Source organism: Solanum lycopersicum, chromosome 1, assembly GCF_036512215.1.
Source record: "Solanum lycopersicum chromosome 1, SLM_r2.1".
Classification (NCBI taxonomy): domain Eukaryota; kingdom Viridiplantae; phylum Streptophyta; class Magnoliopsida; order Solanales; family Solanaceae; genus Solanum; species Solanum lycopersicum.
Window position 1 is genome coordinate 71228746 of NC_090800.1, and position 65803 is coordinate 71294548.

The 65803-nt window shown below is 34.0% G+C and overlaps 3 protein-coding genes and 1 long non-coding RNA gene across 6 annotated transcripts; 1 reads left to right on the forward strand and 3 right to left on the reverse strand.

The window, feature by feature from the left end:
- Positions 1–7103: 7103 nt before the first annotated feature.
- LOC138348987 (uncharacterized) lies at positions 7104–10443 on the reverse strand. The gene is made up of 2 exons (XR_011221469.1): positions 10224–10443; positions 7104–7364 (listed from the first exon to the last, which is right to left on the reverse strand). It is a non-coding gene; the product is annotated as an uncharacterized lncRNA (long non-coding RNA).
- Positions 10444–28185: 17742 nt separating this feature from the next.
- Positions 28186–29942, reverse strand: LOC101255132 (universal stress protein A-like protein). Its single transcript, XM_004229196.5, has 3 exons — positions 29652–29942; positions 28701–28920; positions 28186–28595 (listed from the first exon to the last, which is right to left on the reverse strand). Exons 1-3 carry the CDS (start codon positions 29818–29820, stop codon positions 28508–28510), a joined length of 477 nt encoding a protein of 158 aa, XP_004229244.1. The 5' UTR covers positions 29821–29942; the 3' UTR covers positions 28186–28507.
- A 6096-nt stretch (positions 29943–36038) lies between these two features.
- On the forward strand, positions 36039–44989 carry LOC101254832 (kinesin-like protein KIN-13A). 2 transcript variants are annotated; one of them, XM_019214767.3, is made up of 13 exons: positions 36039–36324; positions 36796–37042; positions 37580–37801; positions 38691–38882; positions 39393–39497; positions 39626–39703; positions 39872–39998; positions 40764–40926; positions 41463–41792; positions 42451–42669; positions 42750–43362; positions 43534–43599; positions 44262–44989. In XM_019214767.3, exons 2-13 carry the CDS (start codon positions 36848–36850, stop codon positions 44442–44444), a joined length of 2493 nt encoding a protein of 830 aa, XP_019070312.1. In that variant the 5' UTR covers positions 36039–36324; positions 36796–36847; the 3' UTR covers positions 44445–44989. The 2 variants fall into 2 exon arrangements, with proteins under 2 accessions (XP_019070312.1, XP_004229243.1); XM_004229195.5 differs by having other exon boundaries at positions 36089–36324; positions 39917–39998.
- Positions 44990–45284: 295 nt separating this feature from the next.
- LOC101254525 (ubiquitin-like-specific protease ESD4) lies at positions 45285–59396 on the reverse strand. Of its 2 annotated transcripts, none has more exons than XM_004229194.5 (10): positions 59171–59396; positions 58151–58997; positions 57908–57987; positions 57720–57813; positions 57532–57630; positions 54505–54597; positions 54300–54419; positions 53516–53619; positions 46488–46560; positions 45285–45747 (listed from the first exon to the last, which is right to left on the reverse strand). In XM_004229194.5, the coding sequence occupies exons 2-10, from the start codon at positions 58970–58972 to the stop codon at positions 45685–45687; spliced, it is 1548 nt and encodes a 515-aa protein (XP_004229242.1). In that variant the 5' UTR covers positions 58973–58997; positions 59171–59396; the 3' UTR covers positions 45285–45684. The 2 variants fall into 2 exon arrangements, with proteins under 2 accessions (XP_004229242.1, XP_010321353.1); XM_010323051.4 differs by having other exon boundaries at positions 58151–59025; positions 59171–59394.
- Positions 59397–65803: the final 6407 nt, after the last annotated feature.

The window sequence follows — 65803 nt, forward strand, 5'->3', positions numbered from 1 at the left end:
CTTCTCTTCCCATACCTCTTTGTGCTTGTTGGCCTTTTGTAACAGTTGAAGTATCATCACTTCCTCTCCCCCTACCTTTTACCCTGCCTCTTCCAACTTGTTGAACTCTTCCAATAGTTGAAGTATCATCACAAATAGAAGTTGATCGTTGGTCTGAGCTGACATGTTGTGATGGTCTCCAGGTTGGTGGTTGTCTACAGGTTGCCTTGAGCTTTGAGGCTGACTTGAGCTAGAAGGTTGGCTAGAACCTATAGGTTGCCTTGAGGTTTGAGGCTAACTTGAGCTTGCAGGTTGCCTTGAGCTAGCAGGTTGGCTTAAGCTTGTAGGTTGCCTTGAGGTTTGAGGCTGACTAGAGCTTGCAGGTTGCCTTGAGCTAGCAGGTTGGCTTGATCTTGCAGGTTGCCTTGAGGTATGTGGCTGACTTGAGCTTGCAGGTTGCCTTGAGATTTGAGGTTGACTTGAGCTAGAAGGTTGGCTTGACCTTCCAAGTCCAGGTTGGGTTGAGCTTCCAGGCTGACCCAATTCAGAGGATTTAATAGTGTAAATAAGATGAAGAAAATTGTAATGCATTTTATTTATTTAATTGAAGTAATCAAAGTTTGGCTTGAGTATTACCACATATTTGCAGGCTTTATTATTGTGGCCTTGTTGAGACACTTGGAGCAAGTCATTTTTACACCTCTCCTGGATAACTTTCCATACTTCTCTTTCTTGGCTCATCCCTTGACTTCCTTCTGGATTATGTCGGTTTACCAGACATTTGTTTTAGTTCAGGAGGCTCAATCACTATATCACTAGTGTGAGGCCACATTTTCATGTTAGGTATTGGCTGGATAAAGTAATTATAAGCCTTTATGAAAGTATTTTTTTTGTACCAATGTACAACATGATCTTTAAGGTCTTGGCCTGCATGCTGATATACCAAAACAACATGTTGACATGGTATGCCTCTCAACTGCCCTCTAAAATTTCATATCCAAATTGTCCATTGAACCTAACTGGACAATCTCTATATAATATTTGTTTTCTTTAAGTACTAAACTAGCCATAGGAGAAATTTCTGATATCCAAGTGTCAACAAATTTTCTCATCTCCACATTTCTATCCATTATCTTATGTCTAATGTCCTCTAACATGGTGATAATTGATTTATGCCTAGCTGCTAATATCCAAGAGTTAATTGTCTCACATATTATTCTCAACAATATCAGATTTAGCATGCTCCTTAAGATATGCTTTACACCATGTCTTTCTTTCATAATGTAACAAGTCCCCACAAATGTTCTTATTATCAAGTTTTGCAAGTTTGTTCGTTTCATCTTGAAATTTTACCTCAAAACTTGATTTTGCACATCTACAGAATTGTTTTCTTCTTTCTTTTCCTCTCCAGGTCTTCTGCCAATTTGACCAAATTTGTCTAGCACACATCCTTTGCTCACAATCTGGCAGCAACTCCATTATGGCTGCTACAAGACCCTACATATCATAATAATTAAAATTTATGAGTAGTAATAATTAAATAAATAGGAAATGAGATCAAAATTAATAAAGTTAACATTAAACTAACCTTTTGCATATCAGACATCACAGTCAATCCATGCAATGCCTAAGTTTCGATCTTGTATCAAGAAATTGACGAAGAAACTCCAACTGTGCTTTGTTTCTTGATCAACAACTGTCCAAGAAATTGGAAACTTTTTTGTTGATTTCCATTCCTACCAACTGCAACCAATAATTTACCCTTGCAAGCAACCTTCAGAAAACATACCATCAAACCCAATGATTTTTCTACATCCTTCCAACCAACCTCTCCTTAATGCATCAAAACAAACGTAAAAGTAAACAAACAAATTTGTTCCTGGAGTAGATTCTCTGTATGCCCTCACCCAACATGAACTGCCAGGATTAGTTTGTTTTATCATGTCTGCATAATCACACAACCTTGCAAACTCCATTTTCCAATCACCCATAAACTCCTTAAGAGTCATCAATTTGCCCTATAACAAAGAATTCTTCCAACTTACAATCCTGTCTCCTTCCTTACCAACTGTTGAATTTCCCACAACTTTGTATGAGGTTGAGTTCTGTCCCTAAACTTATTTGCAATAAAGTTAGATGTACACAACTTGTTCTTGGTTGTGGTAGGGTACTGATGAACAGGATAGTAGTTCTTAACAATAAAGTCACCAGAGTCTTTGTCTAGACTAGCATACAACAACTTACATTTCTTATGTTGACATTTAATTGTGACTCTGTTTTTCATTAGGCCTCAATTTTAATTTGATTTTATATTCCACAACATACTCTGCTACAGCCTTTCTAAATTCTATAACATTTTCAAATACCAAACCAAGCTCAAATATAGCAACTACACAACCAGGATCAAATCTAACCTTTTAACTTTTTCTTCTAGCTGGTAAATCAACATCTTCCACAACTTCAGTATCTAATCCATCTCTACTATCATCATCACTATCTAGTTCTGAACTATCAATATATTGTTCATCTCCCCCCAATCTTCCTAGAAACCTAGAAGTTTTGTTCCTTCCAATGTCTTCAAATCCCCTATCAACACCAGCGACTCCAACAATTATTTCCTCTGTAGGAATTTGTTTTTTTCCCTGCAATTTGGTTCTCCTTTCATTTCTAAGATTTCTCAACTCTTCATCACTCTTTGAGTCATCTTCATCTGGAATAAAATACTCTTGTGAATCATCACTGCAATCCCAATCAGTTTCAACACCTTTAAATCTGATACATCATCTACCCCAACTTTAACATTAATATTCTCAGATTGGGCAGCTTGTTGTAACTATTCATCCCCACCAACTTAATATCATTATTCTCAGATTGAGCAGCTCTTTCTTGGTCCCCATCATCCACATTAATATTATGTGAGTTTTCAACCCCATCCTTATTAACACTTTCACCAATTGTTGGACCACAAAGATAACCTGTTGGGACCCATCTTTAACAACCTCTACATCATCCACAACATGTTCAACATACAAGTCCAAAAAGTCACAATCACCTAGGTCCTCTATAAGCTATAGTAAACTAAAATCATTATCCACTAAGACAAAGTTATTGGTTGTAGGGTCTTTAAAATAAAACCCACCCACAGTAACATACCCCATGTCTCTAGTATAAAAAACCAATTCCATTAAGGAAAAGTGGTCTTTATAAATACCTATATATTCCACTTCACTTTCCCCTATGTAAGTGAGACCTTCACCAGATGTGTCTTTCACAAATTTACCCTCATGATGAAGAGTTAGTATAATAATATCCATAAGATTCCTTGGAAAAAATTTAAATAAAGTTGACAAATTAGTGACAAAGAAACCCTAAAAATATCAAACTTTATTCACATGCGTACAAAACATTATCACAGTACTAACATACAAAAATAGACGCTACATTTAAAGGGGAAACTGCAACAATAGTCATGGAGATTCGAAAATGAACTTACTTCTCAAGATTTTGACAATAGTTATGAAATTCTAGGGTTTTTTCAAAATGAATTTTGGGGATTTTAGGGAATGACTGTGGGGTTGGGTGTTACAACGTAGATTAGATTTTTCCACGTAGGAGGTGTGTATGTCACGCGCTCCATCTTAAAATAAATGCCTCAAACATCAGGTGACAAGTCAGCCACGTGTGTTTGATAGGTACACTTTTTAAGTGGTTTAAGTGTTCAATAGGAAGAGGCTCTTATTAAGGTGTCTAAACGGAAAAAGTGTGCAGGTTCAAGGGGACGCTTATGTGTTCTGTCATTTGGGAATGATATCCATGCTACTTCAATCATTGTTTTCACATTCGATTCAAACCATGGATGTTATTTAAGAGTTCTCATCTACCAATAACACTCATTGGCCTTCACATAAAAAGCGGACATAGATAGAAGATTCACATAATATTCCATCGTTGTCAGTATTATCAATATGTTCCTTGTGTCTAGAACTCCTATGATGCATTCACTCTTTATCCCACATTGGCATGGTATTGTCCTCCTCAATTATTTTATGTCGGGTTTGCCATACGAAAACTTGCCTATGATTGCATATTGTAAATTTTCTTGAAAGATTAGCGATCTAATTTCCGATGATTTCCACATAATGTTAGGTTCTCCATGAATCATAACAATTGGTTTAGGCTCCACTTTTGGGATTGATGAATTTATAAGTTTTGGTTTAAGCAGGTTGGCGTATTGGATGGTGCTTGGATCGATCGGTACAGGTTGGTGTCTTACACTATTGTCTTGGTTAGGCAGTGTTGGGAAATCCTCCGGTGGGATGTCCCCCATGGTGGTGATTCTTACCATGGGAGAGGCCTTTACTTCTAGGGATTTAGCGAGGTTGAGATGGTTAGTTGATATTCAAATATCTTAGCGAGAAACCCAACTATAAAACTGAATATGTTGCTTTGCGAGTTACATATCTAAATTATTGGGTGCTCACACAAATATCCTGAACTACTATGGTCTCATAGTAAAATACCCCTAATTGATTATCACAGCTATATGCCCCTCATAAACTATTAACATTTTGCGAGTTTCATATCTTCCACGTGTCTCTCATCAAATTAACTCAAATACTTTGTTTCATATTGAATAGGTTTCTCTTAGATTTAGAGGGGGCTATAATTAAGGATCAATAGAAGCACCTTGTAAAAAAAAACTCAAACATTAGAAAAAGAAGATTCATTTAAAATTTGTTTCACACATAAATTGCATCTGAATCACACAAAAGTCGAAGACAAAGAGCCATATATAGTACATAAGTTATGGATTCATGCGTAGTAACTTTGGCTCAGAACGTTGAATAAGAACAAAAATATCACAAAATAAATCAAATATTAATAGATATCAAACCCAATAGACATAGTAGGTTGTGGTAGAATTCAAAAATAGAGACCATCATATTCAAATCCAAAATTTGCTCACCAAATATATTGTCAGGCACTCAGGCTCTAACTAAGTCCTCTCTGGTATCTGAAGAGCTTGCACATCAATTGTTTTCAAACCATATATTGATGACATTCTTTCATATCAACTCTTGCAAATTGAATATCTTATTATAACATAATGAAAGCTCAAGAAAAGATGGAATTATAAGCCAAGCAGGAAAAACAGAGAATTTCCCTTTTTATACCAAAACATGAAAACAAAATACATCTATTTGCTTGAATTTAATTGTTGATAAAATATTTTTATTATCTTAAAAAATATAAGAACAATATTTTAATTTATTTTATTAAATATTATTTTTAGACAATAAAATTCGCGTCAAGAAAACAATAATAAAGAACGAAAAACTATAGCAACAATTGATTTTATTATTTCAAATGTAAATGTTACAATCTCTATGATTTCTCTGAATTCTCCTTTTCAAATATAAATTCAAGGGCTTTAAAGATTGTTCTCGAATATCTGATGAACTTGAATTTGAACTTTATCTTGATCTTTACTTTTATTTGAATTCAAGGGCTTCGAGCTTGTTCTTGAATTCGATGATCTTGATCTTGAGCGTTCTTGAACTTGAATGCTTGAATTTTTAAACTTGTAGCTTTGTAGAGAATTAAATGGCGTTTTTACCACAGATTTTCTCTAGCTTCTTGTTTAGAATTTCTGTCCCTTTTCTGAATTATGAGGACCCCTATTTATAGTTTTAGAATAGAGGAGTTGAGATTGGAATAGAGGAGTTGAGATTGGAATAGGAGTTCGTTTCGGCCAATCAGATTTAAGTGACATGACATATGGGCTTTATGGAGCGGGATTGTCATCTTTGACATATGTCATGATTCTATTGGTTTTCTTATTTGATTTGGCATGCCACATCATTTGCACACGTGGCGCCAAGATGGGCTTTAGAATGAGACGAAATTGGGCTTAACGAATCGGGTTCATCCATTGTAGCCGAAATCAATTAATGTAGACTTTAATTAAATCCACATTTATTGGACATAAATATTTAACTCAATTATATCAATCCACAATATTTATTTGGATATTTACGAATTTAATATAATCCGAATCATTTTATAAATTTATATTTAAATTTTTTTAAATGATTACAAATGCCCCCTGCTTCATGTCTTTTCGAGATATTTTATCTTTTAGAGACTAGGCTTGAAGCACTAACCGGTTACTAAATTCACCTTAGTTAAAAAAATGAATTATATTAGGAATTGTAATCCTATTAAATTTCATATTCATATAAATATTTTATTGGCTTAGTCAAAAGGAATTGTAATTGAACTATGAATTATAATCCTACAATTTCATATTCCTATATATGTTTTATTGTCTCAGCCAAAAAGGAATTATAATTCAACTAGGAATTGCAAATCTTACTCAATTTCATATTCATATATATGTTATATTGTCCAAGCCAAAAAGAAATTGTAATTGAACTAGGAGAAGGATTTTATCCCACCACATGACATCCATAAATAGATACATCGTCTCCACAATTTTATCTTCAATTACAGATTGTGAGCCTACGACAAAAAGGGCATACTCAAGGTAATTTTCCTCTTTTTTTTTTATTTTCATCACTTTTTTACAGCTTGACATGTCTGTCATAGAAAATTCATATCTTATTGAAGAAAAATAAAAATCATGAACCGTTTAATTTTTTTAGAAATTACACTTTTCGATCTCTAACATATCCAAAATTCAAAATTTAATACCTTCAGAATCTTTCTAGATGATTTTTTGAAGTTAGCTCTTGATTCTGCCATGCTAAAAGAATTTCAAATTTGTGTGACTTTACTGAAAATCTCGTGTCTTGACGTAGAAACAACAAAATCACAATCCTCTTGATGATTCTGAATGTGTACACAAAAGTTAACAACTTATCCAAAATTCAAGATTTAATACTGTCACGATCGGAATCTAGACCCCAGTCGAGACCGGCGTCATTGACCTATCAGAGGTTGCAGACAAGCCTACATACGTCATCATTACTTCATCTAGTTTAATTTTAGCGAAAAATTTGAAATTTTTAGTTACTTGAAGTATACATAGACTTCATAGTAGGATACATTATACTCATATAAGATTTTTCTACATCAGTTCAAAATAGTTCACAACAACCATCTAATACCAAGATACTCAACTGAATGAAGTAGTTATATCAGAAAATATAAAGTTGCCAGAATGGCACCAATACAATATCTGAAAATAATTGAGAAAGAAATGCTAGTGGAACATACTACACTAGCTCAAGCCTACATCTAAGCTAGAATATAACGGGCAAGCGTCCTCGAAAGCATGAGGGCCTACCAAATCCGATGAAAGCTCCACGTTCGGATAATTTCAGCGTCGACTCGTAAGTTCTAGCGTCCAACTGTACCTGCACCTAAAAGTAGATACATGTATGGAATTAGTACACACTTGTACTAAGTATGGGTATATGCAAGCATACACCACAGACATGTATGATTTAGAAAAGCTCTCTCCTAACGATATGAGTTATGGTAAGTCAAGTCAGTGGAGTTGCCAAATCTGATTAGGAAAGTTATGCCATGAGAGTAACATACATCATCATACGTATCATATTGCACACAACACATAACATATTGCATATAGCACATATCATATTTCATTTCATTCGTTCATATGCCATGAGACCTTGGAATCATGGACTTAACATTAGGACTTCCCAAAATGAGGGCTTAACATATGGGACCTCAACTAGGGAGACTTCTTTAGCAAACACACAGTCTGCTTCATTCATTCATACGTACTTCATTTTCATTCGTTCGTAAGCTAGTATAAACACCAGCCATACCTAGGATGTAGTTAAAGACTTTCATCGAATTCGATGTGCAATGAACAAGAATGGCCTAGTGTCATTACTTAAGTCTAGCTCACCTTTGATTATCCTAACCTAACACCTTTGGTATCGTTCATTTCATTATGTGCATTACTTGAGACTGACCTCATTCTTTATTTGGTAACTTTATCCTTAACTGACATAGATCATGTGAGCGTCATGAAATCCAGTGTTTGAACCCACACCAAAAAGAGGTGGAATCACCGGCCAAAGCGAACCAAAACATGGTAGCATATATAGGGAAGCGAACCTTGCTAGAACCCTACCCATCTGGACGGACAGTCTCATCTCATGAGAATTACACGAACCTCTGTCTTCCCCAAAGAAGGAATCACAACTCATAACTAGCCTATCTGTGCTAAGTATAATGTTCCATGACATTCATCTCATACATCATAGAAGCTGGCTTCTAGCATAAGGGCATCATAGCTTATTACATGATTTCTCATCTCATCATTAGTATTAAGTATGCATTAACTTCAATAATTTCATTACAGTGTTCATAGAAATTGGTCTCTTCATTAACTTTACACTCTCATAGGTGAGTACGTCTTGGTAACATTTACTTGGGCTCATTTAAGATTCCTATCACCTTTTGCTTGAGCCTCTTATCATGTTGTCACCACATTCTTTAACTTTAGCATATTAACTCTTCATAATAACTCACCGCTTTACGTGAATATTCATTTCTTTGTATGCCAATGCACTTGCCCCTTAAATGTGTGTCACACTCTTACTTAACCCCTCTAGGGTTTCATTATCTCATCACATAACATCTTAGGTTCACTTACTTTTAAATGTATGCTAGACTTATGAGTCCACACATACAAGCCATGAGGCTTCATTCATAGTTTGTCTAAGTGATTCATATTTACCCAATATTATATGGTACAAGACTTATGTATCTTTTAGATATACCAAGATATTGATTTCAATCATTGGAGGCAGCATTCATTAAATATTTGTTCACGTATGAATTATGCATCAATACGGAATTGGAAAAGGGAACCCGATTTTGAATCCCTTGAGCAACACTTAATCTTATATCAAACTTGATGATTTCATTTTTTTGATTTGGGGGACCCTAGTTAAATCCCAATCACTCCCATAATATTTCATTTCTTTTCTTCTTCCCTTTTTTGTTTAAGGCAAGGAGGTTGTGGGATCAATCCCCCACAAGCTCATTATTTTTCTCTTAATTTATCTATTAACTTTCTCACCTATTCAAGGGGTTGTGGGTTTAATCCCCACTCTTCATATTTATTTTTCTCTTTTATTTTTCTCCTAACTCTTTCATCCATTCGAGAGGTCGTGGGTTCAATCCCCACTCTCCACATTTATTTTTTCTCCTTTATTTTTCTCCTAACTCTTTTATCTGCCAAGAGGTTGTGGGTTCGAATTCCCACAGCCTCACCTTATTTTAATTTACATTTTCTCCTTACCTCTCATTCTGCCAAGAGGTTGTGGGTTCTAATCCCACATACCTCAATTTTATTATTTCTTTATTTTATTCTTCTCCTCTCTCCTTCATCCGTCCAAGAGGTTGTGGGTTCGAACCCCACACACCTCACTTCATTTTCTGTCATTCCCCCCCTAACTTTTCACTTGAGCTTTACACCATTTCGAATCCCCCTGACCACATTTTATTATTTAATTATGACATGTATATGGTGAGGTCTTGGGTTCAATCCCCACTGACCTCAAGAATTTAAAAAAATATTTTAAGACATGATTATTTTACAGTAAGCTACCCCAAAACAAATTTCCAGAATGCTGGAATTTGTTCACCCTCTTTGCATTCTATTTTCTCAACTCTTAGATGTTAGATTTAGGATAAATTTTCATGTAACATCTAGTGAATCTTTAGTGAGTTTTCATGGTTATTTTCGAGAATTTAATCACCTTTTTGCAGTTCATTTTCTCACCCTCTTTCACGTTAAACATCAAGACATTTAGAGTAGCTTTTTTAGGGAGATCTTTATGTGCATTTTCAAGGTTACTTTCAATTCAAGAATTATCATTCAATTCAACAACTTTGCACTTATATGAACATCACACTTTTAACATATTTGTACATGTAAAATACAACATTTTAACATGTAAATTTCAGGCAACAAAACATAGTTAATTCACGGCACAGACATGCACAAATTATTAACTTAATACATTTTCCTGGAACACATATTTCATTTCTTTCATAATTTCCGAATACACAATCAAACAAAATCATCTACCAGAAGACATACCAACGCATACTTTGAATCTTTCAAAGGATCTAATGACAGGGGCATGAAATGGGGACAACCTTACTTTCTCGATTGGAATATAAACTGAACTTAGGGGTCTCTTGGGAAAGGTACCAAGAGAGAAGAAAACTCATACCTTAATGTCGTTCAAAACTTGTTTAAATGCTTCTAATTTACCACGAAACCAAGCCTCACCACCGAAACTTAAAGCACAATCCCATCAAGAACTTCTTGTTGATTTTCGTTTTTAGCTTAGTTTTTCGTTTGAGTTTTTGTGAGTAAGTTCTTCAAGAGTGAAGAACCATTATTTTCAGTTCTTTTAATAATAAAAACGTGAGAATGAGAGTAAGAGACGTGAGAATGAGAGGATTAGAATTAGAATTAGGATTAGGAGAGTTAGGTGGAGACTTAGTCAAACTAGGACTCTTCATTATTTATTAATTTTATTATTATTATTTTTTATCAAAAATGTGTTTTATCCCTTACTTAAATAAGCTTTTTAAATATTAATTAATTCAACTAATTCACTTAATAAAATTAAATCAATTTAATACTTGCTTCTACCAAGGCTCGAACCCAGGTAAAGCTAGATTTTGCTTAAAGGGTCAAATTCGGCAACCTCTACCCGAGTTGGCCCTCCATCATATTAATTAATTAATTAAATATTTAGGGTATTATAATACTATCATTTTCCTGAAAAAGACCATTTTATCCCTAGACCCTCCAAATTTAAGATTACCCTTTTCTAAGTCCGGTTAAGACTCATCCGGGTAAATCTTCATATTCGGGTGCTCTACATGGCTGGACCCAACCTTTCGTAGCTCAACTAACTCACCAAGTTAATTGGCTTGGCTGTTGAAGAGGTTCAAAGGTCTGATTCTACGCGCATCAATCCGTGTGAATCTGGTCTAATCTAGGCATTCTAGATACATTAGACATTACTTAGCATAGTCATTTTAGGGTTGCTACAAATACCTTCCGAGTCTCAAACATCATGACGGGTAACAATCTCTCTTTCACTTTTATTTTTCTCTTTTTTTTTTGTAGATCAACAAAAGCAATTTTATATTTTATGGAGGCTACGTACTGGAAGATTTATCACACAAAAATGTATTAAACGTCCCTGCCTTGAAAATAAACTCACGGTGTCACAAGGTTCCGAATGCTTAACCAACTTGAAGCTTTACTAGAATACCGTGTAACAATAACTCCTTGAAAATAAACTCAAGGTATTAGAAGGTCTAGAATGCTTAACCATGAAGCTTTACTAGAATGTCGTGTAACGCTCCCGCCTTGAAAATAAACTCAAGGTGTTACAATGTCCCGAATGCTTAACCAACTTGAAGCTTTACTAGAATACCGCATAACACTCCCGCCTTGAAAATAAACTCAAGGTGTTACAAGATCCTAAATGCTTAACCATGAAGCTTTACTAGAATGTCGTGTAACGCTCCCACCTTGAAAATAAACTCAATGTGTTACAAGGTCCGGAATGCTTAACCAACTTGATTATTTACTAGAATACGTATAACGCTCCCACCTTAAAAATAAACTCAAGGTGTTACAAGGTCCTGAATGTTTAACCATGAAGCTTTACTAGAATATCGTGTAACGCTTCTGCCTATAAAATAAACTCGAGGTGTTACAAGGTCCCGAATGCTTAACCATGAAGCTTTACTAGAATACCGTGTAACGTTCCCGCCTTGAAAATAAATTCAAGGTATTACAAGGTCTCAAATGCTTAACCATGAAGCTTTACTAGAATATCGTGTAACGTTTACGCCTTGAAAATAAAGTCAAGGTGTTACAAGGTCTCCAATACTTAACGAACTTGAGTTAGGATAAACCCGTGAAAAGACCACTTTAAGGTGCAAAGGGACAAATATTGTTCACCTTAAGGCATGGAAATTTAAAGATCCTTTTAAAGATAAATCCGTAGAAACTCTAGCTTAAGGTGCAAATGGACAAGTTTGTCCACCTTAAGGCATAGAAATTTAAATTTCGTTCAAGGATAAATTCGCAACAAAGCTAGCTTAAGGAGCAAAGGGACAAATATCGTCCACCTTAAGGCATGGAAATTTAAAGATCCTTTTAAATATACACCAGTGAAAAGACCAACTTAAGGTGCAAAGGGACAAATCTTGTCCACCTTAAGGCATGAAAATTTCAAGATTCTTTCAAGTATACACCCGTGAAAAAGCCTAGCTTAAAGTGCAAAGGGACAAGTTTGTCCACCTTAAAATATAGAAATTCAAAGATCTATTGAGGGATAATCTGAAACAAGTCTAGCTTAAGGTGCAAAGGGACAAACCTCGCCCACCTTTAGGCATGGATTTCAATTACATACGCATTTGGAGACTTCTACTTACATACTTATAGTCTTACCTTCATACTTAGAGGATTTGAATACATCAACCTATATACTTAAAGAATTTGGATACTTCAAATAATAAAATTGAAGAATATAAAGACTTCAATATGCATACTTGATCTAATTTAAAGACTTCAACCATACTAATAAGAGACTCATATTTTATAAGGGTTTGCCCTCTCCATTGACCCATCAATACTTCGTACAAGTCTAAAGTTTGATGAGACAAAAGATAAATTAAAATACATATCGCTTTGACTTTCATGCGACAAATCAAGTGGGAACATTTTTTTTGACACTCATGCAACTGAACTTAGAATATGGTTCTAAGCACCTACGTACCTCAATGAAGATCAAAATGTAGTTCTGGGGGACTGAGTGATTTTTATTTTATTTTTTATTTTTTATTTCTTTTTTTGGTTGTGGCACCATACACAGTTTATACTCTTGCGGTCTAGGAGTGACATACAGTTTAGGCTCGTATCTTAAGGATCATCATTTTACTTCAAGGGTAGTACCTCTTTAGGAATTTGAAATTAATAGGACCGATCCTTAAGCCATCAGCATCAACAAGCTTGTAAGCACCATTTGAATATGCTTCTTGTACGACATATGGTCCATCCCACTTTAAGGTAAATTTGCCCCCATACTTGTGCGAAGTAATGATAGGTCTTCTTATCGCGAGAACTTGGTCTCCAACTTAATAGCACCTCAAGCAAACCTTTTTACTGAAAGCACGAGATAGACGAGCTTGATAACATTCAAGGTTTTGTGGAGCTTCTAGCCTCTTTTCATCAAGTGCTTCTAACTCAGAAAGACGGAGTTGAGCATTTTCTTCTTCAGTGAGCCTTTCTTGAATAGCAAGTCTTAAGGAAGATATTTGACGCTCGAGTGGCAGGACTGCTTCAACTCCAAAAGTAAATGAATGTGGTGTTGCTTGAGTTGGAGTGTGATATGCTGTCCTATATGCCCACAAAGCTTCTTCGATTCTTTCATGTCAATCCCGTTTGGATTTGGAGACAACTTTCTTGAGCAAGTTGCATAGAGTCTTATTGAATGCTTCAGCAAGACCATAAGCGGCAGCATGGTGTTATGCTGTAATTTTACTATCTCAAGAAAAATCAATTTTGAAATGTTTCCAAGTATAAAATAATTTTGGAAAAATCCTTAGAAAAGAGTCGCCACTTAATTTTTTAAAGAAATTAAGAAAAAATAATTTAAAAAGGACTCTAACAGATTAAGTCTTTTAAAAAAATTAGAGAAAATGAATAAGAAGTTCTTATTACTACTTTAAGAAGGTATTAGCACTTAAAATAGCCGCTAACACGAGATTATCCTATGACTTAGGTTAAATATTTGACTAACTTTGAGAAAAAAAATTAAGTGTACAAAAGAAGATTTTTTTGGGGTTTTTTTTTTAGAATGAAACTAATTTAATTATTTGAAAGTGATCAAAACTTCTAAAAAAAAGGTTAAGATTAGCACTAAAAAATGACCTTAAGATTAACATATAAAGACGAGATAAAAATTAAAACTTTTTTTAAAATATATATTATGTAAGAATTTATTTAAATCACTTTATAGATGACAATTTAAATTAATTTGGTTAATTAAATCATGGTACGTTATTTTAAATTAATTGATGAATAAATAAAAGTTTTGACTAAAGATTATCAAATAAAGTAAAAAGTAAAATTTTAAAATAAACTAACATAAAGAATATAGCTCATTTTTTGGGTAATTTAATTAAACTAAACCAAATCAAATAAAGGGTTAGATTTAAACAAAGAAATCAGAAATAAGCAATAAGTATAAGTCAAATAACTAAGAAAGTAATTGACTTAGGCCCAAGTCTAGTTGTTATAAATGACTTGGGTTTCAACCCAAGTTAAACCTCAAGAATTGCTGCAATTGGCCTCTTTGCTCAATTTTTGTTTTGTATACATATGATGTATACTAGTGTATATTGAATGTATACAGACTCGTATTTATGCCTTCTGAACCTGTAGCAGCTCTATTTTATCATGTCTTGGCTTCCCTTTATTCATTATCAGCTTCCTAAACTTGGAAATAATGACAAAGATGACTCGAAAAAGGAAGAGTGTTGGGTTTCAACCAAACTCGAGATGCAAGGAGTGAAGGAGAGAGTCTCCAAATTGGACTCGGAACAAGAGATTCATGCCAGAAAAAATAAAAAATAAGAATTAGAATGGTAATTCAAACAACTTAGAATTATTCACAGCTAACACATTACAAGAAGCAATTAATAAGTCATAACCTAATAAATTAACATATAAAGCTAAATACTCTCCAGTAACAAGTAAACATTTACTAATTTAAGATAGTTGCTCGAAAAAATATGTATAGTAGTCAATGCATACAAAAAAAAATAATAACAACAACAGCAACAACAACAACAACAACAACAACAGCAGCAGCAGCAGCAACAACAACATCAGCAACAACAACAACAACATGAATATGTTGACTATGAGGAGCAAAAAGTAAATCTTATTCATCAAATTGCCCATAGTTAGTTGATTTGAACTCAAGATCCATACGAAAGATCCTAAGAATAAGTAACAAATACTTTAACATTAAAGAAATCAGAAAATGAACAACACCAACATTTAACTGTTAAAACTATAACATTAAGGAAATTAGAAAATAAAAAACGCCAACATAAACACAAAAATTGATAATTTCCAAAATAATAATAATAATAATAATAAAATAAAAAAGAACTTAAAAAAGAGAATAGGATCTTATCTTTTTAGGGGAAGGATCTGGGACAACGAGCTTAACCACAAAGAGCTACCACCACTATGAGCCGATTTCGATGAGCTCCGAAAAAAATAAAACAACTTCGAATTCAAATTGAAAAAAGAACTCTTTGTTTCCATTTTTTTTAAAGATCTTTCGAATTCTCCAAACCTGTCTTAATTCTATCTCGCTTGTCCGGATTCGATCTAGTGTCTTTTTCTTTTTCTTTTTTTTTTTGGTTTCTATACCTATTTTTTCTTTTCTCTGTCTCTATATTTTTTTGTATCTAATGGTAGAAATAATTCCTCGTGTCCCTTTTTTTTCCCATTATCTTAAATGGCATCAATACCATGTATTTATAGCAAAAATAAAGGCTTGAATTTAAAAATCGGTTTAGTGGAAGATGAAAGATTGATTGAAAAATAATGGAGGAGAAAATGAGTGAGCGGAAAATATACCCTTGAAAATTCAAATTCAATGTAATATCTTCCGATTCGGAATAGATTATGATGAGATTTATCTAACCTTAAGTCAACAATTTGGGCTATTGATTTGTAATCTTTGACTTTGGAGGGAGGGATTGTCAATGGTGGTGGGTAGTATAGTTGGATGAAGAAATTATGGTATTTTTTTTTATTTTGGGTTTTGGAGGAAGTAAAGTGAGAGAAGAAACACACGTGAAGATTGGAAATTTGGCCACTTTTATTATTGTTCTAATCAAATTAAACTTAGATATAGTCAATTGAGTCAAATAACTAATTCGGGTCAAAATTAAAATAAGATGAATAATCATCGATTAATTATTTGAGCTTCTTAATTCAAACAAGAAAAAATAATTATCAAGACTTATTCATCATTTAAAATATAGATTAATTATACAAAATAATAAAATTCACTAATTCTAGAAATAAATGTGTAATTATGCTAAACATTATTTTAGGCTATTTATTAAATATTCATATAAAACATGACAACTGTAAAAAAAAAAAATGTAAAAATATATAGTTAATTCTGATAAATACTATTAGAAAAAGATTTTTAAAAATATATATTTTTTAGGATTTTCCAAAGGCGATTATATCAAATTGTTTGAAATTGAAGAAGCTCGATAATTAGCTCAAATTGCATAGGGTCAAAATTGGATGTCAACACATGGTACATAGAAGATTTACACTGTTTGAAGCCAAAGAGATCACAAATCTTGTTCATTAACTTGTTATCAAATGACTTTCCATTTTCTATTATTATATAGCGAGTGATGCCAAAGCGATATATTTACTCGGATAAATTTGCAACATTCTCTTTCTTCACCTCTTTAAGAGCGACAACTTCAGCCCATTTTGAAAAGTATTCAGTTGCAGCCAAGATGTAAAAGTGTCCCTAGAAGACTTTGGAATTGGTCCCACAATATTCAATCCCCAGGCATCAAATGGCCAAGATGCGATAGTTGGATCCATTACTTCGGTCGGCTGATGTATGAATTCGCATGAAAATGAAAAGCATCGCACCTCCGAGCATAATCTAAGCAATCCTTCACCATGGTTAGCCAATAATATCCCATCCTCTTTACGTGAAAGTGGAGTTTTAGTCCAGATTGATGTGATCCACACACTCCTGAGTGTGCTTCTTACAAAGCTTGAATTGTTTCTTCGTCTCCCAAACATCGTAATAGCACACCCTTAAATGATCTTCTACATAATGTGTCCTTGTAGTAAACGAAACGAGGTGCACCCCGATGAATGTTAGTCCTTCTCTTTTGAATTTTTTGTAAGTATCCCATAACACATGTAGTCAATAATGGGTTGTCTCCAATCTTTCTCTGTGACTTTAGAAACGGCAACAAGATGCTCAAATTCGTTTTCTATATATTCTTCCTCATTTGGTGGTGATACTATCCATTTTTTTTACAAATAGTAACTTGTGTTTGATCAGGAAGGGTTAACGTTGAAGCTAGGGCAACCAATGCATCAGCTCTTTTATTTTCTGTTCTACGCACTTGTTGAAGGGTTACATCTCCAAGCCATCCTATTAATTTTTGAGCATAATCATGATAAGGACGCAATTTAGGTTTTTTCATCTCATAACTTCCTAAGAGTTGGTTGATCACCAACTGAGAGTCACCAAGACTCGTAAATGTAATTATTTCATGTTGACAACAATCTCAAGTCCAAGTATCAACATTTGGTATTCAACAACATTATTAGAGCAGCATTGCTTCAAAGTAAACGAGAATGGTAGAATCTCTTCTAGCGAAGTGATGAACACTACGCCAGCTCCGCCACGATGTGCACCCCGTCAAAGTACATTCTCCAATGAGGTTGAATTTCTATGGACATCACATCCTCATCAGAAAGCTCCTCAGTTAACTCCCAATCATTAGATATCGTATGGTATACCAAGAAATTCGCTAATGCTTGTCCCTTCACAGATTTTTGTAGGATGTACACAATCTCAAATTGTTGGAATTGAAGGTATCATCTTGCTAGTCGGTCACTAAGGAGATGTTTTGACATAACAAACTTGATGGGAATTGCTCTAGAGATAAGACGGACAACATGAGCTTGAAAATAATAATTCATCTTTTGAATTGAGAAGATAAGTGCCAAGCATAACTTTTCAATTGGTGAATAATTTAGCTCATTCTGCATCATCGTTCTGCTTATGTAATAAAGAGTGTTTTCTTTGCCTTTACTATTCTTTTGAGATAACAGGGCTCCTACAGACCTTTCTTGTGGTGCAATGTAGAGTATCAATGGTTTTCCAGGTATAGGGGATGCCAAAACCGGAGGTTTTGCTAGATACGATTTGATACTTTTAAAGACATCACTACATGTTTGGTCCCAATTAAAAGAAGCACTTTTTTTCATGAGGTGACCGAATGGTTGACATCTTGCTGCTAGATTTGAGATGAATCTCCTTAAGCAGGCTAACTTTCCTTGGAGACTTTTTAACTCATGAATATTTTGAGGCTCGGGCATCCTTGATATTGCATCAAATTTGGCTTCATCAATTTTGGTTCCTCGATGTCTCACAATAAAGCCAAGGAACTTGCCGGAAGTAACTCCGAAGGCACATTTCAGTGTATTCATCCTCAATTGATATCTTCGCAGCAACTCAAACACCATTCTTAAGTCTTTCAAATGATCACCCCTCATTCTCGACTTCACCACCAAGTCATCAGCATAACATTCAACATTTTTATGGAGTAAGTCATCAATGATATTTTGCATAGCCCTTTGATACATGGCACCAACATTATTCAAACCAAATGGCATTACTTTGTAGAAAAAAATACCTTTCGGTGTGCGAAATGCAGTGAGTTATTCATTCTTTGGTCCCATGCTAATTTGATTATAATTGGAAGAACCATCCATGAACAACATCGCCTCATAACCAGTGGTAGCATCAATCATCAACTCAGGAATTGGAAGAGGAGACTCATCTTTAGGGCATGCATTATTGAGATCTCTAAAGTCAACAGAAACTTGAATTTGACCATTTTTCGTCCTCACAGGAACAATACTTGAAATCCATGTAGGATATTTGACCTCACGAATAAAGCTTGCCTCAATGAGTTTGTTAACTTCATTTTCTATCAACGGAACCAAGTCTAGCCTAAAACGTCTTTGAGCTTGCTTAACAGGACGAGCACCATTTTTACTGCCAACTGATGGACCACTACTTAAGGATTCGATCCTTGCATTTCTTTATCACACCAAGTGATGACGTTCCTGTATTCTTTGAGTATATTTATATAAGAGATTTCTTCATCAACCTCTAGAAATGCACTCAAGTAAGTTGGCCTTGGGTCTTCATCAGTGCCAAGGTTAACTTCCTTCATAGGATCTTTCGTGGTCTTTACCCCTTCTTCAAGTTTCGTTGGAGCATCTCCAGCATTTTCCTCTTCCAAAGGATCATTGTCATTGACAGATATATGATAACACGAGACAATATCTTCTACCTCTTCATCAATCTTCATTTGAGGCAAAGAATCGTACTCATTTTAGATTATAACATGATTTGAGGAACCTACACTTTCTTCATCTTCCTCGCACGCTTTGGTGTAAACCACAGTGTGAGCCTTTGCCATGATTTCCTCTGCCACAAGTTCCACTGGTCGCCTCATCCTAGAAGGGATCAAACTTCTGAAATCCTTTCGAATCAAATGTGAAGTAGGCGTTATAAGTTTTAAATAACTTCTAGGATTTTGGTTATTCTTCTTCAAAGGACCTAATCTCTCAAACACAGAATTTCATGTAGTTGCTTCCCCAAGTCGATCAAAGACTGAATGCCTTTTATTGGAGCATTGACGTCATCTTCAAAAGTTATACGATTATTGCTGGCCCTTCTTATGGAAATGCGAATTGATGGCGGTTTGGCTATAACCTAGGCCACGTGATTGCCTAGTTGTATCTTCTAATGGAAGTTTCCTTAGCGTCGATGGCTCATTAGGATTGTATCTCGCCTTCACAAATAACTTGTAAGCATTGGGATCAAAACCTTCTCTTGTGCATTTTGTAGGGAGTGTCATATCTCGCACTTGATCTTGAGCGATTGACTTTTCTATTAACTTTAAGGACAAGTTTATTGCATCAATCCGTCTGATAAGAAAATTTAGCCCTCTCAATGCACTTTCTTGAAGGTTAGTTGATTAATCTTGTTCTTTCTTCGCTTTTGGAACATAGCAAAGCCTAGAAGTCAGCTTCTTCTTCAAATACATGATCTTCCCTTCATTAAGAATCGGACAAGGGTCTTTAGTGTCAATTTTCACCTTTTCGACAGCCGCATCAATTCTTTTGTTTACGATCTTATCAGACTTGATCAATTTGAAATCATTGGATTTGTCCCCTTTAACGACATAGCTTCTTAAATAGAATTTTGTATCTGCAAAGTGTGTCTCAACTTTGATGAAAGGATTATCTTCTGCAACTATCTTCCTTTCAATTCCACCTTCAAGATAATTCAAACATTTATAGTACAAAGATGAGACAATTTTATTCTCATGTACCCAAGGCCTGCCATGTAATATATTATATGATGTCTTTGCATCGATCACATGCATCCATGCGCTTGATCGCAAATCTTCCATGTGGATCTCTAATTTAATAGAACCTATAGACCTCTGCCACCTTGATTAAATCCCTGTATCAACAGACGACTTTCACTTAGTTCTCCAATCGTGATGCCAAGTTCTTTCAATGTGTGGATAGACAAAATGTTGACTCCAGATCCTTCATCTATTAAGATTATATTTATCTTCTTCTCTAGCACATGACCCACCATATACAAAGGACAATTGTGTAGTGTTTCACCAAATAGAAGATCATTATCTGTAAATGTGATTTTAGTATCACATGCATGTGCTTCTTGAAAAGAAGGTTCAATAGATTTTTCAAAAGATGAAAGAGACATAATTGCTGATATTTCCCTTGTTGCTTTTTTTTTCGTCACTAGGAGACACTTTTGGTGAGGATTCGCTCGATGTTCCTTCTTTTCCAGTAGAAGGTGCCTTTACCGTTTCTTCTTTATCAACCTTGAAACATGATGCCAAGACATTGTCTTGATTAGACTTTATGTTAAACGAGCTTGGTAAGAATTCCTCTAGAGTCACAGGACGTTAAGGTTTTGGTAGTGATGCACTTCTACCTTTGCCCTTTTGGGGCGTTCGGTTGATTTTTGCTTCTCCAATTTCTTCACCATTTTCCCTGTAACCGATTGCTCGAATGATTCTTTTCGTAAGCTTGACTTGTTTCATATTCACCTAGTTACAAGAATTCAACCTTCATCACCATCTATATCAACTTCCTGGTCTAATGACTCTTCTTCATGCTTTTTAGAGATATATATTTGGACCGGATCAAGTGATTCAAACGTGATAGAGATCTGGTTAGAACTAGCCTTCTCATCACCAATGACAATTTTGTTTTCGTTAACCAATCGCATCACTCTATCCTTAAAGACAATACATTTTTCAAGAGGATAACTGACAAGTCTATGATACTTGAAATAATTTGGGTCATCAGCTTTTCCAGCTTCATCGGGTCGCTTCATCTCTGGAAAGTCAATGAGCTTTAACTCGAGCAATTCATAAAAAATTTCAGAAACATCATAATCCAAGAAGGAATAATTTCCTTGCATCTCCCTTAGTGTCGACTTTTGATTTGAACGTGCTTAGAAAGTCGTTCTCACATTTTGCTTTATGACCTCAGTCTTGGTGAACTTTGCAGGTGACATATTTACACTCATGGATTCTTTGTTGTCATTTCTAGGAACAAATTTACTCCATCTCTTGGGTTCCTGCTTGTCTCTTCCTTTGCGAGGATCATGGACAATAGTCATATCTTTTCCAGTAGAGGACATGCTCAACTTCATATCATGAGCACGAGTAGCTAAATCTTCGAAGGATTTTGGTTTTATTCCTTTCAAGAATAAAGAAGCTCCCAGTGCATACCTTGAATACACATTTTAATTGCAAGAGCTTCACTAAGCCTGTCTTTGCAATTTAGGCTCGCGTTCCTCCATCGATTTATGAAATCTATAACCGGTTCATCCTTCCTTTTGCGAGTATTCGTGAGTCCTGCCATGTTCACTGTACGCCTTGTGCTATAGAAGCGATTGAGAAACTCGTGCTTTAGTAGCTCCTAACTATCAATAGAATTAGGTTCAAGATTCGTGTACCAATCAAAGGCATTTCCTCGAAGTGTGCAACATGTTGTTTGGATTTCCTTTTCCCTCAAATTGTTAAAATTTGGGAGGTTGATAACCAGCAGGCATTTTAAAGTTATCAATCCTAGCAGTGTACGACTTAGCATACATATGAGAAGACTTGGTGGAGTCTTCAGACTTATCTTTGATAATGCCTTCAATAAACTCCTTCAAGCGATCGAGTGGGATCATTCCTTCAGAAGAAAACGACATCTCTTTAACAAGCGGGGCTTTTTTCGCAGGATCTTTGAGTTCTTGAACTTCAATATCCTTTCCAGGCGCATGGCTAGCATCTCCATCTAAAAGTCCTTCCATTCTATCCATCAACTTATCAATTCGAGATTCTTGATTTTGTACATGCTTTGTCAATCCTTCAACTAACTTCGTCATATTTGCGAGTTCTTCCTCAAGAGAAAAAGCAGCAATCACCATCTTTTGCATGATCATTGGAGATGCTGGAGAGTAGCATGGATTGTCGCGTAAGTTAATTTTCAGCGGACTCACGTTACGCGATGTACGTGGAGATGATTCATAAGTTGAATCACAATTCTCCCTTGTGTTAGAGTTCTTGGAACCAGATTGCTCAAGTAGAGCCAATGTCTTCTTGATCTTTTCAGCAACACTACTTCCTCCTTCTAGATCATTTGTGGAGGAACTTGCTCCTTTTGGAGTTGAAGACCCAAAAACAAGAGTTGAGGCGGACGACACTTGAAGTGTTTGTTGTCCTAGTGTAGCAGTCTTGCTTCTTGTAACAACTCCGAAACTTTCAAAGGTAACACCAAGGATGCCTTCAACTTCAGTAGAAAACTTGGAGCTAGTGGCCTTAGAGGGAGTTAATCGAGAGTTGTTGTTCATGGAAGTCGTCTCGATATTCTTTGACGCTTGAAAAGTTGAGATGAGAGGTAGAGATTGTCCCACTAGGCGTGCCAGAATTTGTAGACAATAAAATTCACTTTGAGAAAACAATAATCAAGAACGGAAAATTATAGCAACAATCAATTTTATTATTTCAAATGCGAGTGTTACAATTACTATGATTAATCCTCTGAATTCGCCTTTTCAAATATAAATTCAAGGGCTTTAAGTATTGTTCTTGAATTTCTGATGAACTTGAATTTGAACTTTATCTTGATCTTGACTTTTATGAGCTTGTTCTTGAATTCGATGGTCTTGATCTTGATCGTTCATGAACTTGAATGTTTGAATTCTTAAACTTGTAGCTTTGTAGATAATTAAATGGCATTTGTACCACGGATTTTCTCTAGCTTCTTGTTTAGAATTTTCTGTCCCTTTTCTTAATTATGAGGACTCCTATTTATAGTTTTACAATAGAGGAGTTGCGATTGGAATAGGATTCCGTTTGGCTAATCAGATTTAAGTGACATGACATATGGATTTATGGAGGGGGCTTGTATCTTTGACACATGTCATGATTCTATTGTTTTTTTTATTTGACTTGGCATGCCACATCATTTGCACACGTGGCGCCAAGATGGGCTCTAGAATGAGATGGAATTGGGCTTAACAAATTGAGTTCATCCATTGTAGCCCAAATCAATCAATTTAGACTTTAATTAAATCCATATTTATTGGATTTAACTCAATTATATCAATCCACAATATTTATTTGGATTAATATATTTACGAATTTAATATAATTCGAATCATTTTATAAATTTATATTTAATAAATTTTAAATGATTGCATTATTATCTTAATAACTTACCTTATTAATGTTATATTATGGTTTTGAAACGTGTAGTCATTTGTTTCTCACTATGGCAATTGTTAATTGTCTTTATGGCATTAATCAAGAAATATTGATTTGGGTGTTACAAATGATCCATAATATATTTGGCGACAATATATAGTTTTTTTGGCAATTATTTGGTCTTGATTATGCATTATATGCATGGCTGTTGGTATGAGATTTACCATGCATATAGTTATATACTTATATATAGTACGTTTATGTGTTAAAAGAAAGGGAAGAAAGATTAATTATAGGGAAAAAAAACTTTTCTTCTTAATTTATTTTGATGGGTTTTGTTAAGTAAAATTTATTGTTTGTTAGATTATGGCTTCTAGTTTTAGTACTAGAAGAGCTTGTTCAATTTTGAGGATACACCTTAATTGGTGAAATAATAGGCACGCCTCAAGCTACAAGATTCCGTGATTTCCAATAATTTTATAACAAGTTATCAAACCACAATGCCTATCCTGTGAATTAACACATGACCACATTTATCATACTCGGCCTTGGGTATCCACATCTGCACAACAAGTAGAAGGTATTCAACAAGAGACTCACAATTATAACAAATTATTTATCAATTGAATGACTAGTGATCGATTAGTAAAAGAAAGAAAAAAGGAAACTAACTTTTTTGAAAGTACTGAGGGAAGCTAGAATTGATCATCGTATCTAGGTGTTGTACTTCCTTTCAGGTAAAGTGCACTGATTTGCTTGCTCATACGTTCTGCTATGCGAGGGAGCACAATGTTTGCAAATAAATCTTTCCTAATATCAATATCGCATCTCATGATTGAGTTGTAGGCCTTGTCATGAATTCCTGCCGCTTCCGTTCCACCCAATGATGGTTGAAATAGACTTCAGGGCAACGGAATCTCTCTGCACCAATAATGATGACTTCTCCATCAGGAAGTTTATAGGTCCCTCGCATAGAGAAGAATGGGAGCAACACGAACTTCATTGTAAAATGTGTGATGCTAGAGTTTCAGAAACAAAATACCTCTTTCACACAAAACGTCATCACCAATATAGGCATCTTTTCCTCTAATTCCAGCAATGATGACAGTATGACGAAGACGATCAACTACACTTTGGAAAACGAACCCAATAATGTCTGCATACACTCTACTCTCTCCAAACCAGATTTTTGGGATTTCCGAAGAGATTGAATTCAACAATATTTGCATCAAAGTAAAACCACATGAAATCATCATACCCAATCTAAAACTCAAAAGCCCAAAATTTAGCTAAGAATAAACAAGCACACAAATTCAAGTGAAACAGAGACGAATCAAATTTGGTTGACAATCAAGCAGACCTTTATTGAGACGAATTCAATGTTGACTTGAATATCAAATTACCATAAATTTTTATTCATTTGATAATTCAATTTTCGATATTTTATGCTCAGCAACCGTCCCATTTTCATACGATGGAGGTGAATTTATTTCAACAACAACAATATAGCCAACACAATCTCACAAATTAAAAAATTGAATTGAATAATCAAACCGAAATTATAAATACCAAACCAAATCATTTTTACCAAATCAAAAATCAAATTTTCTAAATCCAACGAAATGCCTAAGCCCTATACACGACCCCCTCCGATGTACTTTAGGTGAATTGGTTGATGCAATGTAGCTGACGATCTCGTTTGCCATCACCTTTTAATTCGTCAATTTTAATATCATAGCCCCACTTGATTCAAGAATGAACAAGTTATAATGTTTGAAGAATTATAGAAACAAAAAATATATGGGAAAAGGTTTTAAAATGCCCGTATCAGAAATAATTTAGAATTGTCCTTCCACTTATTGAATAAAAATTGTCTTTTCTTCCCCCTAGTGAAACTATTCGCGCTTCGCGCGATTATATGAAATATTTATAAGATAATAATATGAAATATATAATATTTAGGTTAGTATCGAATATATAGATAATATTTATTTTTCTCCTCGTCTGCGATATTATAGACTTTTTAAAAACATATAAAATATATTTATTTGTTTAGTATATGTATATATTAGAACAAAATATTCACCGTGGTGAAGTAAATGGAATAATGGATAATATGTTGAAATAACAATATATTGGAATTAGGTTGAAAATATTTTAGATGTTTTAATTTTCACTATCTTTTCTAGGAGTTGTGATGTTCTATCTAAACTCTGATTTCGTCAAATAAAATTATTTTCTTTTATTTTATTATTACATTTGCTTATTATAATTTTTTAAACATTATTTAAATACTTGTAAGATTTTCGAAAAATGAAGCATATAAAGTCATGATTCATATTTAATATTAAACTTTACAAGTAAGATGAAGAGACACGAATTATAAATAATTCAAATGTATAATTTTATTAGCCACTAAATGTATTACTAATTATGTATTGATTTTATTTGTAAAATAAAAAAATAAAAAAAAAGGTGTGAAAATACAAAAAATGAACAGAGAAAATATAATAATTGGTGACTACATAAAAATTATAAATACATTTCAAAGCAAATAGAACGACGACAGATTGTTACATAAGCAAAAAAATGACATCATGAAAATAATAATATATTTTTCAATTACTTTTTATAATTTATAATAAAAGTGAAACTAATCATCATAAATTTTGTTGTTGTTAAAATGAAATAATTATATTTATTTTTTTTCATAACAAAGAGAAAATAGAATACTAAAGGATCAAATGATTAGTATTGACAATATAATACATTTAGCTAAATTATTTACATAAATTAAAACTTTAAAAACTCTAGCAAAAGTAATTAAGTTGATAATAAATTTTAAAGTGAAAAAATAATCTCTAATTATGCTTAATTTTTTTTCCTTGTACCATCTTCCTTTGCAAAGAGATCCGTCATCATGTTTTGATCCATATGCCAAACTCTTCAAATATGCAACCAACTGAATAAAAAAAAAAGCATATACGAATTAAAAATAATGATGTAAAAAAAAAAGAACAAAATATAAATCATATTTAATATATTTATATATTATCTTTTCAATAGTAATAACAATACTAAATAATAATTATTTCTTGAAATCTAACAAATATTATAATCAAATTATATTATATATGGAAAACTAACTATAAACAAAGTAATTGCATACGGACAAAACATTGTTAAAAATTAAAGAGATTTTTTTAATTATACTTACCTGATAAATTATAATACAAACATAAAAATATATATTAAGTAAGCATGTCTAAGTCCATAAAAATAAAAAGAAAGACTTAAAAATGAAATATATCTTACCTTCATATACTTTTTTTTGTTACATGTTAGCTAATTCACAAACAAGTATTATGGAGAAGAGAAATTATAACTTTGTATGTGAATCTTCATGAAAATAAATATGAATCTATGTAGACAAAATAAAGGAAATGAAAAAAATAAGGACTTGAAAATGATATATTGATTAACTTCATGTACTTTTTTTTTTGGTTACATGTTAGTTTCCTTCACAAATCAAATACGAATTTATTGACAAAAATAGATGAAATAAAAAATAAAAAGTTCAATGAAGTATTTCTTACCTTCATGTACTTTTTTTTTGTTACAGATTAAACTTATATGATGAAAAAAGAAAGAATAATTGTGAAAGTGAATCTTCATTAAACTAATATAAATTTATAGGCAAAATAAAGGAATTTTATAAAACACATAAACTTATAAATTTAAATTGGAGGTTATGAATATAAAAAAATTATGAGAGTCATGAATATTATTAAAAGTAAAAATTAAAGAAGGGCAAGTCATGGGTAGTAACTCCTAGTGAATAAATTCAAAAATAAAAATAAAAATACTTAAAATGTAAAAAATAATAATATGATTTCATGATTAGAAGTGAGATAAACAAATAGAAAAAAAAATATAAATTTTTATTATTATTATAAATGTTCATACATTAATAAAGTATTTATTTGTATATTTGTATAAATGAAGTAATATATTTTTACAATAAAATAATTAATTTAAATTAAAAAAAGTCAAAAATAAATAAATTATGTTTCTCTTTTAATTATAAGTGAGATAAATAAATAAAAAATATGAAGAGTTTTTGTTATAAATGACCCACCATTAATAAAATATTTATTTATAATAAATTTAAGTAATTTTTTATGATATATAATAATTATTTTTTTAAAAAAAGATGAAAAAACTAAATGCAAATGGAGGCCATATAGAGGTGCCACATTACCTCCTCTGTGGTCCTCATTTATATATATATATTGATTGGATCAAAAATCTCTTTAACACTAATTTCGAAATAGTTTTAAACTCTTGCCTGTTTGAGTCATTTCTAATAAGTCAAAGACATTTTTGATCAAATAGATGAAACGAGGACATTTTTGAACTATTTCTATATGTTAAGAACATGCATTTTTAACTCAATACGCGGAAGGAAGATACATTTTTAATACGTTAAGGATATTTTTCAACATATACATAATTTTCAAGAATGTAGGAAGAATCAATCAATCCATATCAATTTGAATGGAGAATTTCATTTCCATTGAGTCAAAATTGCAAAAAGGAACAACAAAAAACACCCTGCATGTGGTGTAAGTAAAGAAAAACAGGGAGAAATTAAAATAAAAAGAGGGTATGCCTATAAATTGCTAATGACTAATTTCATGAAGCTAGTAAGATATGATTAATTTTTTTTTTCAATTACTTGCTAGCTACATATTCTATTGATTACAAATTTATAGTATATAGCTATAGAGAATTGGATATATGTCCCTTTCTCTGATTTGGTCTAATTAATCTCCCTCCAAAATTTCCTTTAGTTTATTAATCAAAATTTTCATTTCTTTGCCTTTGGCTTCTTCACAATCATCACGGAGCAACGAGCATGATGGGAGCAATAGTCACTTACGCTACCCAAAACAGCCCTGTCGAAAATGTAAGTAAAAAATTCCGATCAATATTTTCGTATACTTAGATCATGAAATTCAAAAAAAAATTCTTAAATTCTATGTAAAGTCAAAATCAATTACCTTTTGAAAGCTCCGTAACCATGGCTTCCCATGACCAAAACAGAGGCGTGATGCTTGTCAACAACATCACACAACACATTTCTAGCATCTCCTTCAACAACATCAAATTCTACACCACTCATCACCCCTTTAGCTTCGCATAATTGTTTTGACTTCTCGCATACTCTTTGAGCTGTCTTTTTAATATCATTTTCCACCACTGCGAGCACGTCACTTGTTCCTAAACAACATCAAAAATATCTCAAATCATCACTCGATTATAGTATAAAATTCACTCAACTATGAGTTCTTATCTCCTCAAAAAGAAATCGTATTATATGTGATGTTAGGTCTTAGGCCTAACTCATACCCCAAAAGTCACGTCTCAGACCTAACTTATACCTCAAAAGCTAGCTCTAGGATTGCCCAAGCCTTATAAGGAGTCCATCCATCTCAAAAGCTAGCTGTAGGATTGCCCAAGCCTTATAAGGAGTCCATCCATCTCATTAACCATCAATGTGGGACTTTTGTCATTCTTTAACACCGCACGTCACACCCAATACTTAACATTTGATGCGAGAACAATTTTTTGATTTTGAGAGCCCCAACATAAAGTGAAACGGGCTCTGTTATGATATCACGTTAGTTTTACTGTTGGAGAGAAGTATGTAATTTTATTAGTATGTATGTGTATTTATACAAGAGAGTGAACTACAAATAAGAAAAGAATCAACCACCAAGTGATCTTCCCCTAATTATAATAGAAACTTAATCAATAATGAGATACTAAGCTATGTAATATCAATCAAGAGATACCCTAATATTAATCAAGAGTATATGCATATATAAATATGAAAAAACACTAATATTTCAAAAAAAAATGGTATATGTTACACCTAGATTTTTAAAGTGTAATGTGAAAATTAAACTCAAAAATTTTAAAATAATCAAATTTAAATTTCGAATCTGTACCTGGTCCAGCTAGACCTACAACGGAAGTTGGAGTGATTTTAACGTGAACAATGATGAGCTTAAAAAGAGAATCGAATTGACCAAAAAAATGATCAAGTGTCCATTCTAAGGCGTAGAAGCTGTGGTCAGTGTCATCAAGGGCAAAAATCATGGTTTGTGTTGCTGCCATTATTTTTGATGAATTGTTACTAAGAAAGATCAAAAGATTTGGATTGTTGGAAATGAATCCAAACAATCCAAATCTTTTGCCAGAAAGACCAAAAGTTTTTTGTGTTTGGATTGAAAGTATTGTGATGAAATTATGGGGATTTTATAGTTGGTTAAAAGTGATACGACCACCAAATTTTGTGGACATTATTTGGCAGTTTTTACTTTTTTATTTGACTATTAATTTAAGTGGATGTTATTTAGCAGTTACTTTTTCTTTTTTTAATTCACAACTGAACTGAGGTTTTCATGGGATATGCTTGGAGTGGACTTTTTTTAGATGTAATTATGCGAAAGAGTTTCACTTTAAATTAAAATTGATTACAGTTTTGTTTGGATGATTGGTACTTAATATTTCAAAATGTATTAAATTATTTCATATTATAGTGTTATAATGAATATCTATAATATTTGGATAGATTTTGTCATTTTCTATCGTTACAAAATATAAAAAAATTCATAATTTGAATGATAGATCTACAAAAAGATAGGATACAAGGTAGAACTACTATACAAAGGTGGGATAAAAAGATTTAAAATGATTATTAAATAATAAAAATGGCAACTTTCACATATAACAAACAAAAAAAATCATATTTGTATAATATAGCAAACTTTGCATAATTGCGCTCCATAGCAAACATAAAAACTGTATAATTCGCTATACATATAAAAGTGTATAATTCGCTGGCCTAAATTGTATAATTCGCTGGCCTAAATTGTATAATTCGCTGGCCTATTTCGCTGCAATTGTATAATTAGCTTTGCATACAGTTGAATCGAATTAAAATGTATGTATATTGCATAATTATAAGTGTATAGCAAGAAGATATATGTTTTTCTCGCTTTATACAAAAACAGAAACACAATATATACACTTCTGTTGTATAAAGCTAGAAAAAATTGTATTTCACTGCAATTGTATAATTCACAATTGTATAATTCTTTGGCCTTTTTCTCTGCAATATTTGAAGTAAAATGTTTGTAAATTATATAATTAAGTGTATAACACGAAGATATACATTTTTGCATGTGTATATACAATTTTCTCTCAGTTTATACAAAACAGAAACAGAAATTATACACTTCTGTGTATAAAGCGAGAGAGGCGAGAATGGGAGAATGGCGAGCGAGACTTCTGGGAGAGAGACGCCTGGCAAATTTTTGTCAATGTTTGCTATGGAACACAATTAAATCAAACCCTAGCTATTCAATTTAATTTAGGTTATTAGTTTGCTATTTTATACAATTTTCCATAATAAAAAACCAAATGAGAAGAAATATTAAGATAACTATATGTCACACTTACATGCAATGAGTCTTTTCATTGTTAAATTAACGATGAGTTTAAATAACAATTAAAATAAACATGATATAGAAACTAACAATACAATTCAAGAAAACATGTATAACAACAGTATAAATAAGTCATTTTTAATAGTGCTTACACAAAGCATGAATTGAACAATAGGCGCAATATATTATCAAACTCTAGCCATTATGTTGTACCTGTCATTTTTTCAGTTGAGTTTAATTTTCTTATGTCCCTATTTTTGACAGAATGGTCTGATGGAGTTTTGTACTTGTATAAGATTATATTCTGGCACTCTTACTTATCCTTTTATCATCATGACCCCTGAACCCATCCAAACCCAACATTTTAAACACTTTTTTAATTGTATTATGGTGCGTGTTGCACAAATACGTACACGTTGGCCAAAAAGAAAAAAATCCACATATGATATTAGAATCCACGTGGTAAAACACTCATGTAAAACTAAGAAAAGTCCAACCTCCGCGAAAATTTCAAAACCTTCGCAACTTTTCTACTTCTCCTCTCTGCGATTTCTCCACTAACACGTTCATATGTGATTTTTCATAACTTTGCTCAATTGAAGCTTAGTTCCACTCCGATTATCGTTGTAAGTTCTTGCCTTTTGTGTTAGTTTCCGATTTTTTTCATTTTCTTGCGCGTATCTATTTGATTATATGATCGATTGACATTTAATTTTCTGAATATTTTGGGGGATTTTACTTTGGTTTGGATGTAATGTTAGTGTAATATGTTTTCTCAGTTTATTAATGACTTCGAGTGACTTCAATGGCATATATCGTGAATTCGATCAGATTCTAGTATTTTTTTCGTAAAATCTCAATTTTGACTAAAGTTAATATTTTATGTCTAGTCAATTGTCTTGGGTATTGATAGTGTTAGTGGTCCATTTGTTACAACAATTACAATTATGGTAAGTTATGATGGCTTTAACTGTTACTAGTATTTGACTATTTTCTTTAAAAAAATTAAGCCTTTTATTTTACAGTCATGGTAAGTTTATGTCTTTAACTGTGGTTGTTAATCATGGTATATTTATGCCTTTGACTTTAGTTGTTTTTCCTGGTAAGTTTATGTCTTTAACTGTAATTGTTTTCTTTTAACTTTACAGGCATTCTAAGTTAAATGATTTAACTATAGTGACATTTCAATTTCACTATGGGGGTTGTTTTTTTATCTGATCCTACTTTAAGGTATGCCAATGAATCACTAGTGTCAAAAAGATTAATATAGATGTGGATGAGATGCATATTATGTTGTATCATAAAATAGCATTGGAATTGAGTGCCGAAAATGTTGAGACATTTGAATGTAGAGTTAACAAGAAGGGTACTTTTTACATGTTAAATATTGATCATGATATTTTAAATTTTCTTATTGGTTTGAAGGGTGCTGATTTTGTTGATGTGTATGTTGCATCCCATTAGTATACCTGTAATTGTTGAGGATATACTTGTATTGCCAAGCACTAATGTTGATGTGTCCTCATCTCCACAAAAAGATAATGTTGATGTGTCCATCCTCCCGACACAAAGATAGGGTTGGTCTGTCATTCTTCTCACAAAAATTGATAAGGCTGATGTGTCTTCATCTCAACCATTGGATGAAATAAAAATAGGGATTTAAACCAAAATTAGTCCCTTTTAGTTGAAGAGCAGTCCCCTGCCCCTAGAGTTGAAGAACATTCTGACTCACTCTATGATGTTGATGAAAATATAAATGAATTCAGTAATTTGGATGAGGAGTTGCTTCAAGCTAGACAATCTAAAATTGAAGAACAAGTTAAAGAGAAGGTTGATAGTGTAAATCTAGATGAGATACCATCTGGTCTTGTAGGTATAGATGCTAGTTTTGAAGACATTTATAAGGAGAAAGGGGGATATTTGAAGGAAATTTGGGGTGGTAATGACCCTTAGTTTGATAGATTGAATCCTGGTAATGACATTAGTGAAGATGAAGCGGATCCCGTTGAGGATGATGAAGTGGTAGATCCAACACCTTGTAAGGAAAGTACAAAAATCTACTTTGATCCAACTACTAAAAAGGTTTTTTTCCAACTGTATATGGTATTTTTGAATCACATTGAACTCAGGGTGGCACTGCAAACTTACTCTATTCAAAAGGGTGTTAATATTAATTTGAAACCTAATGAGAAGGAAAAAATAAGGGCACATTGTAAGAAAAAGAAATGTCCTTGACATATTCTTGGAAGTATTGATTGTAACACTGGAAACTTCTGTGTTAAAACATATTTTTCTGTCCACAAGTGTTTCAAAAGAACAAGAAACAAATTGTATACCCCCATTTGGATTAGTAAACATTACAAGAAGAGGATTATGAGTGAGTCTACCATCAAACTTCATCAAATTTAGTCTTTGATACAAAAAGAGTATGGTTTATATGTTAGTAAGACAAGTTGTAGAAAGGCAAAATTGAGAGTTATGACTGAACATATGAGATATTTCAAAAGGATTTTTCTAGGTTGTATGATTATGTTGAGCAATTTAAAACCACAAATCCTGAAAATCCTGTATATATTAGGACATCAAAGAACACAATTTCAAAAAAAGAGGTGTTTATGAGCATCTATATTTGTCTTGGTTCCTTAAAAAGTGGATGAAAAGAAGAGTGTAGAAGGATTATTGGCTTAGATGGTGCATTTCTTAAAAGTGTATGTAAAGGTGAATTATTATCTTACATTTCCAAAGATGAAAATAATCAGATGTACCCTATAGTACGGACAATAGTTTATAAAGAAACCAAGGAGGTATGGTCTTGATTTATCAAGTGCGTCAAACATGATTTGGAGCTTACAAAAGGTGAAGGACTAATAGTTATGTCTGACACGGAGAAGGTATTACTATATTATTTGTTAATTTATTCTTTTATTTTTGGAGTAATTGATATTTAACGTTGTTGTGTGTCAAATGTTCTTTGTTTGACAGGGTCTTCATCTTGCACTTATTGATGTATTTTCAGATATTGAAATTAGATGAAATTAGATGGTGTTCTAAGCATATAGGTGATTAAAAAGCACTAATCACCCCACTTAGACAGCAAGTATATTCAAACTCCGTAAATGAGATTTGTATGATCATGGAAACCTCCAGTTTGATGAAATAACCTTTAAATAAATAATTCGACCTTATAACTTTTCTGTTATATGCAAAGCTATTATGGGCATTTGTGAGCACAAAGAGATATATGGATCGCTTGGATTTAGCCTTATTATATATATGGAGAAAAAAAAATGATTGGCTCATAATGGAGGTACCTAATTAGGATAGTAAAAACAGATTTTCAATATGAGAAAATATTGTACCATGCTTACTAGTCAAAATCAGTTGATTTAGAAGAGATAGGTTTATGATTAGAAGTACCTATAAAATTGTCAGGGGATGTGTTGCTAATGTTTCTCTTGAAGACAATGTGGCATGTACCAAACAAATTTTTGTACTATGGTTGATACTATAGGGAATAATGAGGCCCAAAGATATTCTACTCAAATGGGGCATAATAGTGGACCAAAAATGTACATTTTGTTTCCGATGAATCCTTATTTTGAATGTGAATTAACATATTTGGCAAGGAACACTGAGATGGTTGAGATGACAATGTAAGATCCTCCCTTTGGACTAAGAATGGAACTAAAAGTACTACAACAAAAAATCAAAAGTAGCACAATATAAAGTCTGATTTGCAACACTGATTACTAAAACAAAAAAAGCCTTACTTCATACTCGCTCTGTTCAATTTATATTGACATTTTTAATCTTTTAGAGTCAAACAGTTTAAGTTTGATCGAAAATTTGCGCATGAAATTTTTAATTCTTTTGAAATGAAATTTATATATTTGTAAATTACGTAAAAAGTACTATGAATCACAATAATTGATTATGTATGATATTTAAAAAAATTTATGAAAAAATTACGATCAAAGATAAACTTGTTTGAATCATGAAATTCGAAAGATGACATATAAAATGGAATGGAAGAGTACCATATAGACAAATATTTGCATAAAAGTGAGGGGCAATAGAAAACTGTTTGAAACTATTTGTTCTTTATACATATAATATTGTCTTTAAGGTGTCATAGGTAGAAAACAATGAGCAGCCATGATGTTGGTTAGCTCAGGGTTATAAATATTGTTTGATGATTAATAAAATGTCCTGTTAATTACCAAAATGAAAAACAAACAGTATAAAAGTAAAAGAGGACATATATATATAAAATAATAGGAAAAAGATAATATAGCATTTTAAAAAGTTATTACTATTTAGTATTAAAAAAAACATAATTTTCTTGAATTTAAGTAAAAAATTACATATCGCATGATTGAGATGGAGAAAAAAATAGTACTATGAATACTTTGTAATTTTGTTTTCCTCAATAATATAAATTTTATATTTTTTTCAATCTATCGTTTTTCATTAATTTTTATTTAATTTTTTATAAAAGTTAGTTGGTTAAAGATGAAAACTCAAACAATCAAAATCCAATATCTTATATTCATAAAAGTATAAATTAGATGATGATTGTTTCTTTTAAGTATCAAAATATTTTCCTCAACACATTTAAAAAAACTATGTAGAATTATGCTAGGTAATTGATGCAAATATAGACATTTGGTGAGATTTATTAAGCACTATTGATGCTTTATAGGTGATTAAAAAGCACTAATCACCCCACTTAGACAGCAAGTATATTCAAACTCCTTAATGAGTAATCTTTAAGTTTACTTTTACGTAACAAAATTAAATAAAAAATATCACTTCTAACACCTCCACCAAATTTCCTCCGTCACAGCACCAAATTTATCTGTTTAATACTAGTTCGATATACGGGCTCGAATCAAAAAATATTAAGAGATCAATCGTAAATAATAATATGAATCACGATACTTCAAATTAATTAAGTTATAGCACAAATTAGTTGTTATATATATATATATTTCATGAAATTGATTATTACTACTATGACGAAAAATAAAAAAGAAGCTTCACATAATCATCCCTTTCAAGCAAATTTATAAATCCAATCCGAGAAATTAGGGTTGTTTTCCATTCTGGGTTTGATCAACTTTTACTCAAATCTTCTTTAGGACAATCCAATTCAGCTCTTATTTTTCAGGTATTGCATTTCAGTTCTATAAATGTTTATAATTCTTTATATGTGTTTAATCTTATTTTTCTCTTAAATTTTTTGTGGGTTTGTTGAATTTTACATGCATCGTATTGTTAGGTAGATTTGAAGTTACTGCATTTTAAGATTAAGATCGAAATCGACTGCTTTTCTGTGTTGTTTCATACTGAAATTGGTGAATTTACACGTTACGTGAATTCTCTTATTTGATTTGGACGTTTTGCTTTCATATGAGTGTCCTTTTTTTCCAAAGATTAGTTCTTGAAGAATGATCGACCAGGTTTTTTTCTACTTTTTTGGTTGTTTTGATTACAAATAAACGGTTCAAATGGACTCAGAGGATTCTTATAACTTACTCCAAAAATGTAGTTGTTGTTTCTAGGTGGAGTTAGAATTGATATAACTGGGAAAGACTCCAGCTTTTGATTATTTTTTTTCTACTTTGTGCTGTTGTGGAAGTATTGCATAGAAGATCTTAAAATTGGCTCCTCAAAGGCGATCGCAGCGCCACATGGGTGGCCACACGCAGCAGAGCAATCCGGCAGCTACTGCTGTGTATGATCACCCAGGCAATGCTGGTCCTACTGGTGATGGGGGTGATGCTTTCATGGCGCGATGGCTTCAGTCTGCTGGGCTACAACATCTGGCCTCTCCCCTGGCTTCTGCGGGTGTCGATCAACGTCTCCTTCCTAACCTGCTTCTGCAGGTAAATCTTAATTTTGACAGTGTACATTTTACTCGAATCTAGACTTTAGAGCTTAGTAAGGAACTGAGAAACTTCTTGTGATTCACTTCTTTGTAGTTTTAGTTTGATTTATTCTATAGCTTCAAAGGTGCAAAGGATTTATATGGCATGGCGTTATTCTTTGTTCTACTCTGGTCGCATTGGTCCTTCTAGCTGGTTTATACCTCCTACTGACTACCAATGTGATTAGTGAGGATAAAATTGTAGACTATCTTCCCACATTCCTGGATACTGTGGTTAGGTAGTTTCTCAGTTTTATTTTTACTCAAAGGAGGAGCATTGCATCCTTGTAAACTTCATTGTCCTTACTTGAAATGTTTGGTTACTGTCAGTCACACTGTATTGAGGAGTTTATCACAGTCATTTATACTTTCCTTTGCCCCCTGTTCCGTTTTATTTGAACATGACCATGTGGCCTTATCGTGGCATTCTTAGTTTGTATAAATGTTTCTCATTAAGTTTGTTAGTAACGGGGAAGGCTTGAATATTGTTTAAAAGGGATATGGAGCACAATCTATGGAGGAGAAGCAGAGGCTTCTTAAATTAATGAGAAACCTCAACTTTAATGGTGAATCTGTTTCCGAGCCATATACTCCAACTACACAGAGTCCTGGAGGGGTCAGAGGATCCGAAGGTTATTATTCTCCTGAGTTCAGAGGAGACTTTGGGGCTGGGCTTCTGGATCTGCATTCTATGGATGATACAGAGCTCTTATCTGAGGTATGAAAATATTCGACTTCGGCACTTCTATTATAACTTCTAAGCATACATTGTTTAAGCATTTCAAAAAAAGCACATTGTTAAGTTGGGGACATCTATTAGTTGTGCGGTGGTCAGCTAGATACGATAAACCACGGCCTTTCTCCCCGGCCATTCTATTTTACCTGCCCCTACACGCCATCCGCCAACCCCCACCAAAAAGGAGAATTACAATGAAAGAGAGGAAAAGGAAGAAGATTATAGACAAGGGTTACTGAATATGGGTTCATTCAAGTAAATAATTGATCCTTCCACTAGAGCCTTCCGTCCTTTTTTGGAATTGTACTTAACAGTAAAATATTACTGTAGTCATATATTTCGGTAGTAATGGATATCAGTAGGATTATAATATAAAGATGAAATTAGATTAACATTTGGATGCATTTGACAATGTATTGTCAAGCTCGAAAGTGCAGAGAGGATGAAGCAGGAAATACCAAATGGAAATATGTATTTTGATGTGTTTCTCAGATAAGTCTTAATTTCCAAGCATTTCTTGCCTATTAAAGGTTGTGAGAACATGCATTGCACAATCAGCTAAACTTCATTACCTTCTTGGATAATGTGTTTTAAATGAAGACCACTATGGATTTAGTCAACATTGTGCTTGTTAAAGATTGAAGCTTCCCAGAATTTAAAGAGGTTGTGATGCAGCTGTTTTCTTTGTTTTATTGCCATTACTCTTTTCTAGTAAGTACGTTGTGGTCTTATTGGGGAAGTGAAGAACATAAGATGTGTCTATAGCTATGTCTGAGTTCATTTCTTGTTATTGAGTGAAACTGCCCCATGCTCTGTCTGTCGTATAGAAGAGAACTGTTGAGTACTAATGTTTGCTTTATTTTCATTATAGCATGTTAATTCTGAACCATTTGAGCCATCACATTTTATGCCGGCAGTAAACTACTCCTTTGATGGTGACTTTGATGCTCCTACCAGTCAGCAGCAAAAGCCATCTCCAGACACTGATACTGCAGCTGAATTTCCGCCAGTTGATAAAGAAAACAATGCAAGGGAAAACAACGTGGCAAAGATTAAAGTAGTGGTATGTCAGTTCTGCATATAACTTAATGTGTGGTTCATGACCCTCTTTCTTTATAAGAAAATGTGTTCTTTATTCTGCAATTCGAACTGATATAGAAGCACCCAAGGGTGTGGCCTAGTGGTCATTGAAGTAGTTGAGAACCTTGAGGTCTCAGGTTCAAAAACTCAGCGGAGATAAAAAAACACTAGGTGATGCTTCCCGTCTGTCCTAACCTTGATGGACAGAATTACCTAGTACATATTGTCAGTGGGAGGTGACATGTATCCTGTGGAACAAGTCGAGGTGCGCGAAAACTGGTCCAGGCACCACGATCATAGAAAAAAAAACTAATATAGACTAGATTCCGGAAGTAGGTAGTATCTGGTAATATACTAAGTGTTCTTTTACCGCTCCTTCAATTTCGAATGTTGTTCTTACCCTTGCCATGTACCGTACATCGTCGTTTATATGATATATATCAGGTCTTTTCCTTTTAAAATTTTTCTAAAGCTGACAATTGTGTGTGGATAGGTGCGTAAAAGACCTGTAAATAAGAAGGAGATTGCTCGGAAAGAGGATGACATTGTAACTGTATCCGACAACGCTTCTCTCATTGTTCATGAACCCAAGCTTAAGGTTTGTCATTTGTAGTTACAGATTATTGACACTTGCATCATACACTATGGAGGGCTGATGATGCTTTTCGGTGGCTTATTTGACCTTTTAAGTCTTTGAGGAACTGAGTTTTGGTTTTGTTATGGAAGGTGGATTTGACAGCTTATGTGGAGAAGCACGAGTTCTGTTTTGATGCTGTCCTAGATGAACATGTTACAAACGATGAGGTATTATTTCATCAGACAAATGGAAATACTAATCTCAAAGACAATTGGTTTATGTGCTTGTCCTGCGATCATGTCAAAAATGATTTAGACTGCCTTGAGTTTTTGCTTTGCAAGGATTAGTGCTTACCATTTTTTGACATATAAAACATTTCCAACTTAATGTGTTAGGTTCCAGTTTCCTGTCATGGTTGTGCCTCATGCAATGCTTTGCAGGTTTATCGGGTTACTGTGCAACCAATTATTCCTATTATATTTCAGCGCACAAAAGCAACATGTTTCGCTTATGGCCAGACAGGTGTGTTTGTATTTCTTCACATTTTTGTTTCAGTTTTTTTTTAAAATATAAGGTACTCATCATTTTTCTGGTAGTTAATATAGGGTGCTCAATTATCTCTTTGGCTTTAGGTAATTGCTGCTTGATTTGTTGTTGGTATTTAAGTTTTGGGAGAATTTGTAGAAGGGAAACAAGCTAGGCAGATGAGATCCAAGATGAAGGAGCTCTTGAAAATCATGTTGAGATTTTTCCAATTTTGAGTTATGTCAGTGATCTCATTTATCTAATCTTGTTTGTCTGACCAGTGCAAATTTATGAACTGGACCTTTAAAATCTTAATGGTAGGTGCAAAATATGTTTAGGTCTGGTCTTGTTTGGCCTGCTTGGTCAAAGATGCTCATTAGAACAGTGAGTTATTGAATGCACGAGGGAAAATCCTTTGGAATGTTTTTCCTTCTCGAGTCGAAGGAATAATCATTGGTGACCCTTCTTTAATATTTATGGCATCATAGTATAATATGTATGCATGGGACTGTTGCAGCTTCCACTTCCTTCTTCCATGGTCAGAAATGGACCACATGATAGACACTAAGCCATTGTTTTTTTTATGTTCACTTTTGTTTCTCTTTATGAGTGTCTATCAATGGAAGTTTCTATAAGCCTGTAACTGTTGGATTATATTTCTTCTTGCTGCTCTTGGTTTGTTTTCTGTTACTCTCAGCATCTGCGTAGTTGGTTATCTTCAAATTCACTTATGTCCTTTTCCTTTCTTTTTTTTGATGTCAGGGAGTGGTAAGACGTACACAATGCAACCTTTGCCTCTTAGAGCTGCGGAAGATCTTATGAGATTATTGCATCAGCCAGTGTATCGTAGCCAGAAATTCAAGTTGTGGCTTAGTTTTTTTGAAATATATGGTGGTAAACTGTTCGATCTTCTCAGTGATAGAAAGTTAGTATGCTTATCCTATGTGGGACATCTATTTCTCTTATCCTTCTATGTGGGATGTCGATATGCAACCTATTACTTATTAAAAAAGCATGCATATGAACATATATATATATATATATATATATATATATATATATTTATTTTTATTTTTTTTGTGTGCGTGTATTAGAGAGAGAGTGAGAGAGAGAGACTGAGTAGATGTCATGCCTGAGATATAAATCTATAAACTTTGTATTAATTTTTCTGTGTTTCTTGTTTTCTAACCTAGAGCCTTTCAGTAGGTCTCTGTTATACAATATGGAGTCATGACTCATGAGATTGGGGCGTCACTTTATTTTCAGACCGTATGAAATAACAGAAACTAAGAGCAGTGTGGCAGAGTGTATGCACATGTTGCATTCTTTTGTCTGGGCCATCCAACTTGTAAATAATGTGAAATCTTCACATAGTTTGTTTCATGAATTTATAGTCTCATGTCTCACTTTTGTTTCCTTTTATCAATGTTTTACCAAATTAACTCCATTACTTTTACGCAGGAAACTATGTATGAGGGAAGATGGCCGACAACAGGTTTGCATTGTTGGACTCCAAGAATTTGAAGTTTCAGATTTGCAGATTGTGAAAGAATATATTGTGAGGGGAAACGCTGCTAGGAGTACAGGTTCCACTGGTGCAAATGAGGAATCATCAAGATCACACGCAATATTGCAGCTGGTGGTCAAGAAGCACAATGAGGTGAAGGACTACAGGCAAAATAATGATGGAAATGATTATAAGGGTGGCAAAGTGATTGGGAAGATTTCCTTTATTGATCTTGCTGGAAGTGAGAGAGGTGCAGACACGACTGATAATGACCGACAAACAAGGTAAGTTTTCATAGGGCACACATCTGGATGCTCGGCATTTCTTTTGAGTGTAAATTAAATAGAAGTTGATGTCCTGAAGACCAAGCCTATGTTTTTTCCTTATTACTGCAAGCAAGGATGCCATGAAGTATGATGCTTTAAGTATTGACTTTAAACAGTAAAGTATTTTTCTCTAGAAGTTTTGTTCGGAATTTCATGACATAGTATATATAAAAGAATTTTTTAGGGAAAAGGGCGAAAGATGCCCTTGAACTATATAGGTCAGATTTACTCTCCATTGTGTTTTTTGGCACAAAAATGCTCTCCAACCAGTCAAATAGCTCAAAAAAGGAAAGAAACAATAGATGTTTTGAGAATATTGCTAATCCAATGCAGAAAGTAAAAGAAAACTGCATAAATACTTTATATCTTTGGTGTAAAGAAGAGGGTATAGATGAGGTAGAACAGCCAGTAGACTTCGTAGACTATCTGTAATTATGATTACTTGCACTGTAATTTTTTTGATGGTTGACGGCATGCCCACGTTGCTGAGGAATATAACTTTACCTTGCTCAAAAAAAAAACAAGGGAAAAAGAGGCCAAATCACTTGCAGTTTACATGCCTTGATGCTGGTATGCTAAAGTACTATATTGAACCTACATTTTCATTTGTTTCCAGGATTGAGGGAGCAGAAATTAACAAGAGCTTGTTAGCTCTTAAAGAGTGTATTCGTGCTCTTGACAATGACCAGATCCATATTCCATTCCGTGGGAGCAAACTTACTGAGGTTCTTCGTGACTCCTTTGTTGGAAACTCAAGAACTGTCATGATTTCTTGCATTTCTCCTAATGCTGGATCATGTGAACACACACTCAATACATTAAGATATGCAGACAGGTACCGTCACTTTTACTGTAAGAGTTGAATGTTTGTTTTTGTTTATTATGTATTGCAGCCTATTGACATTTGATCAACAGGGTTAAAAGTCTATCTAAAAGTGGAAACACAAAAAAGGATCAGAATGCAGGCATAATACTCCCGATGATGAAGGAACTTTCTTCTGCACCAACTTTGGTTGCTTCCACTGAGGCAGAAGATGATAGTGAGCAACCTCAAGAGTCAAAAGTATCAGAAGTAAGTAGAAGGATGGGGAGAGAAAGTACATCTTACAATCCCTCTAGTGAGCGCAACCAAACCTCTAGTTTTGCTTCAACTCATACCTTCACTGGGTGGGAAGAAAGTGGGACAAATTCTGCTGGTCTGGATAGGAACAAGTTTGAGGTGAAGAATAGCTATCGTGTTCCATCTGGTCAGAAAATGTACCCAACACCAAACATGCAAAGTTCAGCTGATACAGAAGACAAGGTGCAGAAAGAGTCTCCACCTCGGAGAAAAGTTTCTAGAGATGAGAAACCCGAAAAGACAGAAAGGCCAGGAAGCGGGTCAAGAATTGATGTTTCAAGTACAGACTCATTGTCTACAAGTTACAAACAACAAAGTACAAATAGCTCCAACATAAGAAGTATTGGAACAAGACAAAATGAACTTAATTCACCCCCTCGTGATGACAATATCAATGAGATACTGGAGGTTAGCATATACTCTGCCTTCGCTTTGTTACCCTTTGCATTGTTTTTTATGCTTTCTTTTCCTTTTTTGTTTTTTTGGTTGTTGAGGATGGGCAGTATTTGTTTCTCTACTTGGAAAACTGCCATGAACTCCCCATTGGCGTCTGCTAATTTTCTCTCTCTGTGTGTGAAGGAAGAAGAGGCCCTGATAGCTGCCCATAGAAAAGAAATTGAAGATACAATGGATATTGTTCGTGAAGTAAGCAAAATCTCCAATAACACTCTTAAACTTACCTCCGTTCAAAACCTAGGAATATTTCTATTTCTGTGACATGCATGGTAGTTGTAACTATGTTATTTCCCCTAGCCATCTTAATTCTTGAATCTCTTTTGGTTCTTATTTTAGATGCAATGCCCATTCATCCAAGAGTTTAGATGCTTTTATCTGTGAAGCAACATAAGTCATGGGTGATCCCATGTATATAAGCTTTCCATGCTTGCTTGAAAGCATGAAATATACTTCGCCCTTTTTTGGTTAAAACCTTACCTCACCCATTTTTCTTCCTACCATCTTCCCGTGTTTTTATGTGCTATGGTTCTTTAGATAAGATCTGAGAGGGCAGTAGGAAATTTTTTACCACTTATTTTGCTTTATTTGTCACGAATAGAAATTTAGTGATTCAGTGACATTTGTCTGGAGACAGCACCGCTTCAAATTTTTGTCCATCTTTACTTCTTTTTTCTGTTTGTCTAGTGATGATATTTTCAGTGATCATTGTATTGTGTGAACTTCTATTATACCCTCTTGAGTTCCTACAAACAAAACCAATTGAAAAATAAATAAATTATGTTGGGAAGAAATACATGAGACCATCAGTGATGTGTTTGAGATGATTAATTCATTTTGCCTTCCACTACCAGGAAATGAAACTGTTGGCTGAAGTCGATCAACCTGGTAGTCTCATCGACAATTATGTCACACAGCTGAGCTTTGTGCTATCACGTAAAGCAGCAACTCTGGTCAGCCTCCAGGCTCGCCTTGCCAGGTTCCAGCAGCGATTGAAAGAGCAGGAAATACTGTGTAGAAAGAGGGGAACATGCTAGGCTACAAGTTACATGGATACAATCAGAGGGGCGCCTATTTCTATTCTCTTTATTTCTCTCTTTTGTAATTATTTCAAGAAATATCTTATTCCTCTTGTGCCAAATGTGTACAAAAACCATCAAGAAGTTCCATTGAGCAAGTTTACTTAAAGAGGAAAAAATGCTGGCCTCTTCTGAGCTTTTGCAAAACGAAACAACAGGTGTTTTAACGGAGCTTTTGGACCATGCTGCTCCAGTTATAGTTTAAGAAGTCTCTTTGGATTCTCTGGTGAAGGAGTGGCTCAGAGTTCTAAATTGGCACCATGGACAGTAGTCTGTATATGTTACTGCGTTATCAGGAATGCATTATTCCAGTTAATACTGCATTGCTCAACTGTTTTACTGGTTGCAGATGAAAAGAAAAGCCTTAAAATGGACAATGGAATTGATATAGTTTGTGTATAGAACAGTTTTAAGTGCCTGTTCCAACTTTTGCATTAACTGTTTGTTGTTCTTATATCCAAACCATTTCAGCAATCAAGCATGTTGATCAGTTTCACTTTAACTGCTATATGATACTTCAATTGTGTTTCGGCTCAAGGTAGTTCATCAGTCCCACTCGCTGCTAGTATGCCCAGTCCGTGACCAATTATTCATCGCAAAAGGGATGATAACGATGAAAAATCCTTGGATTCAAGGAAAGAACATAAACATTTCAAAAAAGAGAGCTCTCTACTTCTGACTTTTGGAATGAGAAACAAATTGAACCCAACCAAGATGCAAGCTTTTGATAACACGACATATAAACTGAATAAACCATTCCTGTTGATGAGAATGTAACCCCAAAGTGTGCAACACAGATCAAACAACAGAAATCTTTAACTTCCTCTTTACTGAAGAAATAAACAATTTCATAAGTTACAACTTTGTGCTTCCTTCCAGTTCATCTTCATGAGTAGAGAAAGGTCAGTAAGGAATTCCTCAATTGCTCTAAGATTTCTCCAAAAGACAGCTGGATGCTATATATGAGAATTCTAAAGACCTACCTAAAAAGGAAACAATTAAGAACAACTAAAGCACTTCAAACCTCAACCTACAAAATCATGTCTTCATCAGACAGTCAAACCACAAAATATACTAATCAGACGAGGCCTTCAGGAAATTGTTAGCAATACATCAATCATCCCAACAAACTCCATAGTCCACTCCGTTTGCTCACACCGGATATTTGAAATTGCAGCAAAGAGCATGTTCAGGCTTTTTACTCAGCTTTCAACCTTAAGATCTCCTTGACAGTCCTCGACCTGAAATATGGCATGTGCTCCTACAAGAAAAGGGCGACATTATCAGTTTCAATAAGCATGCTTTCTTGCAAAAAAAGTCACAAGGACTACTACACCAGCCACCACCACCCAGGTCTCTAGGTATCTTAAAAACATATTAGCAAAAACAAAAATCATTGTCCACAAGGGAAAACAAGAAAACATTTCTATCACAAAGAACAAGGTGAGCAGTAGGAAAACTAAGCTTCTAAGAGTTAGAACAAGACAGCTGCTTGGTACTAGCACTTGCTTAAGAAAAGAATTACAACCATTTTCATCTCAATGGTAGAGACGGAGTTCTTTATAACCCAAAAGAAGTATAAACATGTCGGAAAGGATGGGCAAACAAGGAAGTTGTTCATGGCCAAGAAATCGGTGAACATGGAAACAAAGCGAGAATTTTCAGAGAGAGTGAGAGAAAGAGAACCAGTGAATTATATACAGTTCTTGGAGAGTTATTGGCATTCTAACATAGCACAGGAAGATCAAAAGTCATATTCTTAGCATCAAGAAACCTAAAGTGGAAATATTTTGGTATGATAACCCAACCACCCACCCCCAAAACATATACGCACTCATATATATTGCATGTGTGCTGTGTTTGTACATATGCAATACATATATGTATGTACACACACACACGTGTTCCCCTTCCTACTCAAAACTTCATTTTGAACTGTTAGCCTCACCATTTTCAATTTTCATCCAAAGCTGCAAAGAGTATTCCAGTATATTGTTTTACCTGACTGAAACAGAGTCCTATATCTCTGCTGTAGAAATCAGCATACTTGAGCATGAACATACCACAGTCAAACCTGTACATAGTGACAGCTTTTATCAGTATGATTAGTCAACAAACTTCATCCACAGAAGTCAGTCGGTAGAAAATCAAGCACCAATAGTATAAAAGGTTGATTTATATTTCTTGTAACACGAACAAGCTAAAAAAAAAAATTGGCACGCTATTGTAACAAAATTTAGGGTCAATTAATTTGACCTTCCCAATCGTTAAACAAAACTTAATATAGTTTGATGTTTCATTTGATCAGCTTCTCTTTACAGTCACTAGAACTTTCAAAACACAAAAATTCAAGTTCCCATCCATTTGCCCTTCAATGTTAGTGTATTTGACAAAAAACAAGCTAACTAAATGTAATGACTTAAAGAATTGGGGCTTGGCCCATTTAAAACAAGTAACCAATTAATTACCTAACCCAACCCATTAAACTACTTACATCCTTAGTTATAACTCACCTCCTTAACAACAATAATAACTAGAATCTAAATTAAAAGAGAGAAACGACAACTTTAAAATAAAAAATAAAAGAGAAAAGCCAGTCAGCAACAACAACATGCCTAGTGAAATCCCACAAGTGAGGTCTGGGGAGGGTATAATGTACGCATGCCTAACCACTACCTCCTGGCTCCTGAAGGTAGAGAGGTTGTTTATGAAAAACACTCGGCTCAAGTGCAACAATATCCCGGTATAAAAAGAAGAAGACAATGAAGAGAAAATAGCAAATAACGAGGAACAATGCAAAAGTAGCCAAAAACAACAATATAATGATGAGATAGTCAAACAACATAAACATACTAGGATAGATTAATATTAAAAGAACAATCATAAACAAATAGCCACCCTAAGAAAGACAACACTACACTACCTACTACCCTTACACGTGTCCTACACACCCTCCAATCAAGGGTTATATACAGCCTTATCACCTCTCATAAATACTTCTTCACTTCTTCAGCCTACCTCTCTCTCCTCGTACCCTCTATAGTCAACCTCTCACACTTTGTCATAAGCGAGTCAATCATCTCCTCTTCACATGTCCATGTCCATGTCCAAACCATCTCTGTATTGCTTCCCTAATCTTGTCCACCACAAAGGTCAAACCCACCTTATCCCGAATATTCTTATTTCTAATCTTATCGTTCCTAGTATGACCACACATCTACCTCAACATCCTCATCTCCAGAACACGCATCTTCTATACATGGGAGTTCTTGATTGGCCAACACTCCATCCCATACAACAACATTAGTCTAACTACCACTTTCTGAAACTTAACCTTGAGTTTTAATGGTATCTTTTCTTATGATTAGGAAAACACACAGCCGCTAACCTTACATTTGGGTGTGCACAGGGTAAAAACCCCTCTCCTATGCAATAGCTCTCGAGATACCTTTTTATCACACAAGACTTTAGAGCCAAGCCTTCACTTCATCCACGCCACACCAATACTCTATGATATCATCGTCGATGTCCCAGTGCTCTATATCATACACCCAAGATACTTCAGTTTCTCCCTCTTGGGTATCTTTTGTGTCAAGCCTCACTTCAACGCCAACCTCATGCATCGCATCATTGAATTCACATTCCACATATTCTATCTTAATCGTGCTAAACCTGAACCCTTTAGTCTTCAAAGTTTGCCTCTACACCTCTAACTTAGAATTTACTCCACTGTGTGTATCATCATTCAATACTGTGTCATCCGCAATAACATACACCACGGCACCATATCTTGCACACCTCGAGTTTATACATCCATCACCAAGACAAATAAAAACTAACCAAGGGTTGACCCCTAGTGTAACCCCATTTCCATAGGAAGTGCTCTGAGTCTCCTCCCACAGTTTTTACCCACGTTTCTGCTCCACTGTACATCCCCCTACCACCGATACACCACTTGTCTCCGGGAATCTCCACAAGACTTCCCTCAAAACTTTATCAAGGCCTACTCGAGGTCAATGCACACCATATAGAAGTCATTCTTTTCTCGATATTTTTCCATCAAGTCACCTTACAAGTTGGAAAACTTTTGTTATCGCTCTCCTTGGCATGAATCCAAACTAATTCTAGAAAATAGATGCACTCCTCTCTCTCATTTCCACAACTCTCTCCCAAACTTTCATAGTGTGAGTTAACAACTTGATACCCCTAGAGTTGTTGCAATTGTATATCACCCTTATTCTTGTACAATAAAACCATTCTGTACTCCACCTCCATTTCTCAAGCATCTTACTTGTTTGAAAAACTCCACCTCTATCCTTGCTCTTCAGAACTCCATCAGAATCTCATCTGGACATGTTGCTTTATTCATGCTCCTTCAACAAATAGCAAGCTTTACTTCTTCAACCCTAATATGCCTACAATACCCAAAGTCTCTCAAAGTGCTCCAATTCGGTCAGCAAAGGATAAAAGTAGTGTTGCTGGTTTCAAACCAAGTTGTCCAGCAAGACTGATTTTCAGAAGAAGAAAAAACAAGAGGTATAAGATACACATGAGAGAGAAGGGAAAGTAAGAGGAAGATTGTAGAGACGATCAATATTTAGGAGACCCAATCACTTTCCTCCATTCATGACTTTCACAAGCAAGTTCTTTACATATATATTCACTGTGAATTCATCCTTTGGTTGGGAGAAATAATCATAATAACTGGGATTTAGGATTAAATAAAATCTGGAATTTCTTTTAAGAGTTTGAACTTTGGGGAAACAGACTAAAAGGCTGATTTTGGTATTAAAACTAGGGGATAATAACTTCTTGTTAATTTGAAGTTCCACATCATAGCCTGTTTGTAAAGATTGTTAGATATCATCTTCTTAAGATAGAAAATTTTGGTTGAAGCAGTAGCGGTGGTGATCTATTGAAGAGATGGTATTATGTCTAAAAATATTTAGAGTTCATGATTTTTTGGGATAAATAACATCTAAACATTATGATCCTTGGAAGCTAGGTTGGATTGATTTTCAACTATAGCATGTTTTAGATTTGTCTTTTGCATTAAAATCATTTATCCAGAAATTTTGTTTTCGTGCACACGGACAAAATGTATGATCAAATATTTGAAAATGTACAAAATCGCTTTTATCATGAGCTTACATATTGATCACTCGTGAATTTATGCTACTTCCGAGTTATTATATATTGTTGGATTTGAAGTTGACATAAGAAGAAAATGAATATATGAGGTATTATGAAAAAAATATTTCAAGAAGTTAACTTTGCAATTTGCCATTATTTAACATCAAGATTGTTAAACCTGGTGCACCTTGTAGGAAAAACTAATGTTGTATAAAGACCCTAACGATGTGATTATTTAAACAACTTGAATATAGATTTCATACATGAATTTGCTGAATTGATTGAAACAAGCTATTATTGATGATTTACAAACTGTATTTCTTATATATGCTTGTTCCAGGTAAAATGCTATGATTTAGGTTATTACTTTTGAGAAATATTGGAGAAGAATATTATGAAAATTGTGTATCTACATTATTACATTGAGACCCTATTTATAGACATTACATTGGACTCCTTTTTCAGCTGTCCTTCAGGATTGGAAATGGCAACTCAGTTAAATTTTGGAAAGACAGATGGCTTAACAATCAACCTCTCAATGTATCCCACCCTGCTATTTACAGAGGCTCCTCTAACATTCTTCAGTGGCTCAAAACAGAGAAGGTGGAATATGGGCACCTCGCTTTAGAAGGAATTTTCAAGACTGGGAGCTTAATGAGCTCTTTGATTTTTTCAGAACTCCGCAAGGAGCCTCAACTTGCCTGATAGCTTAAAATGGGACAACTCTGAAAAAATAATATACACAAACACAATGAAGGAAGAATACCATAAGTTGTACTCTTCAAATGACATGATAGACCAGTGGCCATGGAAACTGATTTGGAAGATTAGACTACCCTCTAAAATCAAGTGTTTCACCTGAACTACCCTCAAGAATGCTATCCTAATCCTGGACAATCTAAATAGGAGGAAACTTCAGCTAGTAAACAGATGCTTCATGTGCCTCAATAGCCTGGAATTAGTGAATCATTTGTTTCTTCACTGTCCGATGGCAGAAGCTCTTTTGAATATATTTATTTCAATTGCTGGTATCAAATGGATTTTCCCGCAAAGTGTCAAAAAGAAATAGTTGGAAGTTGGAGGCTTAGAGAAGTTGATAGCCCCATCAAGAAGACCTGCTAGATGATTCCATCATGTATTTTTTGGTGTATTTGAAAGGAAAGGTATCTTAGATGTTCTGATGGTATCTCAACTCCAATTAGCAGTTTGAAATCCTTTTGCCTTACTAATCTCTTCCATTGGAGCAACTTAACCCCCTGTAAATGATATATTACCCCTCTTAGATTTCATTAGTTCCCTCAATATGGCTGAGTGATCATTCTTTTGCTTGTGGTTAACTCCCTGATTAAATAGGTGTTTTGGTTCTCATGAGTTAACCATGTTTTTGTGCATGTAATTTGCATTTCCTTGATGCCTTTCTAATACAACATCTTACTTCATCAAAAAAAAAGGACTCCTTTTTCAGCTATCACACTACATCACAATCCTTTTCCAAGTAGGAAACTATTCTTGTTCTTACTCCTATTCTAACACTCTCCCTCAAGCTGGTGCATGCAAGTCATAGATGTAACTAATACGAGGACTGTTGAGAAGCTTCGTGAATATATCAGCAATTCGATCACTCGACTTTACAAATATGGTAACAATATCTCCTGAGAATATCTTTTCTTTTGACAAAATGACAATTAATCTCAATGTGTTTAGTCCTCCAATAAAATACTGAATTTGATGCAATCCACCGATAAAACACAAAGTGATCATCTCCACTATGAGTCATGTCAAACTCCTGCGCGAAGTGTTAAACTTCCTAAACCAAGCTTGCGAAGATTGTTTCAGACCATAGCGTGAAATGCACAATGGACATACATGACCAGTAGGCTTCTCTTATGCAACAAAACCTGATGGCTACTCGATATAGACTTCTTCCTCAAGATCATCGTGAAGAAAAACATTCTTAGTATCCAACTGATCAAGAGGCCAATGGTGACCGATAGCCGTAGATAGAAAAAGGCTGATATTTTATTTTAGCCATGGGAGAAAAAATCTTTGTATTCTAGCCCAAATATCTAAGTATACCCTTTGACAAAAGTGAATCTGAAATCGAGAGAGAATACAGTTGGAAAACTCAGATCTGGCGGATTTCATTGGTATGTTGGTGTTGTTGTTGTTTATTTGCTTGCTAGAAAAAGACAGGAAGAAGAAAACAGTGGTACTAGTTGTTTTTTTGCTTGCTAGAAAAAGAAGAAGAAATCAGTGGTACTAGTTAAATCTAGTTTTTTTTATTCTTGTTTTTTCAAACTTAACAAGGGTTGAATTGTTTTTGCAATTTTCACTAGCTAATGTCCATGTGTTCCTTATGACAATTGTCTAAAAGTAGAGTACTATTCTAATACTAAGGGCCGTTTGGTTGGAAGCAAGTTATCCGGAGTTAATTATCCCGAGATAAGTTATCCTGAAATAAGTTACTCACCATGTATATGGTATAACTTATCTCATCACTATGGTATAAATGGTGGATAAATAATCCAAGGATTACCTAATACCTCCAACCTAAGGCAAGATAAAATGATCCTACATTTTATGCGAGATTATTATACCTTATATCTCACATCAAACGATTCCCAACTACTGCTTGAATAGAGAAGAGGATAGTTCTTATTTCTCTTGAGGGATGATTTACAATGAAGAAATCCCTTTATTTATAGAAAAAATGACTTGGTCCCAAACTAAGGGCTTCTAACTTCTCTCCAAAAGACAGAGATTCACTATTATTTATAAGAGTTTCTTAAATCATTCCATATTTGATCTTGTATTAAAAGTCCTAACATTTAAAACTTTAAAATCACTTATTTTATCTTTACTTAAATTATGTTAAACAAAAAAAATAATAAAACAATTGAAATATTAAAGAAAGAGGTCATTTAAAAGAATTGAATGTTTTAATCTAAAAAATAGTACTTCAAATTAAAAAATGCACGCTATTCGAGCTAATATGTTCTAAACTTAATAAACAAGCTTTTGAAGTCATAATTTTCCATCATACTTGCAATAGAATTTCAATCATTTAGAGCTACAAGAAAAATATTAAAAAATAGGCTTTCAGTTACTTCCTATCCAAGTTAGGACTTCTATTTCTACAACTTGATTGGCAATTTTCTTAAGTATATATAATAGAATATAAAGTGAAGCTAGCGTCATAAATAAACAACACTACTAACAAGAAAAATCATAAATATCTAATTATTTCCTTTTATTCATCTTTTAAGAAATAGAGTTAATATAAAATAATATCTTCAAATTTTGGAGGCAAATAAAATCCTATTAGATTTAAGAAATGCAGCTGTCTATAAAATAATTTCACTCGATAAGTTTTAAATAAATCTCCTAAAGACACTATACTCGATAGTACTTTACTCTTTTCAAATTCTGTTCTTTTTAGATCATATAATCTAGTAGAATTTAGATATGTCACGGTTACACAAAATTGATTGATGTGCAATTAATGATCTAATTATTCTCTTATTTTTCCCTAGATTTGTTGATTCATAACACGATGATTCAAGCCACAAATTGTATTACTTCATGTAACGACAAAGAAGGGTTGAGAGGTTTTTGGTTTAAATCTTCAAAGGTATTAGTATACATATCTTTGTTTGTACATCTTTATTAATATATGCATCATGTTTCTCTTATAAGCACACTTTCAATAATATAACGTACACAGCAGTTTGTTCTTTTTTATATACATTTACTATTAATCAACGCAATACACACATGCAAAGCACGTACAGTTAAACTTAACTAGCCTCCAGCATGTCAGAAAAACTTGTTAGACCAACAAGATTGAAGTATTACATCTTTATCAATTAAGAAAAAGAGTTTTACATAGTACGTACCCATTCTCTTGCTCTGGAAGGTCCTCAACAAACTCTAGCTTCCATGAGTTAATATCAATATATTTCCCATTCTTGTCCTTCACCTCGTCAATGAAGTACCTAGCCTACACATGTATTTTCCATTTTTCAAAACATATTGGAACTTTCAACCTAAGGCAATAAACATGAGATTTGTTTGTTTTTTTCAAACACTAATTGCATCAACCAGTGTTAGAAAGAGTACTTGAATTTTGCTTCGTATATCGTCTTTTTCATTCATTTAGTTTTCTGCAATTCCAGATTAAGCATGACATAACAGAATGGTATCACAGTAAGAAAATCACATTATTTCCGGCAATTTGAAACCCGGAAGAACGGGGCCCACCCCTCAACCTTTTTGCACTATCTCTCATTTTCTTTTCAAAAACTCTTCTCTACCAAATTTCAACAGGAATTTGGTAGTGTCTAAAGAGTTTTTGAAAAGAAAATGAGAGATAGTGCAAAAAGGTTGAGGGGTGGGCCCCGTTCTTCCGGGTTTTTCAAATTGCCGGAAGATAATGTGATTTTCTTACTGTGATACCATTCTGTTATGTCCTGCTTAATCTGGAAGCAACACTACTTGCAGAAAACTAAATGAATGAAAAAGAAGATATACGAAGCAATATTCAAGTGCTCTTTCTAACACTGGTTGATGCAATTAGTGTTTGAAAAAAACAAGCAAATCTCATGTTTATTGCCTTAGGTTGGAGGTATTAGGTAATCCTTGGATTATTTATCCACCATTTATACCATAGGCAAAACATACCAGCACTTCCAATACTTGCTGATCTGTTCCTCCAAGTGAATCAAGATATTGGAACTTTTCATCCTTCTTGTTGATGACAGCTAAGCACCAATGTACTTGTTTGTGGATAGGGACAAAAATCTGGGTAAATTAGGACGTACCAATCAATATACAATAGACAACATAACAAAGTAAAAAAAGAGAGATGAATGATGAAAACTCTTACTTTGTCACATTCAAAGAGGCAGTAACCCAGCTTCCTTTGGGATGTCCATCTTTTCACAGATTGATAGTTATAGTCTCCCTTGTTACTGATTAACTGAAATTGCAGAAAATGTCCACAAGAACAATTAGCAGATATAACCTTCTGTTTGTAAGTAACTTTATATAAGAGTTTTACACACAGATTTCAGTTAGGGGATGATAAGTAAGATGCAATGATGTATAAAAAGGATAAATTCAGGGTCGCATTCTACTAGTGATTCTAGGCATCTTATATTGACTATTAACAAGAAAAATCTACGACCAACTTGACTGAGAAAACCAGAGAGTCAACCATCAGATCATGCATTACTCAGAAACTCAAATCACCACTAGGAACAAGGTTCTCTACAGAGATCAGCATAGCAACTATCAGATATTCATTAACTCTTCGTGACCAGAAATAGTTGGTGATGTAATAATTGGTAATCATGATCCTTGCTGATCAGATGAGGAATCTGTCATAAAGAGGACAAACCCTGCAAAGGTTTCTTCTCTTTGAGGCCAAGGTAAAAGGGAAACATGGTTATTGATACACAAATGAGATTTTATTTTAGAGCACGCACTTGTTAGTACATTCCAATTGCACGTCACAAGTTCAAACAGAAGTCTAGTATCTAACTGGAGAGGGGTTCGAGTCGGGAGGGGCATCATCCACTGAGTTCTGAACTTTGCACCTTTAGCCCTCGGAAAATTTTCAGTTATAAAAAACTTAGTACATTACAAGCAGCATCTTCGCCATCTCTAAGTATCAAAAACAGCACCAAGAAGGTGCTAAATATGTTCCAAAGGTCATCAGGGGAGTAAAGTTTAAAAGGAAGATTAAGTCCCAAATGTTATATCTCAATCTTACACTGTTTGTATTTGAAGCCTTGCGAGGCTGACATATCAACATGCTAAAGAGTGTCATACTGTAAATCAGTAAATGAGATGCCAAATGTGGAGGAGTTGACTGGAATCTTATGCTGCAATACTGATTCACTACCAACCACTTACCTAGGGCTTCCATAGATGCTAAATACAAAGCTACTGACATCTGAAGGGATGATTGAGAAATGTGAGAAGAGGCTTGAAACTTGGCAAATACAATTTCTTTTAATGAGGGCAAGACTTACACTAGTCAAAAATGTCCTAGACAACATCCTTACATATTACATATCCCTATTTTCTATGCCAAGCAAGGTCCTGAAACAGATTGACAAAATCATAAGATCTTTCCTATGACAAGGTAACAGCAAGGAAATAAATTTCACTTAGTGAAGTGGTCCAAAGTCACAGTGACTAAAACTCAAGTAAGGCTCGGTAAAGATATCTGGAAATGCACAACATAGCTCTCTAATGAAGTGGCATGGAGGTACACACAAGAAGAGCAGGCCCTTTGGAAGGAAGTCTTAAATGCTAAACATGGTGTCCAGAATCACAGGTGTACTGAATTATCTAAAGATCCATATGGGGTAGGCCACTGGAAGTGCATATGCAAAATGTGGGGGAAATTCTCACAAACTCTCACTTTGTTCTAGGCAATGGAATGCACATCAAATTCTGGACAGACAAATGGCTAAGCAGATGTAAGCTAAAGGATGACTTCCTTAGCTGTTTCGGATCTCTACATCCATACTCTTTCATCCCAAAAAAAGAGAAGGAAACACCTGGAACAATCTTTAAAAAGAATACATGACTGGAATACGAAGGACTCCTCAACCTTTTCTCTAGAACGGAGGGCTAAACATAAATTCCCAGTCAGATGACAGACTAAAATGGGGTAATACCAAGAATGGGAATAATTCTGTCAAAGATGAATATGCTTCTGTTTTAGCACAAAATGAAACTGTGACCTGCTGGCCTTGGAAGTTAACATGGAAGACAAAACTGCCACTAAATATCATATGTTTCAGCTGGACTGCCCTGCATGAAGCCTACTAACTCAGGAATCAGGACATCCTCAGCAAAAGAAGCATCCAGATTCTGAAAAGATATTTTATGTGTTAAAAGGCCACAGAAACAAAACATCAGCTTTTCCTGCAGGGACAGTTTCAACTGATATGTGGAGTATGCTTCTCTCCATTTCTGGACTCAGTTGGGTCATGCCACAGTCCACCAAAGAGGCTTTTGAATGTTGGAGTAGCTGGAAAGCTGGAATACGTCAGAAGCATATGAAGGATTCCACCTTGCATTGGCTAGAATTTAAGGCAGAAAGAAACAGAAGATGATTTGATGGTTTATCAACTCCAAACCAGTTTACTAAAGCTAGAAATCTTTTGAATTTAGCAGCTGGAGCAATATATCCCCTGACAATTTCTGCATTTTGTTAGCTCTCTGGTCTTAGGATAGACACCTATATTTAGGAGTCCCAACTCAATATTTTTTATAATCATAAACATAGTACTCTTTAGCATTTCCTTGATGGCTACTATGAAGCTTTTTACTTCATCAAATAAAAGAAAAACATTTCTTCATAAAGACTGGAAAAGATTAATGAGCAAGCATGCCAATCTATCGGGTATCTGCGATAAAAGTGCATTCTTTTCTTTTTTGAGTAAAAAGTAACAGGCAGACTGGGGAAACATGGTTAGTAACTTTAGGAGTGTGTGTGCTGTGTAAATCCATAATCAATTTATTTATTTTCTAATTGTGATGGTCGGGCTAGCTAGTCCTGATGCTTTTAACAACTTGGACAAACAAACTCCATTCAAAGAAATGTGAATTTGAAATGTGAAATGAGAAGGAGGTTACCGGAGACGGAGTTCCAATAAGCACTAAGAGAAAAAGAAAAGAAGAAGTGAAATAAGCCTTAAAAGGCCAACCCTCGGGCAAAGAAAAAAGATAAAGGAAATAAAATCACTCTCGCCATGAAAATTAATACAGAAGATAAGTGATATAAACCTAGAACGGCTAATGTACTTTATCCTTGAACACGCAGCATATACAACAACCTAGCAAGCAACTGAATAACTTTGAAACTCAAATTTAATTTTGAAGGCATAGAACTGACCTTCTTGTAAAAGAATGTGTTAAAGAAATGACATTTCAAGAACTTTTTGGGCTCCCTTCTTTCTCTCTCTTTTAGTAACTCAAGATACACATTAATGACCTGCAAAAGAAGAAAACTTCCTCATTCCCTTGCACCTTTCCAGAATCTTCTATAACCACTACAGCTCAGTAACTGACATAAAGTATTACCTCGTCGTTCAACCATGCCCCAGGCCTCAAACACTGCAATATCTCTCCAGTAATATCAATATTGGAGTTCTCATGTTTTGCCAAAACCTTCCTCCTGCAAAAATAAGTCCATGAAAAACATACAAATGAAGTGCAAAATTGATAATTGGATTAGTTTGAAAACAAATTAAAGTTTAAATAAGTTATACCTGCTAGAATTAGATAAAGCTCGAGAAACTTCAGCCTCTTCCTCCTCATCAAGGAGCATAAAGGGTTCTGTAATCACATCCTGCAAGTTAATAAACCACAAAATAACATATAAGGTAATGATTTATACCCAGCTTAATTTTTCTTCATATAATTGCAAATCAAACGAGGCCTATAAATGCACGCAAAAGACATTATATGCAAAAGACATAATATTATAATAAAGGCTCCAGCAATATTATCACCTCCTTAACATATTCTTCTTTCTTCTGAGGCCTTAACAAATGTTGCGTCTCACGACGCTTCTCAGTATACTCTATATGAAATTGCAGTCTCTTTAAATGGTCATTTCTTTTCTCAGCTGAACCCAGCAATTTCTTATATGGAGGAACTGAAGATGAAGTAGAAGCAGAATCAAACTTGCTACTCAAAGATAATGTATCTAGCATCTTTTCTGCATTCTCCACCTTCAACTTCACACCATCCGACACTGTTACAACAGATGAACTCAAAACCTGAAAGTTCCTATCCATATCCTTAACAGCATCAGGATTATCCATGATTTCAACAACCCCATTACTCTCCTTCCATTGCGAACCCGACCCACTAGCAAGACCCGTTTTTGCATCAACCCCAGTCCCCAATTCCTTAACACTTGAATCCTCAGACACACCCTCTTCACAAATTTCATCATCATCAATGTTTATCACTTCTTTATCTTTTTTCACGTACCTCAGCGTTTCAAATGCACTTCTTTTAGCTCTATCATACTGTTGAGTTAGAAAATTCCCCATTTTGTCAGATTTTAAGTTGGACCCTCTTCTTAATCGTCTACAAGGAGCATGAATTTCTCTTTTTATGGGTGTTATATTAGATGGATATTTGAAAATTCTTGCAGCAATTGATTTTCTGGAGAAGGGGTGATCTTGGATTTGGTTCATAGACGGAGAAAGCCTAGGTTTTTTGGATATGTGGTCAACGTTAGAGGAAACTGAAAGTGGGGTTTTGTAATTCGAGTTGAAAAAATCATCACCACGTTTTCGGCTGCTACATGTTAAGGCCCCCATTGAAGAAGATATTTGCCGAGCTTTTCTGGAAATTGACAACCGCAGTGAATCATCTATGCATGCATTGATAGATGTCACGTATTTGAATTGCAAAAGGATAGAAAAAGGAAAAACCAGAGAAATCCCAAATTACAAACAACGAATTCAACAAAAACAAGAAAAAATGATGTTGAATTTGGGTTAAAGTTATGAACTCACCGAGGAGAAGGAAGAAAGAAGAACGTGAAGGGACAAAGGGGGAAGTTGCAGAAGATCGCAGGGAATTTTGTTTGCAAGGGAAAAGGGTTTCAGAGGCTTTCCCGGCTGCTTGGGGAATTCAAGTTAACTATTTTGCTGTTTTTGTCCTAAAATCAAACTAGTATCAACACTACAATATGAGTGCAATAAAAATAGAGAGAGACAACCTTTTGAGAATTTTGTCTATAGTTTTAATTATATTATATATATATATATATAAAACATAAATGCATATAAAAAGATAAATATAAATATGATACTAATTCTTGAAAATGCGGCAAAAAAGTTCTTTTATCTTTTCTCGCGAGCAGGAAGCATACTAACAATATGTGTTGCGTGATTTTATTGTGTTTTTTGTACTTCATTGGGTGAACAGTTAACCAAAAACTAACTTCGATTCGTCCGTTCAACAATGTGGACAACTGCTTATAGGAACGTTTCACATTAATTGAGAAATCAGAATAGAAAGTTTAGATAGAAATTGTAGGAGTCCACTTGTTTAATCAACTAGTTCACAGTGGATACTCCTCCTTGTTTCAACTCATTCATGGCAATTCAAAGTTTTTCCATGTCTATGTTGGTGTCCTTGTGCATGTGAAGAATCTTATCTACAGTTTTTTATAGCACCTTCGTTTCATTTTCCACAACAAGCAATCAGATCTTGATGTCCTTTGTGTTCTTGAGTAGTTAAGTAGCTAAGTGAGAAGAAATTTAGGTCAATTTGACAGATTCAATCTTTGCTATCACTCAGATCTTCTCTTGCTATTTTTTACCGACTAAGACATATTTAGAAAATGTGAATATTATACATTGTAGAGACTTCAACAGGTTTGAACTAGAAAGATCGTCAATGAGTTCACTAAAATCTAAAAAGTAAGTGATCATAGTACAATGCTATAAACACATTCAAATTCTCGATACTTTCCGTCATTTGTTCCTTAAATCAGATTGTTCAAGTTATCTTATATTTATTAAACAAGCAGTAGAGAATAAATAAATAAATTTATTTTAAATTAAAATACTGCTTAAAGGACCCTTCCAAGAAACCAAGAAAAAAAGAGGGCCAAAATCTAGAGATCGAATCTTGATTTTGCAACAATTATTTTGATGACTTCTAGGAATACTTCAAAATCCTCATGCTAGATACCATTCATGTAAGGGACAAAATCAAAAATTTTAATATTAAACTCAACCTCAAATAAACATTCATTCGCAATAATACAATTTTCATGTTCAAAATTTTCATCTCATCGTTATTTTTAACGATACAGAGATTAACATAAAACAAACAGACAAGCTTCCCATGAAATTAAAAATATAGAAACAACTTTTAAGTGTTGAGAAAATTACTTACAGAAAAGTGAGAGTCTTTTGGCTGACCTAGATTGGTTACTCGACCAGGAATAAAGGACCGATTTTTATAGGTTATATACCTCTTCTTTTGCTCGACAATTTGGAACCTGTGCATGTCTTTTGGAGAAAGATATTGGGATACATCAGAGCGCAACTTTTTCATAGAGAGGGGTTTCTTTCTTAAGGAAGATGCGGCAATGTCAGATACAGAAGAAACGTTACGATCGAGAGTTCCATAAGAACAATCACCAATAATTTTTGGAGACTCCATCCAAGAATTTCTAGTCATGATGAAAAGACAAAAGAATAAGGAGAAAAAGAAGAGGAAATAAATAAGTAGAAGGTTGAATGATTTATGAAAGGGTTTTATGAACGAAAAAAGAAGGAGAAAAGGTAGAGTGAATTATTGAAAAAATAGAAGACGAAAAGTCATGCAAAAAAGGAAAAGGTCTTAATTAAAGGGTCAAATATAAGTATTAAAAGAATTTAAAGAAGAAGATAATATAAATAAAAGGAAAAAAATAAATAGGCAAAATCAATTTAATTTAAACATGATAAGGTTAAGACTGTTTCTAAGGAAACAAAATCTTTCTTCTAATAAAATTTAGCAAAAATATCATTTAATTGGTTTTTGGAATCTACGAATTTAAATATAAATATTCATTTTTAACTTGATCTCTATAAAATGATGTTTGAAATTCATATTCTTTGTTATAGATTGGTGTGTAATATATTTAGATAAACTAATGACACTAGTATTATCACAAAAAATAGAAACACCTTCATAAGATAAATCGTAGTTTGCATCATCCATAACCGTTGAATACCACAACTTACAAATGCTAGATATTCAAGTTTTCTAATAGATAAAGCTACAAGAATTTGCTTTTTATTGTGCTAGAATTTGATCATTTTTTTCAAATACAATATCAGCATATGAGTAATTAACTAAATCAAAATTTGATGAGAAAGAGTACTAAAGTATCGATTCAAATGAGTTAATGAGATAACAAGTGATTCTTTTGACTACTGTGAGATGAAATTTCTTTGATTCATATTAGATCTTGTACATTTGTATATTTTGTTCATAATGTCTGGTCAATGCAGTCGAGTAAAATAAATGTCACGATTTAAGATACTTTTAGATATGACATGGTGAATAGAGTTCCATGAAATCCTAACAAGTCACTTGACGTAAGCATATACTAAGAATAAAGTAAACAAAAGTATAATCTCTCATCAACACTTCAATACCAATAGATTACAACATAATCAAAAAATATACTATGTATGACAATAAGCCTCTAATATCATCGTACGTGACTTGGACAAGACCTTAGCTCATGAAGTAAGTTTAAAATTGAAATTAACCAAAAAAAAGTATCATATATAGTTTTGCTCTCGAATCATGAGGACTCACCGAAGCAACTCACTTGAATCAAATCCATTAGCCTCGAGTGTGTAGAAGAACATCTAATCATATATTATAATATAATATAATATAATATAAACACAATAAATGATATACATCAATACATGAAATGTATCAAGTATGAAAAAATGCTTAAAGACAGACATAAACATGATAAATATGAAAAATGTATAAATGCATGACCAAGTACAAGATATCAAACATGATAAGCTAAAATCATAAGTCATAAGACAAATTCCATGCAAATTTTTATAAGACCTTTTCATAAGTTGAAACATAAGCCTTTGAGAAAAAACATTTTGTAAAACGTTCACCAATAATCGAAATAGACCATGTGGCTATAATACGAAATATAATATCTTTCTACACCGAAAATAAATTGTCTTACTGCGCAATATACGGATCATATCCATGAGCTTAGGTGGATCCATTATCTAGAGTCAGTTAAGAATTAGTCATACAATGACACGTAATTAAGGGATAAGAAGATTACTGCTAAAGACATGACCTCTACGAACAGATGTGCCCATATCTCAAAATCCTCTTGGTGTTAAGTAAACTCCCAATAGAATAGCATAATCATATTCTCTTCAACAAATTCAGCTTACAGCCACAGGAATTCTTAACAACATTTGAGAAGTGTTACCAAAAAATTTAAGGCACACTTTTAAGGTGTGATCTTTTATACATGACTTTTGGCCAAAAAAATTTTGGCAACACTCGTAAAGTGTGCCTTTTAAAATAAGAGAGTACACATTTTGAGTATTGCCTAATGCTTATCGTGACCAATGACACTAACCTATGATTTCAGTGTCTACGATCGTCGATAATATAGTATCCAACAAAGAATTGAGGTCGTGTCCCAAAGGATCAGTTTCGAGAAGATGTAGTCAATTAGAATTTTGTTCTAATTAGTCGTAGCTAAAGATATATTAACGAATAAAAATATTGTAAATCAAATGGGATGACACAAAAGTGTAAAGTATCAATGGGGATTTTGTCACAAGTATAGCAAAAATGGTAAAATTGCAAAGGAAATTAAGTATGATGAGAAGTTTTTGGGGTGTGACCACAATACAAGTTGAGATAAATCATTAGGTATATGCTTTCTACAGGAAATTTGCAAAATAATAGTGACTAGGTCAAGCTTTAGATGGAAATAAGTTCTCTGTCGAGCAATGTGTTCCTCTCAAACACCCATTTGCCGTATGAAGGCCAGCCTACGGCTTACCCCACTCACTCTTTGTAGAGGAATGTTAGGATATGGGACTAGGGCTCACCCTCTCGGGCTGAACCTTATGTCGACCCACTCTTTAGTCCATCAGTCTAGAGGTCTTGCTTTCACGACCTCCCTCTTGGACAAGTCCAAACACATGGATGAGTTTGCATTTGCTACGTTATAACCACTAGGTCAAATCACCATTATAATACATCAAACCTGTCAGCAAGCAAGATCCAACGATAATATCAACTCATATTTTCTACATTACATCCCAAGAATGGGGTTTTTAGCCACGCATCAAATAATAACAAAATACACCTAAAATTATACTAAAATAAAATGGGTATAAGAAATTAAACCTTGATCTACGCAAAGGAAGAAGAATGGAGAAGACTCGCTTCCAACTTGGGGAAGATGAAGCCCTTCTTTCTTCAAGTCTCCCAAAAATCCTTTCCAAACTTGAGAGAAAATACAAGGAAAATATTATTCTAAAGTGAAAAATTATAATAATGTTCTGATCTCTTTTAAAATAATAATTAAGGCTAGTATTTGTAACTTTCAGATTAAGTGCTTCGGCAGACCATTTGGTGAGATTAGTCGAGATCACTGAATGACTTGGTGATTCTCCCTTATTCTATTTGATCATAGTTTTGTGTTTGCCTTCAACATCTTCATGTTCTAGACCATTGGGCGGTTTAGCATTGCTTCACGAAACTGTTCGAAAAGCGCTGACTGCTTCTTTCATCGCCTTTTTTATTCACTTCCTTCAGGGCTTCGTATGCTGGAACAAAGTGCAGAGTACGTCCCTTCGGCGGCTCCCCAATGCTCAAGCTTCGGTTTCTTCAATCTTTTCAGCCTTTTTGTTTCCTTTTGCGTGTAAGTGTCTATGCTTTCCCTAAAACTTCAATACCTTAAACTTAAGAGTTTTCATCAGATATTGAGACTAAAAAAGTATTTAAGGACACTATTTATATTAAAATAAAGCCCTAAATAAGTCTACTTTTTGGACTCATTAACACCCCAACTTAAACTTTTGGTTGTTCACAAGTAAAAATAAAGTTCAGCAGTTCAATTAGGATGTCAAAAATAGTATTACACAAAATTCAATCCTGAACATACACAACAAGACTCATACAACTTATGCAAAAATCAATTGTGTACTCAAAGATTCAAGTTGTGACACACCATTACCAAAGATTCTCAAGTTCACAATACTTGCTACTAATACAAGTTCAAGTTCAACAATAGTATCTGAATGCCTTCATACAAAGAATGATTACATATTCACACACATTGGTCAATCAATTTAAGATCAAGAATCAGATGCAACACTCACACTCAAAAAGAAAAACTCAATGCATGTTTCCACCCATAGGTTTGCCTTTATTTTTTGATGAACTTTGGTTTGGCTTACTCAAGATCAAAAAGGTCTTTCTAAGGCTTATAATTGGGCTTGTAACGGTATGGTCATTAAGACTTAGTGAATCAAAATCCTCATGAATTGTGATGCTCTCAACACATCCTTGTTTCTTCCTTCATCACTTTTTCTTCTAGTGCTTATAAGTCATCCTTTTATTCACTTCTATGGATTGCTTGGAAACCCAATTTATTTTGCACTTTTATTCACAATTTCTTTTTCATTCTTTTCTTTTCTCTTGCTTTATCCCTTTTTTTAACATGGAGGGTTTCCATTTTTTAGTAACACCATAGGGTAAGGAGATTATTCTTGCATTCCCTTTTTCTTTTTCACCACAACCCCAAATTAAGCTTTTGGCCTAAGTTGGCTACTCACTAAGCACATATCACGAGGATTATAGGTAATGGAAAATGCAAGGTTTAGGTTTCATCAAGTTTTTTCCAAAGAAGGAAAGACTCAAGGGTGTTCAAAGGAGTTTCACTCACTTACGGGTAGGCCACAAAAGAGGCAAATGTTAAATAGGCTCACACTCTTTAAAGTTGTCTAAGATCATCTCAAGAACACGTCGTACTAAATCAATCAGGCTAACGGGGCAAATTCTAGGTTTACTCATGCATGGTTCAAAGTAAGGTCATCGTACAAGGCATGGATACCAAAGTCAAACAAGACTATACACTTTCGCTAGTGTACGAAGGTCATCACAAGAGAAATCAACTTGATACATGACTAATCACAATGAGATGCCTTGAGTTCATATATTGTCTATACAACTTCATTTGATCTCATTGTTGCCGCACATTCATGTTTATTCGATTGAAAACACTATTCAAGTCATCGGTATTAATAAAAATCGAGACTTAATTTTTTATAAGAACAACCACTTTCAACACAGAGGTGTCAAAATTTTCAAAAAATAAAATTTTTTCGGAAGGGTCAAAATTGTTTTGCAATTAAATCCAAAAAGAGTCATAAGCTCAAACAATCGCAAAGAAGTTTTAAAACACAATTTAAAACAGACAACACAACTACAAAGTAGAATTCAAATTAAAATCAAGCATTCATCGTTAGCAAATAGAGGTGAGCCTCACCCCACCAAAAATAAAAGCATGTGTCCTCAAATGCGAATAATAAAAATCCAAAAGTGAAGGTAAAGAAATATAGAGAGGAAGG

Coding starts and splice junctions, on each gene's coding strand:
- LOC101255132 (XM_004229196.5), bottom strand. CDS start 29,820: ATGGCAGCAACACAAACCATGATTTTTGCCCTTGATGACACTGACCAC. Junction 28,921..29,651: donor TGTAGGTCTAGCTGGACCAG/GTACAGATTCGA, acceptor GATGTTGTTTAG/GAACAAGTGACGTGCTCGCA. Junction 28,596..28,700: donor GGTTACGGAGCTTTCAAAAG/GTAATTGATTTT, acceptor CATTTTCGACAG/GGCTGTTTTGGGTAGCGTAA.
- LOC101254832 (XM_019214767.3), top strand. CDS start 36,848: ATGGGTGGCCACACGCAGCAGAGCAATCCGGCAGCTACTGCTGTGTAT. Junction 39,498..39,625: donor TTCATGAACCCAAGCTTAAG/GTTTGTCATTTG, acceptor TTGTTATGGAAG/GTGGATTTGACAGCTTATGT. Junction 40,927..41,462: donor GATCTTCTCAGTGATAGAAA/GTTAGTATGCTT, acceptor ACTTTTACGCAG/GAAACTATGTATGAGGGAAG.
- LOC101254525 (XM_004229194.5), bottom strand. CDS start 58,972: ATGGGGGCCTTAACATGTAGCAGCCGAAAACGTGGTGATGATTTTTTC. Junction 57,988..58,150: donor AAGAAGAATATGTTAAGGAG/GTGATAATATTG, acceptor ATTAACTTGCAG/GATGTGATTACAGAACCCTT. Junction 54,598..57,531: donor ACACATTCTTTTACAAGAAG/GTCAGTTCTATG, acceptor CTGCAATTTCAG/TTAATCAGTAACAAGGGAGA.